We start from the raw sequence: 69,479 nt of genomic DNA, 5'->3' as shown, positions 1-69,479 counted from the left end.
GAATATTTTCAGTTAGCTTTTCTAAAGAAGGCCATACTTAGAGGGAACAGACTGGGAGAGACTTTTGATGGAATAGACCACACAAAATGTTGGTTTTCTTACTTTTGAAATTTCGTCTAATAAATTCAGACAGAGGTGACTGGAAATGAGTCAGATAATCATTTTCCTATGCTGGAGCATATTGCTAAAGGAAACTAATACTGAACTAACTACTGGTTTAGTGTGGTTTTGGTTTGTTTTTAGAGTCTCTGCTAGTGTATGAGCTCCTTGGGATTCCATACCTGATTTTGAAAATCTCCTACTCTTCAATTGTGTCTCATGTCTTTGTTTGCAGCCGCTCTCATTCTCCTGCCATGGGAGTTCATTCTTTCTCAGGCGTGCAGCGGTTCAACTTTTCCAGCAATGCTCAGTCACCAAGGAGGCACAGTATTACCCATTCTCCAAGCAGCACTTGCAGCGAACCCTTCCTTATAACAGAAACGGAACCAATTGTTCCTGAGCTATGTATAGATCATCTGTGGACAGAAACAGTCACAAACATAAGGTTAGGTGCTTGCACTGGAATGTGAGAAGTTTTGGATTTCTGTTGTGGGGTGGATGGAAATAAAGTAAAATAATAGATTATTTTAGTGTGTACTTTCTGCAGGTGATTCTGCCTTAAAATAGATGAGCAGGCCTGCACCTCCTACAACACTTCTGCAACTCCCTTGAAAAAGGAATTGGGCACTAGGAACAACTTTACCTGCTTTGTTATCTATAGCCCTCTGAGCTGAGAAGTGTTTTAATGAGATCTCTATAGCTACCTGGCTTTGGGGATTTTATTGCCTTCTATGGTTAGTACCTGTGTGTTACCATCAAAAGGGCAAAAAAATGGCATAAATATTGAACAGGAGATCAAAGCCAAACAGCATGTGCTGTGGCGCATGTCAAAAAGTGAGGAATGTGGACATTGGAGTGCTAGAAAAATCAGTTTCGAGTAATGACTGAAACTGAGACTGCCAGTCTGACAACTTAATGCACTGCTTATTGAAGTCCACTATGACCCTACAGCTTGTGGACACTGTTTTCCTTCATTAAAATATTTGTAGTAGACCGAACAGTCTGCTGATCAGAATGTGCTGATCATTATGTCTCTCTTTCAGAGAGAAGAATTCGCAAGCATCAAAAGTGTTCATTACTGCTGACCTGTGTGGGCAGAAGTTCTTATGCTTTTTGGTGGAATCCCAGCTCCATCTGCGGTGAGCATCCCTGTCTTGGGGACAGATGAACAAAGGGCAGCGCTCTAGAAATTACCAGCAAGATATGGGTTCTAACAGACTTATTCCTTCAGCTAGTGGAGTCTGTTGTGACAACGTGCTACATCACTGGCTCTCGTATGACCTGTTTGTAACTGTGGTGTTGTAGATGGTTTGGGCTATTTAAATAAAACTGAAGTTGCAAGAGAACATTCTCTGTAATTTTAATTATGTTCTTGTTTGTCCTTACCTCTACCCTTTACAAGTACATTGGGAATTTTTATTAGACTAGTGGAGTGAAAATTAAGTTGACTTGTAGGGCAGAGCAAGCGAAGGAAGGAGGAAGGAACCAGGTATGCCACAATAAAAGTCACTGCACCATCTGTGACAACACATAGGTCAGTACTTTGTTTCCTGTTGTTTTCTCAAATCTCTAGGTGTGTAAAATTTCAAGAGAGCAACGATAAGTCACAGCTGATCTTTGGTTCCGTTACCAACATTCAAGCAAAGGATGCAGCTCCCGTGGAGGTATGTACCCCTATATGGACTGTTAGTTGTGGAGTATCCTGCTCTTTCATGTTGCCCAACTGTTGTCTCTTTACTGAAATACAAGAAGTTGAATATTCTGCTTGGTTCTTGTAGGGTGTTAATACGCTGCTGGTTCTGGAAGGCAGTGGAAATTTAGTGCTTTATTCTGGAGTAGTTCGGGTAAGTAGCCATTTTCTTATCTCAGAATAAATCTCTGGTTACAAACTCAGCTATGCAAGGGATCCTGTGTGCATTGTACCTTACAAGTTATTGTTTTAAGCTACTGTACACTGCTGCTCACTTGGAACTTGGGAAGGTGGCTGTGCTCATGTACCAAGTGTAGTTTTATGTACAGTGCTGGAAATATAGTTTTGAAGAATCAGTGGCACCTTGTGGTTCCATTAAATAATCTCTTGAGCTTGTTTTCAGTGACAGGAAGATTCTGAAGTAATAAAATGCTTCTAAAGAAAGAACTCTTCAGGAATATGGAAAATAAGAATTGTTCCTGAACAAAAACTTCTTGTAGCATGATGGATAGTTTTAGATGTTGAAGGGGTGTTATTTGGATGGACATGATTCATCTAAAATAATTAAATCTTTTTCTTAAATTCTACACAGATACCATATGCTATCTCTGCGCAGACACCTTGGGCACTACAGTTTGTATGTGTGTATGTGCGTGTACGCATCTTTGTGTGCATGTATAAATATACACATATGCATGTATATTAAAAGTATACTCTGAAAGTAGTACTTTCTCAGAGAAGCCCTGCTTAGAACTTTTAGTGGCAGTAGACCTGTGGCAACAATGTACAATGCTGACCACGTATGGTAGATTTTTCAGTCTGTCATCCTCTGAAGCAAGTAATTACGTGAATCTTCTCTACAGAGACTTTAGTTTAAGTACATAGCCACTTTTCTTAACCGTTTTCCTTTAAGATGTTAAAAATCTGATGTCTGTATAGGTAAGCAAGCTTGTGGAAGCACAAGCTTGCGGTATGAAAACTAACTCTTTGTTTTCCTGTATGTTCACAAAAAGGTGGGGAAGGTTTTTATTCCTGGGCTGCCCGCTCCATCCCTGACGATGCCCAACCAAATGCCTCGGCCAAGCACTCCCTTGGATAGCATGAGCAATCCATCCAAGCCTTTGAATAAGTATCCGGGGCCCCTGGAAGAGGTAAGAAGCAGCAAAGTCCTGCTGTGAAAAGTGTTTAGTTGTAGCAACTTCAAATAAATGGTTGATTTTTAACTTTCAAGGTAAGTTTTGGGGCTAAATCTTTTATTTTTCTTATGTAAATCCCTTGATAAAGAATGTTTAAGATCTTTTAATTTATTTATTTATGATTTCTGTAAAACTTCTGAGGCAGAGATTGGAAAGATTTATAATTGCTTTCAAAATACTTATTAGTACATTAAAAATGGCAAATTTAGCTATCCTTTTCTCAGATCCTCAGCATTGCTTAGCTGTTGGTTTTTTACCACTTTTCAGGCTGTGCTTTTGTCACCAGTTCCAGAGCTAAGAGATTCTTCCAAACTCCATGAGTCAACTTATGTTGAAGACTGTACTTTTCAGCAGCTTGGGACTTTCATTCATGCTCTGAGAGATCCTGTCCACAACAGAGTAACTTTAGTAGGTATTATCGCATAATTTGAGTCAAGGCTTTGTTAGCAAAGCATAATGAGGGTAACATTTACTTATTCTGCATAGTGAGACATTGCTAGGAGCTCCTGATCAGCAGCAAAATATCACACCTGTGTTGGTGGCTCCACGTTTTTCTCTCTGTAGAATACAGAATTTAATTGATTCCCTCAAGTGATTCAGCTCAAGATCTGTTTCAAGTGTTTCATGGAGCCAGCGTGTGAGATTGTAAATATTTACTGTAGCAATTAGCTTGGAAGTAGGAATATACTTAACACATAAATGAGTTTTGAGTTGATAGGAAGGGACCCTGGTTTTACTCTATGCATTTCATAATTTGACTTTTACTGTTTCATTTTTCAGGAACTCAGCAATAACACAATGGTTCGGATTACTATTCCTGAAATCGCCACTTCAGAACTAGGTATGATTCGGAATCCATCACATGAAAGATGTTCCATAATTTTTGAGGGTTCGTTTTTGAAGTAGTTTATGCAGAACTTGGGCAGTAGTGATTCAGTGCTGCGTATTCCGGCCTCTGTTAACTTCCTTTCTAGAGCTGCCACCATTTATTTAGGTGTGCTCTGTTGCTTTCAGTGTATTACCTGATGCACGCTTCCTTTGTTCTTTAGTTGGCTTTGCTCTGTACTATTGTGTATATTAATGTGTGAGGAAAGGCTGAGATGCCAGTCCAAACAAAATGAGCAAAAAAGGAACTTGTTTTTTCCTCTTTGTGTGATGAATTTCAGGGGCTTTGCTCAACCTGAACTAAAGTAACAGCTGTTTGATGTTGCATGGTGTGCCTTTTATTGAAAGAGTTTACAGGCAGTTAAAGGTAGGGTCCACTAAGAAAGACCCTGTAAAGATTCATAACACTGGTTGGAGGAAGTAGCAAGAAATATGATGGAAAACATGCCTGTCTTTTTTCTTTTCTTTTTCTCTATTCCAACAGTGAAAAGATGTCTGCAAGGTATCAAAGCTATCCTGCCCAAGGAGATAGCTGTGCAGATGCTTGTCAAGTGGTACAATGCTTATAATGCACCAGGAGGACCAAGCTATAACTCAGAATGGAATTTATTTGTAACATGTCTCATGAATATGATGGGCTACAACACAGAGAGACTGTCCTGGACACGTAATGTAAGCAAGCTCATATGTTTATTTTCCCTAGTTTGCATTGAAGCTGCTGATAATTCTTCAAGGATCAAAATGATTGGAGAGGCACTGAAGTCAGAAATAGATTGTATCTGGTCTTAAATCATCAGGTGTCATTGAATCAATTCTGTATTTCTGTGTTTTAGGAATGCACTTTAATCTCTGTCATCAAATATATTTAGAAGGTATTTCCCACCATCTGTCTTGGTCAAATGAAAACAAATTATGAAGATTTTACTCATGGTCATGACTAACACTGAAGATTTTATTTGTCAAATCCATATTAAGCTTATTCTCGCTAGAAACACAGATTACAATGTTCAAAGTTCTGTTTTTTTCCGGCTGTTTTACTGAATGTATTTGGACTTTTTTTAAGTGGGTTTCCTGCTAGCAAGTGTGTTTGCAGTACTTGCAGAGGAGAAAGAGAGCGGCAAGGATCTGTATACAACTGAAATGAAAGCAGTTACAGTTTATCTACATTACTAGAATTAGCTTATCCACAGTATTTCCTCTGTATTGGTAAACACCAGATATTAGGTAGTCAAACTGAAATTCATGCACCCTCCACTAGAATAACTAGCTGTGTATAGAAAACTCAAGTTGCATTATGTGTTTTATATGAAAGCAAAGTACAGAAGTACCTAAAGCAATGTTATGTCACACTTGGTTTGCATTCAGGTGTTATGGTTGGTGATTCACTTGTGCAGCTTCGGGCATTTTGATACTGAGCTGCTTTTTATCTTTTTCTTTCTTGCAGCTTGATTTTGAAGGATCACTGTCACCAGTTATTGCTCCAAAGAAGGCTAGACCATCAGAAACAGGGTCAGATGAGGTAAGAAATGGTTCTCTTTTATGAATAAGAAGCACAGGGTGGTGGTGTTTGGGTTTGGTTTTTTTTGTACAGGCAAACCGGAGGAGACGCCCTCCAAGTGCTGCATTTCATCTGTGATTACAAGCCATTGGGGGAAGAAAAGTTATTTTGCTTTGTGCAGTGGCTGCATTGTGTGACCTTGCTGGTCAGGATTCCCAGTTCCAGTGAAGTAATTTGGACTCGGGAATGTATTTAATATGTGTCACAAAGCAATCCCAGATAGCCTCCTGACAACGTCAGATTTCTCCGAGATGCTTCATCCCTTTAAAATGAAGTTCTCATTTCCCTGGATACTCAGACCTTTAGCAAGTTTAGAGCATCAAATTACATACTTTACTGAATGTACGGATTCTCAATTAACTTAGTGGAGTGTTTAAGATCCATTCACTGAGTTCCACCTAGACAGGAATAGGAAGCTTTTACATAATGAAACAGCAAAGTGAATGAGGCTTAGTATCATCCCATTTTCAGAGGCTTATGAGCCGTGGTGGGCCAGCTGTTGTATTAGCTATTTGTGGGTTAACACCTGAGTGAGCCCCTGGGGTTACAGACCACAGTCTACAGGATTAGGATCTAATGGCTATCCTGTGGCAGGGCAGGTAGAAGGAAGGCTTAAAGCGCCGAGTGAATTGCATGAGTACTCAATGAGGTCTTATGTGCAGAATATTGGTGCAAGGAAGGTACTCCTGGCTTTTTTTGCTGTCTTCTTTTAAAGATAAGGTTTCGTTCTTTCATGCACGACAGGGAGGGGAAAAAAAAGGATGAAAAGGCAACTGAATCTCTGTTGGTGCAGCACATTTGCCGTGCAACAATCGCATTTGTGTTGGCTTGTGGGGAAAAACCTCTCTTGTAACAGTGCTTTGGAGTTGCCTTGCTGGAAGGTAACTGTGGAACATCTACCTCTCTTTCCTTTGTTTGTTTGATCTAGGACTGGGAATATCTCTTGAGCTGTGATTACCATCGGAATTTTGAGTCTCATCCAATTGCCAAAGCTTTGCGACTGGACCCCCTGGAAGTTTTGTCTCCGAAGGATGACTTTACACAAAGCCTTAGTTTGGATTCCTCAACCCTTCTTTTTACCCACATTCCTGCTATTTTCTTTGTTCTTCATCTTATCTACGAGGAGCTCAAACTGAATTGTCTAATGGGAGAAGGAATTCGTTCACTTGTTGTTCTTCTGGTTCAGCTAGCCAGGTATGCCCATCAACAAATTACAGATATTATATGTTGCGCAGTGTATCTTGATGATGGTGTGATTATTTTTATGGGGAATTTGGGGATGGAGCAGTCTTTTCATCTATTTGAAGAAAATGAATGAATGTTTAAAACCTTACTGTGCTTAGAAGATATTTGCCATAGCAAATCTCTTGTATGGTTCTGGCTGCTTTGCAACATCAGGGGGATTCACAGACTTCAGATGCTCTGTTCTTATTACTGCACTGTCGCAACTCTGCTAATAAGAGCTGTCAAATATTCTTGTTTGTTGTGGCACCCTTGCTGCAGCCAGTGCATCTTCATGTCTTCCACAACCACCTTCAAATTGCATCGCATGCGTGTGGGTAGATAGATACAGATATGTGTTTAAGTAAAAGGCCTGATAACGTCTCCCTCAGTTGTATTTGCTATTCCTACCAATTTTTTTCTATGGCTATAGATTCCTCCTCAGCAGCACCTGCCACGGCTGGCTGGCTAAATGATTCCCATAAGTGGCATCCAGTCTCTAGTCCTGTAAAGGTTGGCCTGTCATATATTCTTATGTCAATGAGAAGCAAGTCTGAAATGAAAGACTGTGTGTCTTTTTGAAGCTGGCAGCTGTCATAGGCATTCATGTCTTGCAGGTAACCTAGCAGGTTATCTAGCTTTAACAGCTGGAATGTGGAGGAAACTGTAGTGACAGTGGATCACCCCTTAGGCGGTGGTGAAGGTGTGGGACAAAACAGAATAAGAGCTGAAGAGAAAAGTGCTGGGGAAAGATTAAACATACAGATTCACTGCTTAGGGAATGGGTGGTGCCTGTGCATGATCTTAGTTAAGGACATGAGAATGTCCCTCCTTGTATCTAGTGCTTACACAAACATTAAAAAAGAATCACAGAAATGCAGAAAGATAGTGTGGTTTTTTAACCCCTCTAGTGTGATTCACCTCTCTCTCATCCTAGGGACTTAAAACTTGAAGCTTATATAGATTATTACTACAGAGACTATCCAGCCCTTGTTAAAACCTCCAGACAGACTTGCGTAATTGATCAAGGTGAGTTTCAGACTTTGTGAAACTGGATATTAAGTGATAATGATAGGCAGGTTATGTGTAATATGGAGCATGTTGTTAACTGTTCCCATTAAGGGTGGTCAGGACTTAATTCCGATATGCAAAACAGTGCTGGTAGTGCTGAGGTTGCCTTGTTCTTGTGTTTTTAAGAGCCTCGTAAGAAGTCTGAAGCGAAATTAGCATACCATAGTCATGAGCTGGTGCCTCCAATCCAGTGCCTCATGGGACACTCCTCAGAAAAAGGACTTAGGAGAGAACCATGGTTTGATTTTGGCAAACTCCCAGCATAGGCTGAGGAGTCTTTGCAGACAACTGTGGAAAAGCCTGGCAGTGAGATGGGCCCCTCTTGTGGAAAGTAGTACTAGACTGCCAGGCTCTCGGTTTAAAGTTCATAAAAATTAAATCAGAGCTAAAGCCACAAAACTTCAAGTTAAAATAAGGTCATATATTGCCTGTGCACCTGTTTAGTGTCCCACCAGCTGAAATTTACTGGTCATGGAAGATAAACTACTGTTTCTCCTGACCAAAAAAATAAAACAAAAAAAATTTTGTATCATTGCTCAGGCTTTGCTGCTCATGTTTATGAACAGGGAAGGCAGAGTTAGGTTGTCCTCTCACTTAGGCAATATAATGTTATTGAATTACAAGTCTGTTCCATTGAGGCTTTTGACAATTGCTCATTATACTTTTTCACTATGGGCTAAGATAATTTTTGTTCTTGAAAGATAGGTAGGTGTCTGAATTTCCATCTCACAAGAGGGGCTTGAGATCTGTAGTGTTTTGGGCAAATACTATATTTTTGTTATTAAAAGAAGTACTGTAGGGTTTGCTTTGGAATAGTGGAGAGTTGTGCATTTGCCCTGAACTCAGTGTCGTTGCTGTTCATGTGATTAAGTCCAAACAGGTTTCATGCATCATCCTCCATTTTTTTCTGCTGAGCCTCCAAGTATCTTTCAGTGGCTGAGTTCCTGTCTGAAGGGAGAAGCAGTGCAGCCTTATCCTTACTTACCAGAAATCTGTGAAAGGAGCAAACTGGTAGTACTGGTAGGTATTTTTGTGAAAGGGATGTGTTTTATTCTGTCAGCATAGCAGCACTGTGGCCAGGGTTTGCCCTAGCTGCTTAATTTCCTGAGAGGGAAGTGTCCCCAATGAGAGGTCAAATAACAGAGGGTTTAATCGCACTGTGTGGATTAATGGGGGAAATTGGAGGGATATTGAGCCTGTGATAAGTAACTGCTGTAACTATACTGTTTGGAGACATAAGCACCTCCAAGTGTCACTACTCTGCACTAAGTAGGCCTCATCTGTCTGCATGAAATCCTCTTGAGTATCCCTGCAATACAGTTAACTGCAGTGTCAGCCTCTCCACAGAGCAAATAATATGTGTTTAGCGGAGGGAAATCCCCATGAGTCCTCTCTGCTCTTATATTGCTTTAATATTACTGAAGGGCATGGATGGATCATGTGGGAGGAGGTATTTGAGGTTGGGAAGGAGGCCTTGTGAGTGTAGAGTGAGTGGCCTGTGCTTCACTGCTTATGTTATTTTTGTGGTTTGCAGTAGTGGCATGTGCAAAGTAAGAATGTAACTCAAAGTTAACTGTACTATGTGAATGAGAATTTCCCGGCTTTCTTCTTGGGCATGTGTCAATATAAATATTTAGTTGTATGAGTAGTTGTAAACACTGATGTTATCTCTTGGTCAGCCTTGCTCATTTATTCACAGTTTGTGGAGAAAACCTGCCAGTACAGGATTTGGAGCAGAGCTGTTGAGCCTAAGGTGAATGAAGAGAAAAACAGGGAGAAGAGGCTCTGCTCTGACCCTAGCATCCAAGATTAATTGCAAGAGTCTCTGATTTGCCCTGCCAGTCCTTCAGAGTGTAGAGGGTTGAAGCAGCAGCTTTCGCTTAAAATTTATCTTTGCATGTGAGCTCTGAAAAACGGTAGACTTTCCATTGGACTCTCACCTATGTCCATCCAGCTCTGTCTTTTCTCCAACTTGTACCTGACTTGCACGTGCGAAGGCAGAACTGGCGTGTCAGCAGTGTATCTTAGTGAAAAATGCAAAAGATTTTTACCTGCGACTTTTCCTTGGTGTGCCAGCTTGCCTGGCAGCATCAAAAAGCAAATAGGGTGACACATCACTTTTACTTAGTTGCCTAGATAGCTGCAGTGGACACTGCATTGAATGGAGAACAACTTTTCAGTTGGAGCCTCTACAATATTACTGATATTCAAAATATGGAGGAAACTGAGTCAAAAATGGTGTCTGCAGTAAACGCATGTCTTTTGCAAGAGAAGTTAAATGAAATGTGAGAAATGGTGGAAATGTGCTAGGGAAAAGTGTTTCTGTTCAGAAGCTTTTTCTCTTTTCACCTTTGAAACCATTATTAGGGGAAATATCAGTTAATTGTTTCAGGATTTATTTTTTCCAAGTTTTGGGATGGAAATCTGAAGCCGAAAAGTTTATTACTTCAGTTGTTTCAGTCTCCTTTTACTAACAATGTTTTCATAATAAGCCAGTCCCACTGCTGAAGTTTTTAAAGTTTTCTTCTGCCTGTTGCAATAGGCAGTTTAGCACAGTAAGTGACTTTCTATATTATGCTGTTCTTTTTTTATGCAGAGTGTGGCTCTGTACGTACTTGGTGATCAGAGTGCTGTATCTAACGAAGCCTCCTGTTATTTGTACAAGATTACATCAGGTAATAATGCTTTGATGCCATCATAGTATCTCCTTCTGTCTTGTGTTTGTTACATGCTGTCCTTTTGCTTCAAGAATGTGGAATTAATATGGCTTTGTCTTTCTTAGGGCAACGGAAACAGCAAATAGAACAGGATGACAATCGGTATGGGGTTTTTTAGTATTATTTTAAACTTTCTGGTTTGACTTTCTGCTGAGTTTTATACTAGCTTTAATTGACTTCTCCTTTATTTGCCTGTTTTTACAGAAGTAGTTTCAGACGCAGCACATCTGTTTCTAGCCTGGCTGAAAAGTTAGTTATTTGGATGACCAATGTGGGTAAGAACAGCTTTTATCTTTGTGCAAAATGGTAACAATTGTAAGTAATAATCTTGTGCTCGCATAATATAAAATAGATTTTACCTAGTTTTGATAAGTTTCTTTGTTTTTTTTCCTTGCTATTTCTAAGGATTCACCCTAAGAGATCTGGAGTCTCTCCCCTTTGGTGTAGCTCTTCCTATCAGAGACGCGATATATTATTGCCGAGAGCAGCCTAACTCAGACTGGCCAGAAGCAGTTTGTCTCTTGATCGGGCGCCAGGATCTGTCCAAACAGGCTTGCGAAGGGAACCTGCAAAAGGGTAAATCTGTAAGTATGGGCATAAATGGATTTCACAGTACTGAGTGTTAGACAGAGAGCTCTGTTTAGAAAATTCTGCACCATCTGCTGATGCTGAGGGCATCAGAAGGTGGAGAATTCAAGATTGTTGAGGGCAACACAGGATTTACACGCATGTAAGGATTTTAGTATAAAACCCAGTACCTGGCACAGGAAGAGTGCATACACAGCTAAGGAAACTGTCAGTATAGAACAGATTTTAAACTTTATTTAAGCCTGCTACTTAGAATTTTCCCTACAGAGCTATTTGATTGCCTCTGTATGTCCTCCTGAAATGGCTGCTCCTTCACAAGGTGATCCGTCCAAAGCCTCTGCCATCAAAACAGAATGACACGGGAGGAGAAGGAAGTGGGTATTTGCCAGTCTGGCTCCTTCTTCGTTTGCCATGGCTGGCATCTCCCTCTCTGGAAAAACTGGATTGCTTTCTGAGATATGCTTTTATATTCTTTTTCCCCCCTCCCTCAGAAAGGGTTTAGTTTCTCTGTATCCTGAAACAAAATGAAAAAAATATATGGTGGTTGTCTTTTAAGCATTTTCTTCTGATCGTGGGCTGCTGCTGATTCCCACTGATTTGTAGCTCACTTAAGTGTCTTTTGTTGAGGACACTCCAGAAGTGAAAAATCTTGAAATCTGGCTAGTAGGTACATAGAACCAGTTAAATAGTAGCAGATTGTAGCCTTTTCAGAAGTCAGGAAGAGGGATTTGTAGTCTCAAGTGCATCTTAGTCAAGATCCTTTTTGCCAACTTAACTTTGGAAGTGATATATTCCATTTATTTATAACAGAGACTTCATGACTACATATCAAAAAAGTTGATTTTTTAAAAATTAATTTAGCAGAAAAGTAAACAAACTTTATGTTCAAGTCCCATGCCTCACCATTCATTAAAAATCTATTTGATTTTCTCCTAGTGAAGTTTTGCCTACCTATAACAGTACTGAATCTTAAAATTACGATAAATTTGATTTTATCACTTACTTTGTAACAATGCCTCGAATATATGTTACCTTAAAAGGATAAAATGATCTTCAAACACCAAATTGTTTGTCATTTCTCAGGAGGTCAGGGTGGAGTTTCCTGTTTCAAAACGGACGCTGGCTACATGGGTGGTGCAGTTATGTATTGAGATTTAGTGTGTATTTATCAGAACAAATTGGTTTTCATTCATCAGCTGTTAATTTACTTGTCCTTCTGGTGTCATGTGTAACCAATGAGCCTTTGGAAGACTCCGTGTTCCACCTACTCTGTATGATTTTGTACCTTTCAGCTTGTTGAAATTCTGAGGTATAGAACAGGAGAAATGACCCGTTTAGAGAGGTGTGTGAGGTTTTTTGTTCATAGATTTAACATATTGTTATTTGTCATCACTTGCCTTGTTATTTTTTTAAATTAATCTCCTGTCTATGAAGGATGGGAAAGAAAGAGGAATATACTGGCCCACCTTAGGGTCAATATCCATATTATTTTGTCAGATCATAAGGAAACAGTGTAATATGCAGGAAAGTTTATTTCTGCAGAACTCTGTAAAAATAAGAACCATGCTTCATGCAGAGTGACAGTCTCGTCTGAAGTGAGTGTCAGACAAGCAGATTGTGGGCATCCTCTGTTGCATCCCAATTTGTTCTATCCTTGCTGTTCTTCTCAGTGGTTCTGTGCATCACTTGTGTGATGTGAATAAACAAGGGAGGACAGAGTCTTAAACGAGGATTCTCTAAACCTTACATAGAAAAAGGGCTCTTCCACAGTGCTTCTAAGCAATTAAATGCTTTGGTATTTTTCTGGTCATGTAGCTCAAATGTCCAGGTTCAAAAAGCCGTCTGGTAATGTGGTGAAACTCGGGTTAGCTGAACCAACAAACATTTTGAATTTATTGCCATGCAGGCTGACTGTTTAATAGGTTGCTTGTTTTTTCCAAGGTTGTTGAGGGAGGGGAACCCAAATTAAAGCTCTTATTAATGAAAACATCAATGATTAGAAGAACAATGCAGGTTTCTGAGAGTATGCAGAACCAGCCCCAGTTGGATTGAGGGTCAGTACGTACTGGCCCTTCTAGAAGCAGGTTGTCACCAGGAGACTGTCTGTGCCTTGTGGAGTTTAACCTTAGTTGTAATATACGTCGAAATGCTTACCTAGGTTTCTGTTTTTCACTGCAGAACTTGAAGAAAAAAAACACGTTTTCATAGCTGTCATAGGTAATTGTGTAGGCAGGGAGGGGAAAGCTCTTCCCTACTACAGCTCTGAAACAAGAAATAGCTTTGAAAGAAAGATAACTATTTCATATGTCACCTCTTCAAGGTCCTGCTTGTCAGTCCTTGCTCAGCAGCCTTTGTTACATCTTTGATATATTTGAGATACCATCTCCTCTCTTGATAGTTATTTATCTCATTTAAGTGTGCAAAAATAGTTGATTACAACATTCAGAACTCCTCACGGTCTTCCAAGAGAATGTAAGGAGTTGTTGAACAGACTCCTGGTTGTACAGATTCATGGTTGCACAAATCTCAGTCCATTCTGTTTACAGGCCCAGTGCAGGTAATTGTTCTGAGTGCATCCGGGTTGTAGTGCTGGTATTTGGTGCCTTTCTGAGAGTTAGCAGTATTCACGTGCACTACTGTAAATTACTTTTCTCCTTTCTCTTTGCCTTGCAGTCTGTGGGCCCAGTTCTGTCTTCTGATATTCCCTCTGGAACTGAATCAGAAGAGGATGAGGATGGCATGAATGACATGAATGAGGAAGTGATGTCGCTAATATGGAGCGAGGATTTGAGAGTGCAGGAAGTACGCAGACTCCTTCAGAGTGCTCGTCCTGTGCGTGTCAATGTAGTGCAGATGCCAGAAGCCAGTGACCATGAATACATAGAAGAGAAAGAAAACCGGTAAAAACTGTTTCCATTTCTAGTAGTATTTTGTTAGCATTTCACTTGAGTGGAAAATTGTTTGACTACTTTTGGTGGCTTAAGCATGTCTAACCAAACAGTGTAATATATTTTAGTCTGAATGGAACGTTTAAGTAGACAGCCCTGATTGAAGGACACATAGAAGGGGGTTGGATTTCATAATGAGTCTTTGAAGCTCAGTGTACATCAAAAATCTGCTGTATTTGAGTTGGAGGGGTCTCCAGATTGGAGTAGTATATGGGAAGGGTTGTTAGTTTGAACCCCAGACAGCACACTCAGATCAGTTAGGGCTTGCAGGCAAATTGTAGCATCCTTTTTTTTTTTTTCTCCACCTCAGTAGTATGAAATATAAAGCAGGATCTACTCTGTAGAGAAAATGCCTCTGCAGAGAACAAAACATCATCCACCCCTTCCCTAAAACCAGAGAGATCTTTGATCAGGGCTGATCTTAGGTCTAACCAAGGCTTGAGTCAGGGGACCTAATTAATCCTAGAGAAAGCAAGTTCGCTCTCCCATTCCTCTGTCTTCTGAAATCTCCTGTTGGAGCCATTATGTGCCTAGTGGCCTCACAATTGTCCCTGTCCTCCTTCTTTATTCATTTATTTTAGGCGTGTTAAAAGTATCCACTTTTAAAAAAACAAAGGAGAAAGCAAACTTCAGAATATCAGTAACGTGCAAAATACTCTTCAGAAGTAGGAAGCCAAAAGAATGCATCTAATTATTGTCTGACCTAACAAGCTGAGTAATCTAACAAGTCTAGAAAGTGTTTCCAGAGTAACTCATAGAGAATTGTGGTCAGCATTCTTGGAAGCACATCATTAATTCTGTACACAGGTTATTACTAGATGTGGTCACTACTCATAGCAAGATCCCATATGACAGTTGGCTTTGTTTGCTTTCTCCTTTCACCTTGTTTCTAACAGGGCTGTTAAATTGTCCATAGCACAGATTTCTTTAAGTAGCACCTCTTTTTAAGGGAAAAATAGAGGCAAGTTTCAACATGTCAGCTGAAGTATATCTTTGAGATTAATCATGTAAGGACTAAATATTTGGTTCAGAAGTTTAGCATACTTTAAAAAAAAAAACCCAAACAAACACGTAACATGCTCTCTTGTAGTCAGGACAAAACAGTCTGTCCTGTGCCTATTGTCTGTAGGTTCATTTTACATCATGTATTTGGAAAAATTTTCAGTATTAAGCAAGTGGCTTGTTTTTTCTGTCGTTTCCCCAACAGACTGTTACAGCTGTGCCAGAGAACCATGGCACTACCTGTTGGACGAGGAATGTTTACGTTGTTCTCCTATCATCCTGTTCCAACAGAGCAGCTGCCCATCCCTAAGCTGAATCTGACTGGTGTGTTGGTCTGAGTATCTTTTGGTCATTACCCCATTTCTTTCTGAACCTCTGGTAATTTTTATACCATCTTATGTGTGTCTCTGCGAAAAGTTCCATAGCTTATATGTGCTTTTTGTGAAGAAGAAAAGTTTTTAGTCTGTTGCCTACTATCTTTTTGTTACTAGGCCAATGTTATTCTCTAACACTGAGCCCTTATTAGGTATGTTCTGAGGAGCACTGAGAGTAGTGAAATAAGTTGCCTAAAGGCACGCAACTGTTCAGTGTTGGTGTCATACAGGACACAGATGCTGTAAAATACGCATTGCTGATTGATACACTATGCTGTGCTTCTGTCTTCTGGCAAACCTGAGGATACGCAAGGTTGTCTTCACATCAGAAGTGTTACCTAGCATGCTGTCAGTTTATGTGCTTGGCACCCTACAAAGTTGAGAGCTGTTTCTGAAGTGGGTTGGATTCACCTAATTGCTTTTAATGATTCTGTTGTGAGCAGGCCGTGCTCCTCCTAGGAATACAACTGTTGATCTGAACAGTGGGAACATCGATGTGCCTCCGAACATGGCTTGCTGGGCCAGCTTTCACAATGGGGTAGCTGCTGGCCTGAAGATAGCACCTGCTTCACAGATAGACTCTGCTTGGATCGTCTATAACAAGCCCAAAATGGCCGAGCTAGCAAATGAATACGCGGGCTTCCTCATGGCTCTGGGTCTCAACGGGCACCTCACAAAACTCGCCACGCTCAATATACACGACTACTTAACAAAGGTGAGGCCTCCTTTCAGGAGCAACAGAGAGAAATATCAATAGGACCCAAATCCTTGAAACAAAACAAGAAAAGAAAGTCAACTGATTCTCTTTGAAACACTGAATTGGTAGTTTCCTGGTGTGGCAGAATACCAGAGTTGATTCATTAATGTTAGCAGTGCAGGACTTTGTTTCTGTTTAAAAGGTTTTTAGCAGTTTTAATCGCTAAATCTTCATATTGTTCACAGCTTATAGAGATAGGAACACTGGGACAAATGGTTTTCTTTTTCTTTACACATCTGCTTTCTTTAGTCACTGATACCTGTTTCCTCTCTCAGGGCCATGAGATGACAAGTATCGGGCTGTTGCTTGGTGTTTCTGCTGCCAAGTTGGGCACAATGGATATGGCCATCACACGGCTCCTGAGCATACACATACCTGCCCTCCTGCCACCAACTTCAACAGAGCTGGATGTCCCCCACAATGTGCAGGTGGCTGCCGTGATAGGAATAGGCCTTGTCTATCAGGGTACTGCTCACAGGCACACAGCTGAGGTTCTGCTGGCTGAAATAGGTAGGTGCTAACCATGAAAAAGTGGGATGAGGATGGGGAGAGTCACAGCGTGCAAGTGATTTGCACAATGCATCAGGGAGCCAAGAATTTTAACATTTCTTTTAACTGTACATCTGTCACTCTAATATTCACCTTTCCTTTCCCAAACTCCCTTTTCTGCCAGCAGTTTTTGTGAACTCTATTTATAGCATAGAAAAATAATTGAATTTAGTAGAACCACCTTAGCAGCAGCAGTGCTGGAAATTTTGTCTGTTGAGAGTTCATCTGGGATTTCTGGGTTTGCCATCTACTTGGTAAAAGGACTGCTGTAACTACACATTCCTCCTGACCCTGATACTCTGTTTGCAGAGATTCTGACCGTCCGCAACATTTGTGCAGATCTGTTGCCTGCTATGTACCTGATGCATTTGATGCTTCCTAGATTTTTGTTTTATCTCATGTCTGTCACGAGGTAGCTCTCACTGTGGAAACCAGAGATAGAGGCAGTGGTGGTGGGGGAAATGCTTTCTTCTTGCAAGGACAGTAATTTTGGCTCACTGGGTTGGTAGAAGTACAGCCATTGTATCCTAAGTTCTGTTCCAGATTTGGTTAAAGCTTTCCAAATAGTCTGAGAGCTGATTCTGAACAGTACATTTCTGATCTGATGTGTGTCCCCTCTCTGTGCATGGTTCTTCAGATTTTATTTGTAACAGTTAAGTTCTTAATCATATTTATATGTAACTTTAGTCAAAAGAGACTATATGGTTTATTACTTAGAAAATGGAATAAATTCTAAGGGTCAAATTGTATCTGTTGTGTTTCTGGTAATGTGATATGTGCAGTCTTTTCTATTGATAGCTTTTGAACTCTGCTGAAAACATTTGAATAGGTTCAGAAGTTTTAAAGTATACGCAATTGTTACATGGCATTTTCACCATCTCTAGACTCCAACCATATAATTTAGCAATGCATACTGCTGCTAGAGGGGTTTGCCATTTGGTGGTGGATGGGTTAAGTGACAATTATTTATAACTTCAATGAGAACTTTCTAGATTTTCTTGAAAAGGGATGATTTCTTTTCTCTCATTTGATTAGAAATGTAGTGCTTAAACAACGTTTATTTAGCTGGAATTTTAAAAGATTTATTTCACTGTTTTGTTTTCTCCAGGACGCCCTCCTGGACCAGAAATGGAGTACTGCACAGACAGAGAGTCCTATTCACTTGCATCTGGGCTAGCTTTAGGCATGGTTTGCTTAGGGGTAAGCGCCTCTCTTCATTTCAGCTGCAATTAGTAGAGGAATCGTTACATATTGGGATGAGGTAATAGGAGCTGTTTCATAGAATCATAGAATAGTTTGGGTTGGAAGGGACCTTAAAGGTCATCTAATTCGAACCCCCTGCCATGGGCAGGGACACCTCCCACTAGACCAGGCTGCCCAAGGCCCTATCCAACCTGGCCTTGAACACCTCCTAAGGATGGGGCAGCCACAACTTCCCTGGGCACCTTGTTCCAGTGCCTCACCACTCTTATAGTGAAGAAATTCTTCCTCATGTCTAGTCTAAATCTGCCCCTCTCTGATTTATTCCCATTGACCTTAGTCCTATCACTACAAGCCTTTGTAAACATCCTTGACTTGCAACTGCCTTTGGCCAAATGCTTCATTTTTCTCATATGGGAAAGGTACTTAAGGTGCTTCTATGTTATCTCTTCTCCTCTTCATTCCTTAGCATGGCAGTAATTTGATAGGCATGTCAGACCTGAATGTTCCTGAGCAGCTTTACCAGTACATGGTTGGGGGTCACAGGCGATTCCAAGCAGGAATGCACCGAGAGAAGCACAAGTCCCCCAGTTATCAGATCAAGGTACTTGTTGGTGCTTTTTGCACATTTAAGTTGAAAACAGCAGTAGTTAAAGTCTGAGAGGCATGTGTCTCAATGCGCCAAGTGACTTTAAAAGCATATGCACATCACTACAGGCTGCTGCCTTCCTAGTCAATGCACGCTTTGAGACCAGTTTAATTTTCACAGGAGGGAGACACCATAAATGTGGATGTGACTTGTCCGGGTGCCACACTTGCACTTGCTATGATCTACCTAAAGACAAATAACAGGTAATAATCTTGGAATTGCTCAGACATTTTGAAATAACTTGTGGTAGAGTTTAAACTGTCATAATATTGGTACTGTTTTGTGTGACTTGCTCAGTTTTGTTTATCTGGAAATCCTGTTCCTTTACTGTGCTCTGCAGATCCATTGCTGATTGGCTTCAAGCGCCAGATACCATGTATTTGCTAGACTTTGTAAAACCGGAGTTCCTTTTATTGAGGGTAAGATTTTCTTTTGTTTCATTTATCAGTCTACTTAACAATACAAAAAAAAGTCTTTCACGCAGAATCCTTTAGATAGTGGGTAATCCTGTTGCTTGCCAGCCAAACTCATGCCTTCAAATGATTTCTGCTTGTCGTAAGGCAGCTTACTTGTTGTGCAGCACTAGACAGAATTTATTGAGAAATATTCAAATGAGGCATTTTATGTGGGATGTTAAGTTAAATGTTTAGGTAAATTTTTATTGCTTTTCCCAAATTAATTTCACAGATAATAAGTTAGGCCTCAGCATCTGTTATAAGTACTTAGCGAATTTTCATCTCAATTTACCAGATGAAGATGAGAACCTTGCAAGGACTTAGTCTGTGGTTCTTTTTTCTGCAAGCAGAATTTGCATCTCTTAAAATAAGTGATTTTTGTCATCTCTGATGTGAAGGTTGAGAAACAGTGAAGAAGCTGTTAGTGGGTACCTGGATTGTCTGCGTTTCTGGATGCATTTGGTACATTAAAAAATAACATTGATGTTTGTGTTGGGTTTCTTTCTTCCTTACGTTTCTACTTTCTCACTTTTTTAGACCTTGGCTCGATGCCTGATTTTGTGGGATGACATCTTGCCCAATTCCAAGTGGGTTGATAGCAATGTGCCTCAAGTAGGTATTTACACTTACTGTGTTTAGTTCCCAATTTTACATCTCGCTGGCTTGTTCTACATGTGAACATTTCCGTAGTCCCATGAGCTGCACAAGAAAATGTACGTTAATTGTGTCAACATGACAGAGATGGTGGTTACATTGGGTTCCTGGACCGTTATGGGAGCACCAGGGTCTACCATCCCATTATGCTGCAGAGAGGAGAGGATTGAGGAGGGATGCAACTGTTCAAGACAAAATGATGCCAGAGAAAAAAATGGGGTTAAGCTTCACATTGCCCGAGCAAGAAGCCAGGTGCAAAATTGCTGCAAGGAGGTTTCAGTTGAGCATTATGAATAACTTGGATAAATATTCGTCAGAAATACAGGATGCTGGTGGACTACATGGCCTTTTGAGGTCTCATCCTGTTCTGTTTTCTCTCGTATTTGAGTACATACAGTAACATTGAGCTTCTGACACAATCTTGCTATTGTTTTAGAAATCTTTAAGATCCAAGTGTCCCTTTTGGATCAGAAGTACAATGGAGCAATAGTATGTGGGGGGAAAAAAACCCAACTTTTATATGCCTGTGAAACAGACCTGTTCTGTATTACTTCAAATTCTCAATGCCCAGAGTTTCAGTTAATATGTTTTCCCTGGATTAATTTTTCTCTTTCTTCTACATTTTCTAGATCATAAGAGAGAACAGTATATCTCTTAATGCAACAGAGCTGCCTTCATCTGAAGACCTGAGTTTAGAAACATTGGCGTAAGTAACATGTAAAATATTTTTCTTCTTCTGAAAAATGTGTCTGAACTCTCTAGAGGTATCAACGTGCAAAAAAGTCACCCTTGATATTTAGGCAATGCTATTCTCCATTTTCTGTAAGGGATAATAATTTTTTTCAATTTTCCTTTCTATTAATTAGAAAGTTGTTTGTGATGTGTATTCAGATGAGGAAAAGACAAACGTTTAGTCATTTCCTGTTTATGTTCCTTATTAGGCAAGCTCATGTCTACATCATTGCTGGAGCATGTTTGTCACTGGGATTTCGATTTGCTGGTTCAGAAAATCTGGCAGCATTTAACTGCTTGGTAAGAGGTTTTTATTTTTCCTCTTCAATTTCCATAGAGCTGTAACTTATCTTTTCTATCTGTACTTAGTATGCATTTCCTTTCTTTCCAGTACAAATATGCAACAGATTTCCTGAAGTGTTTGTCAGCACCAACAGCTTCAATAGTAAGTTCTTTCTAGTTTTCATTCAATGAAAAGGAGACTTTCTTGCGTGATGTACTTCAACTCTCACCAAAACCGTAATGGAAACAAAAACATCCCTTTTACTTTTCTGTGTTACAGACTGTTTCTAGAATGTGGCAGGGCTGTGAATCATTTTTGTTCGGGACTTTGCTGGTTCTCCGCTTTCCCTTTTTCGGAGAAATGTGGCTTTCAAACGCTAGGGTAGAAAGCAGCACATTAGACTGATCAGAAGCATGCGTTTGACCACAGAAGTGTAATAATGCCTTCTCTATTCTACTTAAAGACAGGTCACTATAATCTCGAAACGTGCTTGAGCGTCTTGCTGCTGTCTCTTGCAATGGTGATGGCTGGCTCTGGAAACCTGAAAGTCCTTCAGCTTTGCCGTTTCATGCACAAGAAGACAGGTGGAGAGATGAATTATGGGTTTCACCTGGCTCACCACATGGCTTTGGGTCTTCTGTTTCTGGGAGGAGGAAGGTAACTTACTATACCAAAGAGATTTGTTTTTTCTTGTTTCACCTCACCTGCAAAAGCTGGAGGAGTGTGCAGTTTACTTGATTGTTTGGGTTTTCTTTATAACATATGGTTGCGTAAAGAAGTTGCTATGGCAGATGAAAGTCCTGTTGTCTTCTAGATACTGCATTACTGAAGTGCGATAGGAATATTTCTGGCTTGTGTTTATTTCCTACCACTGGGTCTTTATTTTGACTGCTGTAGGAACACATCTGTAAGTTCCTTGCCTGTATGCACTTTACTGTCTTTCCCTTCCCTGGAACACCAAAGTATTTTGAAAACCTGTGCTAGTTGCCAGTGTTTGTTAGCATGGAAACTAATAGATAATGTTTTTCTACAGGTATTCACTGAGCACTTCAAATTCTTCAATTGCTGCTCTCCTTTGTGCTCTGTATCCACACTTCCCTGTTCACAGCACTGACAATCGGTAAGGATTTGCTAGGGTTCATATTTCCTAAATAATCATCTTACAAAGAGGTTTTCTAGAGGCAAATGATCTAGAATTTTTACCTGGGTACTCTGAAAATAAATATTTGGAGGTTTTTCAAAAGTGGAAAACAGAAGAAATGAGTGGAGATACAACATGGTGGTAATGATATTTGATCGGTAAGAAAACACAAGCAGATTTCCTGAGGCTCTACACTGTGCTCTTGTGACCTGACTGCTCCAGTTTGCTCAGGTGAAAAGATTTTCATGCAAGATCTGTTTGTGACTCTTAATCAGTTTTAGATGTAATTCTTCAAGTCCTGTTCTGTTAGCTAACCCACACATGTAGGAATGTAGTAGGCTTCATATTTTTAACCAATTTTCTCACTAGTAAAATTGAGCTGTGTTTGGTTATTAAGCTGTGTGTAATTTGGTATTTGGAGACCATTCCCTTCCTGTACCACTCTGTGCTGAATTCTTTATTCCCTCCCCGAGGTACCACCTTCAAGCTTTGCGTCATTTGTACGTGCTGGCAGCAGAACCAAGGCTCCTAACACCTGTAGATGTGGATACGAACACTCCTTGTTATGCGCTGATAGAGGTTACGTACAAGGTAATGTGTCTGGGGCGTAGTGAGGAGCAAAGGCCTTCGAGAAAGTGTGGGAGACAACTAAAGGCTCTGATGTACCAAAGACACGCTGCTTTCATTATTGTGGCCAGCAGCCTTTGGTTTGTTTTCAAGTTGTGGTGGAGAGGAGCCAAATTCTATGCGAATAATTAAAGGGCTGTACTCAGCCCACTCACACCTTACTTGTGCTTTGATGTCACCTTGAGAGCAGAATAGAGGACAAGTAAAAGGCACCACGAAGTCTTCAAACAGTCAAGCATGTAACAACTGAGCCCGGGTCATAGCTGCCCTCTTTCTAAAGAGGAGGGACTTCCAAAGGCACACAGATGGTTGGAACGATCTGTGGCTTCAAAAGCCTTCTCCTAATTCTGCTGGAATGGGCAACTTATTGTTTCTCCTGGTGCTTGCATTATGAGTCTTTTGCAGAAGAGTTCTTTCTCCAGAATTTATTTTGTACAGGCTTACATGAGACAGACGAACTGAAAGAACTAAAGAAAGGGTTCTTGAGATTTCAGGGGAGAAGATGTGTGGTGTGGATCCCTTTGATTTTGGCAGAGTTCTTCATGTTTGTAATATACTCTTCTTCTCAAACCCTCACGTTTCAGTTGAAGTGTGCCTGAGTTGCACAATGTTCTGTGTGATCCATCCATGGGAAATACACCTTTAATTTGGGCTTATGTTTTCTGACATCAAAGGCAATGCTAAGTCATGTATTTAGTCAGAACTCAGGAACAGAAACTGGCTGACTTCTGCCAGGGGAGTTGTTATAAAGGAGATGCATCTTTTGTTTTTTTCCACCCATTAAATATGAGCTTTACTAATATGTGAATACTGGTGACATTTTGAAGGGCACACAGTGGTATGCAGAAGCCACCGAGGAACTGATGGCACCCACGCTTCTTCCAGAACTCCACTTACTGAAGCAGGTAAGAAGTTTGCATTTTAATGAGGAATTTAATCACCCAGGTTTGCATCACAAATAGTGCAAGAACAGAGACTTAGTGACTTTTCTTTGATTTCCTGTCCCACCTTAGCCAGACTCTGGACAACTCTGTCCCATAGTAATGGCTCCAAAGACAGTTCTGTTGCTATGGGGCATGTGTTAAATTATGCCACATGCATCCCTTTAGTCTTGACCATAATGCTCTCAGGGTCTGATGTAGCAGGAGGTTCCCTGTGCCAGAAAACTTCACTGTAGAAGAGACAGAGCTAGATGCTCTTTCTTCTGAGTTTTTTGGATGGGTAGCACTATAAAAAGGGCATGTGGTCTTGTAAGGGCCCAGAAAGAACTGCGGGCTTGTGTAGAAAACTCCTGATTTTGTGATTCTGGTTATATATATATATAATAAAAATGCTTACATTGACAGATCAGAGTGAAGGGACCACGGTACTGGGAATTATTAATAGATTTAAGGAAGGGAACGAATCATCTAAAGTAAGTATTCTTTATAATGCTTAACTGAATAATGACCTTATAGTAATATTTTTTTGTTTAAACTTGTACTTTTACACCTATGGTTTGGAAAGAAGTCTGGTTTTGATCAGTTCACTGTTGTGCATTTGACAGCACTTTAGGGTGAAGAAAGAAACTGCGTAGTTGGTTTCACCTATTGATGTGAATAATTCATGCAAAAACAGGTCAGGGGAAAACCTGATAGTAAAAACCGCAGATATTGGCAGCGGGATTGAGCAGAACCAGAAACCATCTTAAGCTCATGGTTTTAGTTTAGTTTTTAGTTGCTATGATGTTGTGTTTCCCAAGCTGTTGATATAGTAGTTAGCTAACTGTTACTACTTTGTGAAATACTATTTTTCTCATGTTATGTGAAGTATACAAAGTACTGCTTGCTGCATTTTAACCTGCTGTCGGGCAACTGTGAAAAACAAATCTTACCGGAATACAGTATCTGTGGGTAAAATCATTCTCATCTTTGTGCTTAGCAGCCTACAGTGTAACTCATTGCTGTGAGGAGTGTAGAAGAAGCCAACTGCCTCTTTCAAATCATTAACATCGTTTTTCTAGTTACTTTAAATGCCACTATTGAGATTGAATTAGACACTACAATGCAGCATCTATCAGTCTGGGCCTTGGGCCTTTAAAGATAACGAACAGGGCTGAGGTGGAGCACGAAGTCCTCCAGTTCAGAAGGCACATGCTGATTCATGTGCTGCAGTGGAACTGGCAGAAGCCAGCTTTGTCCTTCTGGGTTGAGCCTTTACCACACTTAAGCATTTGTTTGTCCAAAAGTGCCTTCCTGTGCTGCAGAAACCAGCGTGGGTGACTGAGGAGCTTGCTGCCTTTGGACCTAGATGTTCTCTGGGTCACCAGATGCTTTTAATCAGTTGTGTCTCATGTCACAACATCTTGTCCCTAGCCCTTTAAAATGGTAGGGACCTGGCTGGCATTGTTCTGGAGATAAATGCACGTGTGAGAAATAATTTTCCCTGTCTTACTACATGTGAATTGCTGCTATATTGTCATGCTAAGCGGTTAGTTTCAATACGGATAATTTGGTTATTTTAAGGATGCCTAGTGCTTACAGTTAATGGTGCAACTGATACTCTAAATCAGGTAAACATGCAGCTGCTTTGCAGTGGTGTAACTTCAAACTGCTGCACGCTTCTGTTTGTAGGCTTAGTCAGAAATGGGGGGGGGTTGGTTTGGGGGTTTATTTTTGGGTTTTGGTGGGTTTTGGTTTTGGTTTGGTTTTTTTTACATGGAGGCAAGATCATCACAGCATGCCTTTAACACTGTGAATACTGACTTGTGTAGTTTTTCTTGGAGCTGGGTGCTCATCCTAGAAGAGTCTAACAAGAACCTGCAGTGGCTTCAGAAAGTTACATTCCTTGTATCAGTAGGGCTCATACCTTTTTCATCACTGTTGCCTGCCATCACATCACCATTAAATAGCAGTATGCCCAGAAAATTCTGTGGATGCACAAATGGGACAGGATTTAAATAATCAGGACAAAGCCTAAACAGGGGTATTGTTGCGTATGAGCTCTTGGAGTTGACATTTCCATTACAGGTCTGCCCCATTGTGCATATGTATCAATTTAAAGTAAGCACCAATGTTGTTATTTCAGATCTATTCTTTCAAAGGGTGGTGTCTTGTACGTGAAGCTGAGAGCTGGGCAGCTCTCCTACAAGGAGGACCCGATGGGCTGGCGCAGTCTCTTAGCACAGACCGTTACTCACCGAAATTCCGAAGCTCGGGCATTCAAGGTATTGCTCCCAAACTGGTTTCCAGCCTCTAGAAAGGCTGAGGGAAGCACAGCAGGTCGTGCTGTGTTATTTATTTCCAGCACCTACCTCTCCCACATGGTTACGAGTACTGAAGTTACTTGCTTTGCTTGAGGGAAAGGAAGTCTGGTGGCTTTCACAGAGGGCATGTGATGAGCTTGAGCTAAGAGCAACTATGTCAATGCACATTTGTCGTGGGCAGACAGAAACGTTGGACGTGTTTTGCCCATGATACGCTTTATGTAGGTTATAGTGTTCTCACTTGTGTGCTGGGGAAGGCAGGGTAGAGTATGAATTGCTATTGCGCTTGTGCAATAAACTAGAAAAGTTTATATTAAGAGTGTGTTTTAATCTGTTTTTTAGCCAGAAGCAATTTCAGCTTTCACTTCTGATCCTGCTCTGTTCTCATTCGCTGATTATTTCTGCAAACCAACTGTGAACATGGGCCAGGTATGATGCCTGGGTGTGCATTAGCGTGGTTTCTTGCTTGCACAAATAAAAGGTGGGAAAAAACTATGATAGACTGAGGAATGGAATTCAGTCCTTTGAGTGGTGGGAACAGGGAATATTCTAAGGGATATTTTGTAATACAAAGATGTAAAACAGCGTTAATCTTGTAGTTTTTGCTGGATTGGGTTGTTTCTTTTTCACTATTGGTTACATCACAGTCGCTGGGAGTTGTGTACACCAGTAGTATTCATTGTGGCATGTGTTTAACAAATATTGAGGGCCCTGTTCAGTGTCCTGCAGCATTTGGGTGAAGCCTCTGCAGAAGGGTTAGGGTGTTTTGCATTGTATGTCTTTGCACAAAATGGCTTGAGGGAGGGAGTAAAATACAGTCACATTATGCCTAGTTCTGTGTAACATTGCTGATTTATGGAATGTCAGTGCATGGGTTAACTTTAATGGAAGGAGATGTGAGCAATGCAAGAACTTGAAATAAATTGTATCTAGTGTATGTGCTTTGTTAAACATGTGTCTTTTATCAGAAACAGGAAATCCTGGATCTTTTCTCCTCAATTCTCTATGAGTGCGTTACCCAGGAAAATCCAGAGATGCTGCCCACGTACATAGCAATAGATCAGGTGGAGTAAATGCTGCTTTCCTCTTTAAAGCTTTGGCATAGGAATATCATGTAGTTTTAGTAGAAGACTGAAAGGAGGAAGGGGAGACATATTAGTGAGCTTATAGGAGATAGCAGAGATTTTCAAGGCAAGTTGGAAAGTAACCTAAGTTAATGAAAACCGAAATTACACCAGAAACATTAGCTGGCGTTTTTTCTCAGCAGGTGCTCAGAAGGGCAGCCCTTGGCAAGGTGGGGTTTAGGATTCATGTTTCTGACAGCAATGTTTCTTTGCTCCTGCAATTCACATTCTCACAATCACTTTGTATTTCCCCTCTTCTAGGCTGTGAGAAGATTAGAAAGAAGAGAAATGTCTGAGACGTTTGAGCTGTGGCAGATAAAGCTGGTGTTAGAGTTTTTCAGTTCCAGAAGTCACCAGGAGAGGATAAGCAGGAATCCAAATCGAGGACTCTTCATGAACTCTGAATTTCTGCCTGTGATGAAGTGCACTATCGATAATACTTTGGATCAGTGGCTTCAAGGTAGAGAGAAGATACCTTTAACCCTACAGCCCTGATTGCAATTCAGTGTTTTTATCTTGCTGATCTGGGTTGACTTTTGCTTCAGAAGTACTGAAAAATGATAACTGAAGGGAAGGCACTTGCATGTTAGCACAAATCAACTTGTTTTCAGTTTAGTGTGTTTGGTGTGAAGCATTCACTGAAGGATTATGTTTGGCTATATTGCTGGGAAGTTTAGTTAATGGGGAAGGGTATGTTTCCCAGAGAAAATACTTCCCTAATATCACACTGGGAGCATTTCCTAGGAGCAAAAGCAAGGGGGTGACCACAGCAGAATGAAGAAGGCTTGAAAGCAAACACCTAGCCTGCTCTGTAGGGAGATGAGGACTCTTTCCAGCAGTGTTTTTCTGTGGAAATACTGTTCTCTTTCCTTTCTGTTTCCTCCCACGACTGCTCCCTAAATTTCATCAGTGTCTTCTGTATTACAGCTGGAGGAGATATCTGTCTGCATTCCTACTTAAGTGGGCAGCCCACGGAGGAATCTCAGCTGAGCATGCTGGCTTGCTTCCTTATTTACCATTCTGTCCTGACACCAGGTCAGCTGGCAGCTGGAGGCTTGGAAGGTAAGACAGGCAGTGTGCAGGACTGCTCTCTGAACTTGCATGGACACGTGTGCTCCTGGGTTTCGCCTTGTATACTAAAAGGAGCACATCCTGTAAATTACTTGTCGGCCTGCATTTCCTCTGAAAGCTGTCCCATGAATTTCTATCCTTGTTAATTGTCTTGAATCAGGACATAAATGGTAGAGAATTTATGCAGGACTAAAGAAGTCAGAATTAGCCTATATAAAAATGGCCATGGCTTTTTCCTGACCTGCAGGCAATGATGTTCTCCCAGGCAGCAGGACCAGATAAGACGGGCTGAAATGGTGAAGATGTTCTTTCTGTTGGGCCCAAATTTCCTTTAAATCTCATTTCCTAGAAGTATCTAATCAAAGTGATCACTTCTAGATTTCCAGCAGTAATCCTGTTGGGGATCCAGGGAAATTCTGGGCCGTTCAACTTTTCTCTTTCCCTCTGTAAGGCCAACCTATGGCTGTACCAGTCCACCTCCACTTGCCTAAGGTTTCTCAGACTGCAAAAGAAATGCAGCTGGACTTTAATTTGGGGAACTCTGTGGCTTGCTTAGGGGTGGAACATGAATGTTATCACCTCTGTGGTGAGAGGAATCTGTTGCTGAAGGTTTCCCAGAAGCCACAGCTTGGCAGTCCTGTGCAGGTGATGACACGTGGACTGTACAGGTTCCTCTCTCTCACCTTGGATGTTTTCCAATCAGGTGCCTGAGTATCTGTTCAGGTCAAAAGCCCCCTATGAAGATGCTGGTGTTGTATGTCGTCTCTACTCATTACAGGCCTCCGTTCTGGGAGTTCCTGCCACGTTAATTGAATTTGGGATTTCTTAACATTGTTGTATGAAAACTTACTTTTTAACCAGTGTTGCAACAAGATGAATAGCAGTGAGCACATCTCCAGAAATAAACCCTGAACGCTGGCTGACTCCTTTCTCTACTGATAGTTCTTTTATTGAGCAAATGTTACTCCAATACATGCTCACTTTCTTTCTTTCTTTCTTTAATCTCTTTAGGAAGCAGCAACTTCTCTGAGCTGCTTTTGAAGTTCAAGCAGTTGAATATGCCGGTTCGGGCATTACTAAGGCTGGCTCCTCTGTTGCTTCGAAATCCACAAGCCATGGTGCTGTAGGTCTGTAGCATTTGTTCTGTCTGCAGTACTGAACAACAGAGCCAGCTGTGGGTTGTTTCATGCTTTTCAAAAACATACAGGTAAAGTGTACTTGGTTTTATAACTTCTCAAACAACACAAACTTTGGACCTGTCTCTGAATGTGGTGACCATGACCAGGAGTTATTTATAAATTGTTACAATGAATAAAAAAAGAAATTGTAAAAGTGAACTAATAATAAATTTACTTTTGTAACTAAGGATTTGTTTATGAATATGTCTTCTTGTGGTGAATTCTGAAAAGACCCTGACTGGGAATGATATAATTCCCTTGTTTATATAACTTATTTACTTGTGATGTATCTTAACTCACTTCCAGGAGGTACTGATTTTAGGAGACAGGCAGCCTGGACATTGACAAATTTGCTTTTCCTCTTGGGTCTGAGGCTGGAAGGGAAAGCAAGCCACCTGCCCTGCCACTTGCATCGCGCCAAGTATTCTTTTCAAGAACTGGCGTGATATTTCAGTCTCATTCATGCAATATTTTTTGGTTTTCGTCTCATAAAAGCTACTGTTTATCTCCTCTGTAAACGTATGTACTCTGTAAGTATAAATTGCTCTGCTCCAACTCATCCGCAACACTGCTGCACTGTTTACATATTTCTTTTTTTTTTTTCTTTTCTAATCTTTGTTCTGCAATTAGTCAGTGGTTGCTGAGAAAACACCTGCCTCTACTACGTTACATTATGTCTGGGCAAGAACCGAAACTACTTAGAGACAATTTAAATAATTGGGCATTCGTTTGTGTTTCCTTCATCTCTGATACGATGCCTTATGTATTTCCCCAGAGCACTGAACTTGAGAGCGTGTCTGCTTCCATATTTGTTCTGGGCAGGCCAGGCACTTAATTTTTCATAAAACAGGTGGAGTTGTTCCAATAAAAGCAGCCAGAGGTTGAATGATTACTACTAGAAAAGCAGCCAGAGCCAAATTGTTGGGCTCTGCTTATTCTGAAGTTTTAAATTGGATCCTGCGCTGTGGGACTCACGCTGATCTTGGTCCCCATTTTTTCCAAACCCTCAAGTAGGGAAGCCAAAGGATTTTTTGGAGGGGACATATGGGTGAAGGAAGACAAAGAGGAGTGTTTATGAAGAAAGGAAAAATAGGAAACTTTTACAAACCTATTAAATGTTAATAAAACATTTGATTATATTAACCAAGTCTTTCAGTGGCTCAAGATGTACTGAAGCAAGGACCTGAGTTGCAAGCACATGGAGGCCATGAAAAATCTTATCCCTCCCCCTTTCTTTTAAGCTTTGATTTCCTTGGGCACCCGCCTAGTAAAGTTAATGTTTAGTTTCAGGAGAGGTTAAGTCTTTAACCAACATGGTAGATAAACAGCTCAAAGGCAGCCACGGCGGAGCTGTAGCCCCGACACCAGATCCCTGAGCTCTCCTGTTTGAGTTCTGTGGATGGAAGTGAGTGCATGGGCTTTCTCTGCAGGTGAGAGCTCCCTCAGGTGAACTGGGGGTGATGGTATCCCATGTCCAGCTGCTGGCTCCTGGTCAGGATAGGGGTTACAATAAGGATGAGCCCAATGCAACACACTCGTGGGTGGAGTAGCGAGGACAAGAGGAAATGGGATATGTCCTGAGGGAAGTTCCTGCGCAGAGCGCACAGATGTCTCAGTCCTGGGGGGCAAGGGTTTGTGTTCAAGATTTTGGAAAGAGAGGGAGGACCTAGCAGTTCCTCTCTTGACAGCTGGAGCAACAAAAAAACTTAAACCCATCTCTGGAGGTTCATTCTTTGTTGTGTGAATTAAATAAACACGTTGGCAATTATGGAAACCCCCACTTCTTTCTCTGGGAGTCGTGAGGTCAGGCTTTGTGGTCCTGCCTGTTCCTTCCCCTGGGAGAGCGGTTCCTGCTGGGCTCGGGGTACGCATGCCTCCTCAGTTGGTGCAGCTTGGGGAAGTAGCTTTCTTCCTTCTGTATTGGAGAAATGTGAGGCTTACTTCCCAAATCAAATGAAACTGTGCCCTCCCCAGCTCTCCATTTCAGATTTTTCTGAGGTTGAATGTTTTTTAGCCTCCTAAAGCCCCTACCACGAACTCGGAACAAATTGTGCAAGTTTCTCTTACTCTTCTGCCCTGTTCGTGCTGTGGGAGTAAAAGCAGAAAATGCAGATGCTGGGTTTTGAGTGAAAAGCTGAGAAACCTGAGCCTAATGCCTCTCCCTCTCCTGCTGAGTAAATGGGGTTTTGTCTCAGAATTCAGAAGAGTTTTGGACAGCAGTCCGGTGCCTGGGCTTCATGTTCCTGCTGGCATGAGCCTGATGCTGCATGGTGGCTTCGCAAGCTGGAAGATGAAGATGCATTTGACAACAAACTGAAAGTAAAGAGGCTTTAGGCAAGCCCTTGCAAGGAGGTGCAAGCTGTGGCTTCCCTGGGGAAGCATCTCCATGTATGTCCAGGGGTATGACACTTGTGGATCCAGCCTGATGCCTGGAGCACAACACGCCCCAGACACAGCTCTACCACCCTGGCAGCACCCTGCCTGCCATTTCTTCAGCCTCTGGGGTGGGAGGGAGAGTGTGTGGGTGTGCATGAGTGTGAGCCTCTCGAGCTGCATGAAGTCAAGAGCCCAGAGGCTTCCTGTTTCCTTTTTAAGGTTTAACAGAATTTGAAAGCAGCCGCCACCGTGACCTGGACCAATGATCGGGGCAGAGCAGCGGGGGAGTTTCATCTTGGGGTGCCTGGCGCCCGTTACAAATGCCAGCTTCGCTCTCCCAGCCCCACGTGGAGCCCCCACACTCCCTCCAGCTCCGGGGGGCTGCCAGGGTAAGGTGATATTCGCTCCCGCGGGCGAGTCATTGCGAGCGGTTTAAAACACCGGTTACTTTAGCTGCTGGCCGTGGATTGCAAAAAATAGATCTATGCAGTAGATTTTGTGATGACTTATGCTCCTTGTGCTGCTGTTTTGCTTGGACCTGACCCTCATAGGGTGAATGTTTTATATTTGGCATGCGAGCACTGGTTTCTGGTTGGGTTTTGGGCTTTGCCTTGTCCCGCTGTGGGTCCCTGAGCAGTCAGGGAGCATGTGCTGCCCCTGGGCAGGGGTGGGCTCAGCTTGGCGAGCCCTGGCATGGTGGGAGGACTTTGAGGGTGCCCTGGGAGGTGCATGGGGGTGAGGCAGGGGTAGTCTCAACACACAGGCATTCTGGCTCTGCCTGGCTAAGAGGAGGGACCCCCTGTGGCATCCCTCTGCAGCATCCCCCCTTTGCCTCTCCTGGTGTGACACCCTGTGCCCGGCATCCCAGCACCTTAAAGTCTCCCTCAGCTCCCTTGCAGGATCTCGCTTGCCCTTGCTGGAGGCAAGGGGACCCATCCACTCCCGTCTCCCCCTGGTGAGGCCCAGCCTGGGACGTCCTCGGGACAGTCCTGGAACCCACTTTGGTCTCTGCCCACAGGTGGGAGCTGGGCTGCTTTGGCCTCTGAGGGGCTTTGCAGAGGGCAGGAGCTCTGCTCCAGCTTGGCGTGGAGACAAGGGAAGGTGGGACAGGGAGGCTCTCTGCCACCTGTCAGCAGCACCCCAGGGGCTCTTCCTCCCACGCTGAGGTCCAATGCCCTGGTAACTGTGGGTGGCAGCTCCTGACAGGAGCCTGGTGCAGCTGGGGACAGAGGCTGGGCTCCTCTGCCGTCATGCCTCGGTACCCGGAGTGCTTAGTCACCTTTCTGGGGTTTTATTTTCATGCTGCACTCAAGGCGGTTTGCATGCTTTCCCTTGGGCTTTGGGGGGAGAAAGGCAGCAGCGAGGTATCCTCCTGCCACTCCCGGGGTCCTGCCACTCACCGTTTGTTTGCTATGTGAAGCAAATACACCCTTTTGATGCATCCCAAACCACGCTTGTTTGCAGTTTGTTCGTGTTTTCCTATGACTGTCCTGGATGCTTGCAGGAGCCTGGGGGCTGCCCCTTCCCTCATTCAGCTTTCATCCACAGACATTCTATGGCAGCGTGTTCCCCCTCCAGCCTTTCCTTGTTGTCATTTGTTTTTTGCTTTTAATCTCAGTTGCTCAGCATCCTCAGCACTCCACGCTGTGGCCGCAGGAGAGACTGTGGCTTCTCCGGCCCTTCCCATGGGCTATGATGCCAGCTCTTCTGTGCCGCGCATCACCCCGGGGCTTTGTCACTAGCACTGGGAATAGAGGGTCCCCAGGGTGGTGGCCGCAGGAGCACAGTGCCTGTTCAAACCCAGGCCTGCTCCACCACTGCCCTCCCCACTGAGTTCCCTTTTTCAGCTAGGGCGCCAAGTTTTTTGGCAACAGTGACCTCTGTCGGCACCGCTGCCAGGGTCCAGTGCCACCAGCTTGGCCCCCGTTGTCACCCAGCTGTACCCCACCCATCCATCACCCCCCAGCATCTGCCGCCTCCATCCCTCTTCCCATCTTTGGCACAAACGGGGAAATTACCTGGTTAGGAGGTCCAACCTGCCGTCCAACCACCATCTCTCGCCCCGGCTGCCGCGTCATCGCACGGCAAAGCCCTTGCAGCTACTGCCAGTGTTTTGCTAAGCACACACGCTGGCAGGCAGCTGCCAGCTCTGCTCAGAACCAGAGAAAAGTTACCGAAAGGTCTTCCGAGGACAGCCCAAAACCCAAAAACCTGGTGGGGATTTAAGAGCCGCATGGCCAACCTCCATGACTCATGTAAATAGAGATGTTACAACTGGTGACTAATTCTGGTAGCACTTTCTGTGAATGTTTCATCTCCATTCACATTTCAAATGAGTATTTTTCACAATTTAAGATAATAATAATAATAAAAATAATACAAGCATTTTACAGGAAAGAGAGGAAGGAAGTGTTTTGGCTGCGAAGCTGTGCAGCAAGCGGGGGCTGCAGGTCATTTTTGGCTTGGTGGAAGATGCTGAACCAGTGTGACTGGTCACTGCTCCTCTGTCCATGAGGCAGCGATCACTGCCCATGGTCCTTCCTAATTGTACAGAGGGGCTTTGCCTCCTGGAAGATGCTGCCAGCACCGTGTGGCAGCCTGGTGCGTGCTGTGCCGTGCCAGAGGGCAGAGGGTGGCTCAGCACCTTGGGGCTGGCTGCAGGTGGCGGTGACTTTTGGAGGGCTGTGGGGCCGTGGCCGCGGAGTGACTCAGAGGCACTTTGGGGCTCTGTGGTTTTGCTTTCATGGTTTTGCTGTGACATCGCAACTTGGGTTTTTTTGCACTGCGGGAAGGCAGGTGCCAGCATGCCCAGAAAATTGGCCGCACCGTGGGATCCCGGCTATCCTGGCTGGCTGATGGGTTGTTTTGGGGTTGTTGCTTTTACCCCTGCTGATTTGTGCAGCTGAACCTCATGGGCAATGCAGGTGGTGGCATCTAGTGGCACCCTTGGGACCCACATCTCCCAGAGGGGAAGCAGCAGCAGGGACTGAGCATTCCCTAGGGCACAAGCAGGCACTCAGTCCCACTGAGAAAAGTCAACTCAGAAGGATTTATCTGCAGAGCTTTGTGCTCCAAAACCACACACCATCAGTGCCCAAAATAAAATATAAACCAAGACTTCTTGCTGCTGCTTCCTCAAAGGTGCCTTCACCCTATGCTTCCCAAGAATTCTGCTCTCTGGCAGTGGGGTTTGGCAGAAAAATGAAGCCAAGGCAGAATTTCCAGGTTAGTTTTCTTTTTTTTTTCTATTCTTTTTCTGCCCTGACCCACAGCACTACAAGGGCTGAAGCTCTGTGAATCCAGTGGTTTCTCTGAGCAGCTGGTACCAGCTGATGCTGTCCCCCTCTCTGCACTGCCCTGAGCCCAGCTGGAACAGTTTTCACCCCTTTGGAGTTTCTTGTTTTCTTTTTAGAAGGAAAATTGGATTTTTGACAATGACAAAAACTTACCAAAAAAAACCCCACAGCTCCCTTTCTGCAGAAAACTTTTTTTTTCCCTAAAGCTTGCAGCTGCATGCTGGAGAGGTCCGGGGGTTTCTGGCAAACTGGATTTTGAAAGTGGGCCAGCAAACCGGCTTTTTCCAAGGAGATGCTAATGACTGCCAGCACATTTTCCGTTTTTGTTGCAATATTGAGGGGGGAAGGAGGTGGGAGGGAAGTGGGATGAGTGTTTTCCAACCCTGTGCGCATGTGCCAGCCCTCCTCCTCTTGCCTGTGGGATGCTCGTGGGGTGATTTCTTCCACCATCCCTCCAGGTAGGAAATTTCCTACCAGCTCATGCTCTGCCAGGGCGAGGTCCAGGGTTGTGCCTAGGGAGCTCTGGATAAAGAGGACCACCCATCCCCTTGCTTTTTGGGGCCATATCTAAGTGTTAGGGGCCACGGCACAGCACGTGGCTGATGCTGCTGCCAGGTAGCTGGCATCAGGCTCTGATGCCTCCAAGACCTCCACAGCTCCTGGGTTCATTTGGGGGCTTGTGATCCCTCAGGTCTCAGCCAAGTTGGCCATAAAGCAACACGCTGCTTCCAGCACCGGGCTCCTGTGGCCACATACTGAAATAATTAGGAAGGAGGGATCATGTGCCGATCCCTTGCCCTGCTTCCCTCTCTGCTTGCACAGTGTCTGCCAGCTGTCCCAGCCCTTCAAGGCAGGGGAAAGCCAAAAGTTCCTGGTGAGAGCAGAAACCAACAGCATCACTGCTTTAGTGTGAACTATAAAGAGTGCAGGACTTGGTAATGGGATGTGAAACAGCCTAGAGGGATGGAGCAGCTCAAAACACCATAGGATGAGGAGTAGAAATAGATGATTAACCCTCAGATTCCCTCTACATATTACAATAAGCATCATCATCGCAGCCAGACTCATTTATGGACTTCTAATATGGGAAATTGGTGAAAGCCACAGATAAGAACGTGAAGGGGGTCGTGTTTTGGTGTTTTTTCTGTGTCCCATGGGTGATTGTGCTCATCCAATAAACCGGAGCATCTTCCAGCGACCATCCCCACTGGCAAACAAGCAGTGGATTCGCCCCAGTGCTGTGGCTGCCACAGGTTGACCGCAGTGAAGCTGAGGTTAGAAGCTGGTGGTGACAGCGATGGAAGGGTTAAAGCCACCATCAAGCGGTGGGAACACTGAGGGATGCCTGGATACACGTGCTGGAGGTGTCAAGGGACTGGTGCTCCCTGGGGTGCTCAGCTGGATCTCTGGAGACGCTGCTGTGCCCGTGGGGCGGCACAGCCACGGGGTGCCTGGCATTGCCAAACCCTGGCAGATCCAAGCTGTTGTCATAAACCTGTTGTTAAAATAGCATGAATTTGCGAAAGGCTGATTAAAGCAGCCTCTGCATTACCCACTCCTGGGGCTGTTTGCCACTGCCTGACTCATCTCTGAACTCTAGCTGAATCAGGGAGGACAAACCTGCCGGTAAGCCATTTTCAGGGCGGTTCATTTTCTTGAAACGCATAAGAATCATACTCCTGGCCATGCCGAAATCATGCAAAACAAAAACTGAGTGTGAAAAAAACAGGTGGTGAGACAAAAGCAAGGTAACAGCCACTGCCCTACAGAAAGAGAGAGGGAGAGCGTTTTCTCTCTGGGGCGGGAAAGGGCTTGGAGCATCTTGGATGGGCGCTTGCTGGAGCTGTGCCCTGGTGAAGGGGGATGGTTTCCATCGCCCACGTGGGAGCTCGCAGCCTTTCCCATGAGGTCTGCAGGGAGGTCACTGCTTTTTTTAGCCCGTCTAATGGTGATGGGGTTAAAAACACAGCGCTTCCCAGCAGAGAGCTGGATGAGCCCAAAAGCTTGGGGATGCATCACCTGGTTAAAAGTCCAGAGGGTCATGGGCTGTTTGGCAGAGCCCTTCGTCACCCACTGCGGTGATGGATTTTAGTGCCTGCATCTCATCCCCTCCCCAGCCCTCTGCTGCTGCGGTCCCCATGGGTTTGGCTGCAAGCCCTGGGAAAGGAGACCTTTCCCAGCAAAGGAGACCTTTCCCAGCAAAGGTCCTTTCCGATGAGAAAAAATCCCAAGCCTTTCCCAAAGGGTGTAGCCGGCTGCTTCAGGGGAAGCAGGATCATTCGTTGGCTGTGGGAAAATATCCCTTTCCTGCATCTTGGCAGGGGGTGACAGGGCTGTATAAACCGTCTGGCACATCCCAGACTGGGAGCAGTGGCGAGGAGAAGCCAGGTAGGATGTTGGATGGATTTGTTCTGGTCCGAGAGGTGCAGGGCATCTGTGTGCAGCATTTGGTGCTGGTGCTGGAAGCTGATGTGCATGGGGTTTGCTGTGGGAGGATACAACTGTGCCTGGGGAGCAGGGGACTCTGCATGGCGCAGGGATGCCAGTGCCCTGACCATCAGGGTAAAGCAGAGACTCTCTTCTTGAAGGGCTATAATTTGCCCTGGTTGATAGAAATTTTATCCGCCCTGAGGACACACGCTGTCCTTTGCGTGGTATGAACTGGTCTTGCAGCCTAGGGAAGGATGCTGAAGTCTGTATTTCATCTGTTTCCCCAAAGTTCCTCCCCCTGTTTTTCCCATTAACCCTTAATATTTAAGCCTAATATTTAATATTTATAATGCTTAATATTTATGCATTAATGGCAATTAATCTTTAATATTTAATGGCATTCAAGCAGAAGCTGTGCAGGTTTGGGCTGTGGGATGTTAAACCCTTCTCATTAAAAGCTTGTAAAAGGGAAAGCATGAGAAGTGAAGGGGTGAACCCCTGGGGCAAAGCCACCATGGCTGAGCATCCTGCCCTAGGCACAAGCCGCCTGCATCCAAGGCAGCTGTGAAGCCCCCGCTGATTTCCAGCCTACAGCACTAAACCGCGCTGGCATAAACCTGGAGGCAAGGGAGCAAAACATCCACACGTGGGGCCCCACTCTAGTGCTGCATCCAGTGTTCCCATCATCATTAACGAAGATCTCATTCCTTCATAGGTGATTCTCTGCCTGAAACACAAGAAGCAGAAGAGGTTTTACAAGCTGGATACATGAAAGGAAGCCTGTTTTTCCCCAGGGCAGCGGACTCTGCTGGGCTGGCCAGTGGCACTGGAGGAGGCAGCAGCAGTGGGTGAGTCAGAAGGAACACAGCTGTCCCACTGGGAGTAGGGACCGAGGCGGGGTTTGGGTTATTTTCCCCTCCTAATTATTTTGGTCATTGCTTAATGATGGGAAATGAGTGACATTTGTGCTCATGCAGCCAGCACTTTTGGGTTTTATTTAACCCGTTCCCATGAAAACATACCCAATTCTGATGTTTTCTCTTCCCATCACAGGCACTGACTGCAGAGGATGCAGGGAAGGAGTCATGGTTTGGGTGAGTGTTTCCATGGGACGAGTGGCAAGGCTCTGGGACAGGTGGCTTGTGGGGCTCAGTGCACGCTTTAAGACACAGAGCCGGTGGGGACCACCCAGACAGGGAACCCACCCATGCAGAAGCTTCTTACCTTCAAAGCCCCAGGTGCTTGGTCCAAGCCCTGATGCTGGGGAGGCAGCTGTGGGAGCCACTGGGAGCCGCAGCCCCAGGGCCCCCTGAGGGCACCAGTGGCTTGGCTGCTGGAAATTTGTGTTTTTTTAAGGTTGTGCAGTTCCAGTAAATGAGAGCAGGGCTGCTGTATCTCAGGCCACGTGATGAGGGTTTTTGGTAACTTGGTGTCTGTTTGACGAAAACGAAGAAAGGAAAAACCCCACAGAGTGGTGGGGTGGCGGGACGTGTTGTGCTTCATGCGGGTTTGTTGGTCAAAAATGAGTCAGCAGCAAGTGTGGCTGCTGCAGGAGATGGGAGAGAAGCACCCTGGGGTGCTCTTCCCTTTTTGCCACTGTTCCTCCTCCTGCTGGTGCTGGCGCTCGTGATGAGGCTGTGTGGAGCTGTGCAAGGATGCATCATCTCACCCAGGCATCAGCATTCCCCTCTGCCCTGCTCTCCTGTGGAGCTGCAGCCCAGTGTCGGTGCTGCCAAGCACAGGGTGGCCACATCAGTGCAAATGAGGGTGCCTACCCCCAGGACCTTTAGGTAGCCCCAGTTCTGTCTTGCTGGAAGCACCTGGGTGTCCCTGTGTGTATGTAGCAGACGAAGAAAAAAAAGATTTTTCAACTGAGGCGTGTGTTAATCACGGCATCCTTAAACCAACCACAAAACCCACTTTTAAGCCTGAGCGCGTGGTTACATTGTGCTGACAAAAGGGGTTAATGGTGTCAGCAGGACTGAAGCTACCTGTCCAGCTTTTGGCTTCCCGTTCCCTCATCTCCCCTGAGGCATGAGGTGGCAATGAGGGTACAGCCCCAGCCAGGGTCTCTATCACCACAGTTGCGCCACAGTGCTGGGGCTGGGCACGGGTTGGTGATACCAGGTATCCAAACCTAACATGTCCTAGGACATTCCGCTTACAGGGAATCAGACAGGAAGGAAAAAAAAAAAAGGCAAAAAAAAAAAAAAAAAGGCAGCTCTGAATTAGAGAAAAGTCGTGCATTTTTTAAATCCTGGAGTTTCCCATGTTGCTGTAGCAGAGGTACCCAGCAGAGCTGTGGGGATGGAGGCAGAAAAAAAGCATGGTCATGGCTGAGGCAGAGAAACAGGAACTGTTCCTTCCTGAGAACTTACAAGGAAATTGGTTTAAAGAACTGAGACAGGGCAAAGGATTAAACCCAGGCAGAGTGTTGAGTTCACATGAAAGCATGGGCAGCCGCTGGCTGTGCCGGCCTCCCTGCATACTCCAAGTAAAGCCAGTGGTTCAGGGGTGTATCCAGCCCCTGTTTGGCTACTTTCAAGGATGTTAAGTTCATATTTTGTATGTCTGGTGTCCATTCCCAGTGTTGGGTGACTGCTTGCCCTGCTCCCCTCTCATCCACTAGTAAAGGCACTGTCATGGCTTTGGCTCCCTGTGCTGTGGACCATCACTGGGACCCACGCAAGGATGCGGGGAGCTGACTCCAGCTGGGAACTGTCTTCCTGCACCGCCGCGCATACCTGACATGTTCTACCATGCATTCCTGGTATGGCAGCTGCTCCCCTCTGCAGGGACTTGGTGCCTGTCCCCTCCCTTACCCACCCTGCGACACAGCGGCAGCGGAGGAAAAAGCTTGTACCACGGCGTTTATCGCCTCGAAACTGAAACTAGTGCTCTCCGTAGGTGGGGATTTCTCTCGGGACGTCAAAGCGGCGCTCCAGCCTGGTCCCCACCAACGCGCTGCCTGCGCCCCTGCCCACAAACCAGCCAGCGGGCAGGAGGCGGCCAGGTGGGAAGGAGGGTGGCTGTGGCCCCATCACCCACTCAGATGCTGTTCTCCTACTGCCAGGCTGGGCTTTGGCTGGAAAAGGGGCATAGCATGTGGCTTTTCAGAAGTTTAGGACTTTCCAGATTTTAGGGATTTATTATTTTTAAAAATTATTGCCCATTTGGGATCAAATCCTGGCATGAATGCCCCCCACCCCTTACTCACTGGGCTCATCAGGTGCACATACAGCATTAACATAGGGTAGAGCTTGATCCTGGCTGTTGCACTGCGATGAGTGATGCCTAAATATAGTTTTTTCTACCCACGCAGAAAATTTTCCATATTTTCAGAGGGCTATGAAGATGACCTGAGAGCTGGAGCTCCTCCCATATGAGGACATGCTGAGGGAGTTGGGGTTGTTCAGCTTGAAGAGAAGGTTCAGCGGTGAAGACTGGCAGTGCTTAAAGGGGGCTACAGGAAAGCTCTTTATCAGAGAGTGCAGGGATAGGTTAAGGGGGAATGGGTTTAAGCTGAAAAAGGGGAGATTTAGATAAGATATTAGAAATAAATGTTTTCCTGTGAGGGTGGTGCGGCACTGGCACAGGTTGCTCAGAGAAGTCGTGGATGTCCCATCCCTGGAGGTATTCAAGGCTGGGCTGGATGGGGCTTCGAGTGACCTGATCCAGTGGGAGGTGTCCCTGCCCATGGCAGGGGGGTTGAAATTGGATGATCTTTAAGGTCCCTTCCAACCCAAACCATTCGAAGATTCTATGATTCAAAACGCTATTTCATACTTTACTTTCAAAACTCACATTTATTGACCATGTATGTGACAGCGTTGATGGTCTGGCATCTAGGAGCTTCAATAATTCCAGTCATGCTCTTACTATTAGGCTTTATATTCACATTTACAGCAATGACAGTCACTGCAGCGGGCAGCGGGCAGCCCACCTCCTCTTGTGTGCATCAGAAATGTGGTCACTAGAGATATCAAGACATCCAAGTCTTATTGGCTTGTTTGGAAAGAGTGTAGGTCTGAGCAAAACTAAACTTCTTAAATACACTTTGGTGATAGGAGAAATTGCTGTTTGTGAGCAGAGCTGGAAGGTTCAGAGATTCCTGGTAAAACAAACCATAAAATATGCTGCTTTTCTTGCACCATGTGCTCCTTCCAGGTTTAGGCAGGGAGAAGCAGGGCACTTTCCCACGCTGGCTGTGCCCCAGCACTCCCCCTTCACTGATCCTGCCTGGAAAGCAATTCCCAAAGCCTCACAAGTCATTCCCAAAGCCTAAAGTCAGTGGCAGAGCTTTGCAAAAGCCCCAAAGCACATTTCTCACTTTCATTATCACTCGTTAAATAAAATCAGGCACATGATGCACATGATTCAGCAAAACCCATCCAGCTCTGGCTTCTTGTCCTCCTGCAAGCCAGAGACGTGTCCTGTGCTCTTTGCACTTGATAATCCTGAACTGGAGAAAGACGGAGGGACTCAGAGCATCAAATCTGGCTATTCCTGCTTGAGATTTATTGCTCTTTTACAAGTTTACACAGGCTGTGAAATCTGTTTGAAATGTTACTCTCTCCTGAGTTATTTTGTGATAGATATTAGCTATTCCCTTCATTTTCAGATAGATATCATATTATTCCCTTTGTTTTCTGATATATATGTGTTTCTTATAGAAGTATTTTCTGATATATACATTTTCAAATCATGTGGGAATGCATTCTCCTGGTTCACCTCACTTGTGCCAGCCTGCCAGATTTTCACTTTCCTTTTCTTACACACTAGTTTCAATAACACACAGCTCTTCTATTTTCTGCTGACAAGAGTCTTGAAATAAGAAGCTTCGGGCAGCATGTTGGGGTGCTTGGGGAAAAAAAGTTCAACTTAGACGTGAGGAAGCTTCACTTCGTCCCAATTAAAGCTGTGCTTAGTTAGTCCCGGCTGATGTTGCAACCTCTGCTTCAAATGCTGTCATTAATTAAAACAATTAGGCGTTTTTCATGCCCAAAGGTAGCAAAGTCTTAGAAGGAGCAGCTGAGGGAACTGGGGTTGTTTAGCCTGGAGAAGAGGAGGCTGCGGGGAGACCTTATCGCTCTCTGCAGCGAGGTTGTAAAGGAGGTCGTGAGTGAGGTGGGTGCTTCTTCTGCCAAGTAACAAGTGATAGGATGATGGGAAGTGGCCTCAAGTTGCACCAGTGGAGGTTTAGATTGGATATTAGGAAAAAAATCTTTACTGAAAGAGTGGTGAAGCACTGCCCAGGGAGGTGGTGGAGTCTCCATCCCTAGAGGAGCTCAAAAAGCCTGGCACCTCAGGACATGGTGCAGCAGGCATGGAGGCGTTGGGCTGATGGTTCCACTTGATCTTAGAGTTCTTTTCCGACCTTTATGTTTCCATGATTGTATGATTATGCGCCTGTGAATAGGATTATAAATTAAGCCAGACAGGAATTGAATTTTAACAAAAGATGGGGGAAAGGATTGTCTTGACAACAGAGAAAAAAGGATTATCTTGACCAGGGAGGAAAAGCCGTTTGGGGTTTATTCGATGGGATTTGAGGTCTGTTTTTTTTCTTAAAAAAACCCCGTTTTCCAGCACTTTCTGCCCGGGGCAGTTCCCAGCGAGGGCTGCAGGGGGGGTTGGTAAGAAGGAAATGGCCCGGCCCGCAGCAGCGTCTGCTGCGGCTCCACCAACGCCTTCCACAGCATCAACGCTTTCACCCTTTAAAACACTGATAAACATCTTAACTTTTCAATATTTTCATCATTTTCAACATTTACAGCTTTTGAAGTATTTCCAGCATTTTCAACATCTTGATATTTTCAACATTTTCATGTTTTTCAACATAAATATCTTTAATATTTTCAATGTTTACAATACTTTCATAATTTTTGACAGAAATATTTTGGTATTTTCAACATTGTCATCATTTTTGACAGAAATACTTTAATATTTTCAATATTTTTGTAAGTTCCAACAGAATTCTTTTAAATATTCTAAATATTTCCATATTTTCCAACAGAAATATTTAGAATATTCTCAATGGTTTCAATATTTTAATTTTGAACAGAAATATTTTAATATTTTCAATATTTTAATAATTTCCAACATACATATTTTCATAATTTTCAACATATTTTAATATTGTCAATATCTTCATAATTTTCAACACAAATATTTTAATATTTTCAATATTTTTGTAATTCCCAACAGAAATATTTTCAGTGTTTTCATGATTTCCAGCAGACATATCTTCACTATTTTCATATTTTCAACGGAAGTATTTTAATATTAACAATATTTTCATCATTTTCAACATTAATATTTTAATATTTCAATGTATTTGTAATTCCCAACAGAAATATTTTTAATACTTTCATAATTTTCAACAGACATATTTTCACTATTTTCATAGTTTTCAACAGAAATATGTTAAGGTTTTCAATATTTTCATAATTTACAACAGAAATCTGTTAATCTTTTCAGTGTTTTCAATATTTTTGTAATTTCCAAAATAAATATTTTTTGTATTTTCAATGTTTTCAACATTTTCAACATAGCCAACATGATTTTTTAAAATAATTTTCAACATTTCAACATTTTTTAAAAAATATTTTCAACATTTTCAGTCTGTGTTTAATATTTTCATTATTTTCTGTATTTTCCCATCACAGCAGTAGGGAGGAACCTGCCGGTCTGCAGCTGGGCTGGAAAGCAGAGAGCCCACCCAAAGCCCCCCCAGAGCTCTCCTGGCCCTGTCCCAGCATCCCGGTTGTGTTGAACCCCAGCTTGACCATCGCGGCTGTTAAATAGGAGTAAAATTGGGAAATGGGAGGGCCAGACGTGATGGGTGAGCAGCCGCGGCGTGTCTCACCGACTCCAACGCAGTCCCATTCAGTGTGCACCGATTTAGCCCTTCTTTCATTAAGAGCTTTTCACTAATTTCACTCTTACTCATTAGCAAAGACGCCGCGCGCCCACGGTACCAAGGCTTTGACAGCGACATTGCTTTAGGGTGCTCTGGTAGCGCAGCAGGGTGAGGTTTGGTGCTCACTGGTGCTGGCGTTCTTGCCAGCGGCGTCCCGCGCATCCCCAGTATTGATATTTCTCAAGCCCTGGCACCTTTTCAAAGCCCTGTGAGAGAGGGAAGGGGATGGGGTTTCACCAGCTTGCTTGGCTCTCTGGTGAGATGAAGTGGAGGCTTTCGAGGTAGTTGCCATCCATCCTTCTGACTACATGTAAATATTTTCTACACTTGAGCTTTTCTGTCAGCAGGGTCAAGATGAAAGAAGAAAGCTGGGGAGGGACTGGTCACAAAGGCTTGTAGTGATAGGACTAGGGGCATTGGGGATAAACTGGAGAGGGGCAGATTTAGGCTAGACATAAGAAAGAATTTCTTCACTATGAGGGTGGTGAGGCCCTGGCACAGGTTGCCCAGGGCAGTTGTGGCTCCCTCGTCCCTGGAGGTGTTCAAGGCCAAGTTGGATGGGGCTTTGGGTAACCTGGTCAGGTAGGACGTGTCCCTGCCCATGGCAGAGGGATTGGAAATGGATGACCTTTAAGGTCCCTTCCAACCCAAACTATTCTATGATTCTGTGATTCTATGATTCTGTGATTCTATGATGGCTCAGGACTCCATGGGTCCAAATTCCTTGTTAGTACCCCAGAATATTTGCCTCTCTCTTGCTTCTACAGCCTTCTGGGTCTGCCCAGGAAGTTGCTCTTTCTCAGTGCCCTTTGTTAAACATGGGTGCCCAGAGGACCACTAGTGCTGCTGGACAGAGGGGAATTGGAAGGGAGGGGAGCTATGGAAATGGAAACATGGGCTCTTTGGTCAGTGCTGTCATTATGCTCAAATGCCAAAGTGATGCTCTGCTGGGAAACATGGTGGCAACCTGGATCATTGGTGAAAACAGGAGGGTGAAGGCTTAACACGTGCTTGAGGTGGAGAGTTTGGGTGGCTTTCTGCAAGGGTTTTCTGCTGGCAGTGATGTGATCCTGCAAAAATAATAAATACCAGAGGGAAGAGTCCAGTGAACCCCATTCCCCAGCTGCCAGAAGTGATTTGTAGCTTCCAGCAGCTGTAATAAGTCGGCACAGCAGAAGTGCTGAATAAGTGCTTTTTTGTTGCAGCTGAAACAAGGGAGGGCTCCTGACCAGAGCTGGCACCAGGGACTTTGGGGAGGGTGACATTTCTGGGCTCCTCACTCTCTCTCTGCTGGTCATTGCCCCACTCCCCCTTTAGCTGCAAGGTGGGGAAGGCACTGGGGTTTGGGGAGTGGGGCCCAGCATGTAGCACACCTCCCAGTGATGTTCTGTGATGTGCTGTGCTTCGACCCCTAAGTGGGAAGGTTTAGCCTGATGCAGCGTTTCTTTGCAGAGCCTTGCCTGAAATGAGTGTTTTCAGGCCAGTTGCTTTGGGCTCAGCATCCCAAACACCCACAAGAGCCGAGTCATCGCCAGGGTGTTTCAGACAGAGCAGCGGGGAAGCGGCTGCCTCTGCCCACGTTATCTGTCACTGTGCACGTCACGGCTGGCACAGCCACCGTGCCCACCAAGGCAGAGGACTCAGCAGGGCTGGCAGCACCAGGGACCCCCCAGAATGCCCCCCAAAAGCCCGAGCGAAGCATCGTTGCCCACTTCCCAGAAGCTCTTGCTGGAGCAGGCTGTGAGCCCTTGCATACAGAGTGCAAGACCCGTGCTGGGAGAGGATACAGGAGAGATGGTGAGGATACAAGAGAGATGCTGGAGGCGCAGGAGGGATGCGTGGGGTGCAAGAGTGATGCTGGGGGTATGGGAGGGATGCTGAGGATGCAGGATGGATGCCACTGAGGACAAAGCTGCAGCTGCACATCTCGAGGGTTTTCGCTCTTCAGGAACTCTGAGGAGCCACTCGACAGGAGGGTTTCAAAGCTAATTTTGTATTTCCTTGAGCTCAGTGCCATTCGCAAGGTCTTGCTAGCGTTGTCACCTTACAGTAGGTGTTTGCTGGGACACGAGGAGACCCGAGTGCCTGCTTGGCAGAGAGCCCGTGCCAGCAGACAGCAAGGCATGCCTGGCATGTGCTGCTACACGGACTGACTCTGACGGTGTTAATTTGTGCTCTAAAAGTGTATTTTCACTGCTTGTGTGCTAGAGCTGTCGAGTGATCTCAGAATGACTCAGAAAAGAGGGAATAGGCTTGCTGAAAGAAGCTACCAGGCTGTACAGCCCGGGCAAGGTGCTCACTGGCAGCTCCCCAAGATTTGAGCGCCGCTCTGGTTGCCTCGTCAGCACTGGCCAACACTTTTGCACCCTCTTTTTTTCTTCTGGAAAGCAAAGAATTCAGTGCTTGCAAACAAATACAAGAGATGCAAATAAATACAGTACTGCAAACAAATGCAAGCCTTGCAAAGAACTACAAGTACGCTTGGATTTGATATGTGCCATCACAGTGCCAAGCAAATGAGCAGCAGAGGAGCTGCCAAAAACACAGATTTGGGTTTTTGTTTTTTGGGTTTTTTTTCCCTTCAGCTGTGCCTCTCTTTTTGGGCTGGAATGTAAAGAAATGGATGCGGCTCACTTATCTTATGCATGCCTGGGAGTTAATTTGTTGCTTGTCCTGATGACCTGTTTGCTGTGTCTGGTGAGAGACGCAGTAGGGAGATAGTAAAAAGCCTTTCTAAATTTAGGCTGGGCCTGAGGAGGAGCTTTGGCCCCATGTGGGGCTTGGCATGGGTAACACGTGAGGCTGCCACTCTCGGCAAGCCTCGCTTAAATGTCAGGGACCTCACAAACACCACGAGCACCTTCTCTCATCATCCCCAAAGGTTTTTTTAAAATATATATTTTTATGTAAATACATTCTTGTCAAACCACAAGCTGTTTCTCAGTTTTGTTTTCAGTGAGCTTTGATGAAAAGATTGGCATCTCCCGGCTCAGGCTGAAGAGAGAGGCTGAGCCGGGCGATGTGCTGGGGATGTCAGCAGCGCCCAGAAGGGATGCAGCCCAAAAGTTAATCAGTGCTCCCGGTCATCCTGCAGGAGCAGGGATGGGATTTCCTATGGGAACCCTCCTTGCTGGGGGAGGGGGCACAGAACTCCCATTTTCTGCTCTCCAGGCTGAGGTTTCACCCAGGACACGGTAGTGATCAGCCCCAAAAATTCTTCCTAGGGCTTGTTTGTTAATATGCTTTTTTTCAGATTAATTCTTAGAGAGGCAAATTGCCAAACCCACCTGAAAGTCCCCATATGATTTTCCAGGTGGGTTTCGTTTTCAAGCCAGCTGTTACCATTTTACCAGCTTTAGGTGAAACCTATCTCTCACCAAGGTAGAAGGTGATATCCCCCATGAACAGACCAACTATCATTTGGAAAATTATGATGGGGTAAAACCAGATCAACCACAAATGCACTTTTCCCCCATCTTCCTTCATCCAGCTGCCCAAGGGATACTCGAATGGCAGCAAAACCGTGTGCATTTGCAGAGGGGGAAGCCTGCAGCCCACAGCTGCCTCGAAGTGCTGTAAATTTGTGCTGAAATTATCCAATATTCTGGTTTCTTCTTGTGTAGTAGAAGCCTGGTGCGTAGCCGCATTTCAGGGCACTCTCTGTGTTTCACTCTTTCCATGTGAGTCAAACTAAAATGAAATTTTGTCTCAATTTTACAAGTGGGGTGAATGCTCCCCTTCACTAAGCGGCAAATATTACTGCGACCGATGGAGTGTTTAATCACACCACAGAGAAATGGATGAGTCAAAATATGAATGTATTGAACCCTACCTATTTTAGCTCCTTTTGACTCCAGTTTTAAAACAATGACGTGGAAGGGAGGGGGGGAAGTGTTTGACTTGAACAGCAGTGGGACAAAAATAGTGAAGTGGAAATTCACCTTCAACTTGCCATCCAGCCCTCCGCGGGCGAGATTTTAAATTAAATAGCTTGATAGGTGATTCTTTGCCTGGATGATGCTATTTCAGCTCAGCATGCCCAGTTCTGTCATCTCCAGGAGCTGAAGGCGTAGGAAGGGATCAGCGGCCACGGAGGATGAGTGGGATGCAGGGCGGTTTTTCAGGGGTGCTTTTGGTCATTATTTCTCGGTGCTAAATAGAGGAAGAATAAGTTTCAAATGAAGCATGTTTTGTTTTGTCACAGGAAGTGGAGAGAGCATTGGGAGATTTTTGTCTTTAAAATATATATATATTCTGGCCAAAAAAATATTGTATATTTGCGTCCAGTGTAAAAAGTGGGTAAATTTGGGTGGAGGGGAGCGGGGTTGGGAGACCCCCTTCCCCAAGCGTGCCGGGGGCAGAGGCTCGGGGCTGTGGTGGTCCAGGGAAGGATGACAGCCCTCCCCATAGGGGCAGCCAGCGGCTGTGCCCCGTGCCAGAGAGGCCGAAATTGTGGCCAACTCCCAGGAAGGAGTGAGCACCCCTTTGGCACCTCCGCTTTGGGAAACCGTTTGAGCTTTTTTTCAGGCAGGGCTTGGGCTCCGGTGCTGACGGCAGCGGCAGCCTCAGGAAAAGGAGCTGGGTTTCACAATGTCTCATTCCTCCCCCAGCCGGGCTGCCCTGCTGGGTGTGCTAATTCTTTGAAAAACCCCAAAATTGGTTATTTAAAAGCCAGGGGTTCGCCGGGGATGAAGCGCATCACTTCCCTCTCCGGCAGCCCAGGAGAGCATCGTGCTGCTCCAGCTATAAACCTTGCCGAGCCAGGGTCGGAGGACGGCTAGAAGCCTTCCCTTTCAGTTTAACCACCCTCCCAAAATACCAAATTTCAGCCCCCCTTGGGTCCATCATGAGGGCTGGCAGTGGCCAAAATCAGCACCCGCCATCGGACTTTGCTCTTCGGCACTTGGATGACTTTCATTTTATTTTTTTAAGAAATACATTCATCTTGCGGTATTAATTTGCTTTTTTGGTTTCGCTATTAATATCGAATAGGTGCTAGATCGGCATCATTTGTTTTCGGTGGTAAATAACAGCTCAACTGATTTAATCCACAGCGCACGTCGAAAAGAAGGGCTCAGTTGGAATAGCTGGGATGGTGTTGTGTCCAGGACTGGGAAAATATGGTGGAAAATACTGTTTGGGGTGGGGAAAAAAATCCAATGGGTTACATCGGGATGATTTTGGCTTCTTCTGGGATGGGGAAATACAAATAATTCAAATTAAATTGAGAATGCTCGGACAGGGCAGAGGCTGGGTGGGAGCTGGCTGAGCGCTACCCATCACTGCCCTGGACCTCATCCCTGCCTTTGGGATAAAAAGTTAGCCAAATGATCGTTTTGGGGTTAAATCTGCCCTTTTTCTCGTTGCGCTGTGGCTTTTCTCTGCCTATATTCAAGGCTGTACCTTTGCTGAAAGGTTGCAAACAGTTTTGGGAACAAGATGTCTGCCTAAAGCATGACAGAATTGGCCACAAATTGCAGATGAGACTGATAACAAAAGCCAACAACATAAAATATGTAGAAAAACAACACGTTAAAGGCTACAAGACCACTGAAGGGCTTTTTTTTCTTTATGTGTGTGTTTTTAACCAGTTCGCTTGCGATGGAAGTGAAAACACCTGAAAAGAGAAATGCCTTTTTTTTTTTCTTCTCTTAAATCAGATGCTCCCTCACCAAACCATGGTTGAACCCAGTGTCTGGGCTGGGCAGCGCTGCTGGCACCTCCCGGCTGCGAGCAGCCCCTGCCCACACCAAACCCAGGCAGCTGCACCATTCTCTCCCAGCCCGGTGACTGACTTGTAACTCTTCATTTCCACAGCCAACAAGGGCAGTTGAATGTTTTTTTGTTGGTTTTTTTTTTAACCTTAAATGCATTTCATATGAAACACACCGGTAACACTTGTGTTTTTTCTCAAAGCAAAGAGGAAAACAGCCTGCAGCTACCTGCTCAGGGGGTGGGAAATTCTTTGTTTGAATAAATCGGGTTTAGCTCAGAAATTAGGATGAGGTTTTTGTTTTTGTTCTACTTACTTAATCTTTGTTTTTATAAATAAATATAAATAACTCAAACTGAAACTCGATGGCTTTGGTGATAATAAAAGAGCAGCCCTGGGGAAATTTTCTTCATTAACATGTTCTTTCACAGCCCACACTCAGGGTTTCGGTAGGAAAACTGCTTAACCTTTTCAGCAGCAGAAGCAAACACTTTTTTGAAGTCCGGGCATGCTAAAAACCCAGGGTTCACATCGCGAAGCTGGTTGCGCATCGCCAGGCTTTGCCTTTATTTTAGGGGCCATGAGTGGAGAAGAAATTATCTCATCCCCTCAGCATCCCCCTGCCCTTTCTCTCCTCAATTCTTATCATGTCAGGAGGGAAAAGGTAAAATAAACCCCAAGAATATATTAAAAAAATAAGACTGCTTCTTTTTGTTGTTGTTGTTTTCTTGGTTTTGCGGGGCAGCTCTGTGCTCTACCAGGTCTCTTACAACATACTAGTTTTTAGTATTTGCAGCTTACTTCCTGTATGAGGTTAGTTTGTTTATCATAAAAACCCTATTTTTAAACCCATTTCTGCCAATAAGTAATTTGAATGTTAATGTCATGCGCTCGTGGCTGTTCCCCCTTCCTCCCTGACTGCTGGGAGGACTCCACCGCTGGTCCTGGAAAGGATGCCTTCTCCTTTGATGCTCAGGGGTTTTATTTGTGTGTTTCAGGGGAAAAAAAAAAAAAAAAAAAAGGATAGGATGGGATATCAGAAAAATCCCTTTTTTTTTTTAACATGAGGCCCTTCGCACCCAACCAATGGCTGCAGCGATGGCAGGGGGACACGCCAGGATGCAGTGAGGCAGGGATGCATCTCTCATTGCCTTTTCTCTTCACTCCTGGTCCTGTTTTCTTTGCATCCTTCCTCCTATGCCATCCTTCAGCCTGAACCCTACAGAAGGGCCAGTTAGAGCCAATTAGTGCTAGAGCCGTATTTCAGTGCAGGCAGCGGAGGGATGCTCAGAGAAGGCGTGTTGTGCTGCCCTGTGTTCCCCTCCCTTAGGGAATAGATATCTCACCTTCTTCCAGCTTTTTCCCCCATAATTAAAAATCCAAGGTAATTATGTCTCTGTCAGAAAGTTTTTTTGCTTGGCACGTGACATCCTTAATCACACTGAGATGAAGCATGTTTTAATTAACAGCCCATGAGGCTGGGAAGCAAGGGCAACCCGCATGCCCTCCAGGGAAAATTAACATATGAGCCCGTCAAAAGGCCGTCAAGGAGAAATTTATCAAATCAGGGAAGAAAATGCCTCGTATCCCCATGAGGGTCCCTGCCCTCTCCCAACACCAGCTCCAGTGAGCCTTGCTGTGCCGAGCAAGCCCTTGCCACGATATCTGAGGTCTTCTTGGCTCCATAGGCCCAGCCCTTGCAGGTACAGTTGTGTCGCCAGTGGGAACAACCCATTAGTCTTGCTTTTATAGGGTAGCTGAAGTATTGCGGGTCTTAGTTTTAGAGCTCATCAGAAAAGACTAGGAATGAATTTGGGATGCTGGGGAGGGCAGCAGAGCTTGAGAAAATGACTTACAGGCACCTTGCAGAGTCCTTGCTTGTGGGCAGTGGGATGGTGCCCTTGGTCCTGCCATCTTTGGGCTTGACTTATATATAAATATTTGTCAAACCCCGTTATAGGGTCTATAACGCCCCCTCATTGTTTCTAGGAACCTTCCTGGCCACATGCTGGGACAGCCTGAGCAACCCTGCCTGTGGCCAGCAATCTTCCATCCCCATCTACGCTGGGTTTGACCAGGGGAGAGATTGACCATCCTAGAACCTGCCAGAAAAACGAGAAAAACCTTCTGGAAACAGTGAGCTTTGTTGCAATATGAAAATCAGATGCAAAGTTTGGTGGGTATTCTTAGCTGTTTAAGGCTGAACAGGTGTTTGAAAGGTCAGACACGAGTCACTGGAAAAAAAACACATGTATGTAGAGAGACCAGGCCTGGCAGTTGGTGTTGTCACTTCTGGGGCACTGGATGGCCATGGTATGGCAGTTGTTGGCCGTGTGGCTCTGCCAAAGTCATGATGCTTAGCCTGTGTCTGATGGGTTCTTTGGCTTCTGTGACCTCCAGGCCTTCCTGCTAAGTGCAACACACCATGTTAGCACCCAGCTGCGAATCTTGTTGGTTTTGGTTGCTCATCATTCCTGAGATAGGCAAGTGTTAAGGGATGTAGGAATGGCCTGGGTTGGTTTGGAGCTGATCAGACCAGGCTGAGGTCTTATGTGCCCTCAATAGTGTGTGCACACCGCACTCGAGTGAAGAGAGTGAGTGTAGAAAGGCTTCCTTCTTATGGCATGGGGTTCTGTGGCAGCGAGGCTTCCAGATGGCTTTTTCCATGAGCAATATTTTTTCCTTTTCAAGGAATAAAGGAAGTTTGTAATCCTTAAAGCAAAATTGCATGTGGTTTTAATTAGTTACTGAAGCATTTAAGAAAGAAAGCACAGAAAGAAAGGGTCTGTCTCTTGGGGGTGTCTCTTTCATGACCTAGGTCGTGACTGCTTTGGACTGGCCATGACCAACCTGGACCATTGCCAGCCTGAACCTGGCCACAACCAAACTGGGTCATGACCACCTTTGATTAGGCTGTGACCAACCTGGGCCACAAACACAGTTGATCTTGGCCATGGCCAACCTCGACCTGGAGGTGACCAAGCTCATGCCCAAAGGTGAGATTCCCACCAGCGCTCTGCACTGCTGCATGTTGCCAGTGGGGCAGCGTTTCTTTTCCATGTTGTCTCACCAAGGTCACCAGGTTCAAGCAGGCAATGAACTCCTTCCAATGTGAGTCACAGCAAAGATAAATAGAGAACATGAGGCATGACAACTTTGCCTGCACAGGCCAGTGGGCTCCCAAATGCTAATGGGACCAAAGAGCCATGGGCAGACGGGGGCTGGCAGCTGCCAAAACCTTGTCTGGGCAATAAAGCCTTTTTTTTAGTTAAAGAAGCCCCCAAAATAGCACCTGAAACCAATAAACTTCCCTTTCAGGAACTTCTGTAATTTGAAACACATACAAGAACAAAAAAAAAAAATCCAGATTTTTTTTTATGTTGTTTGTCAAGTAGGACTTCTTGGCCTTGTTTTTAAACACATTTCAGCTGGTGGGTTTTGAGGTGTGGGAGCGCTCAGCACAGTCACAACGCGCACAGGCGACGGATTCCCAGCAATTTCTCAATCTGCTTTTCCCCTCTAATTTCTTACTGCCTTTCAGCTTTCCAGCTGACGCATGGTCCCACTGCATTGCGTCACGCAACCCAAACCCCAGCCGCCCAGCTGATATCTCAGAAGAAAGCAGCTAAAAATATCCTTCAGCGCCTGGTACACAGGATGGGCCAGCAGCTCATCTCTTTTGAGGAAAAGAGAAAAAAATTGAGGACTGAGCCCGTAATCACACTTACTGTCTTGTTTTGTGCCTTCAGCATTGCCACAGACCTTCAAAATGGGAATTAAGTGGGATGCCAGGGAAGAAAGGAGGAAAAGCAGCATCAGCTCAGGGATGCAGGTGCTCAGGTCTGATCATCTCATAAGACATTGGCTGCATCTGCAGGTCCCATCTTATAGAATCATAGATTGATTTGGGTTGGAAGGAACTCTAAAGATCATCCAGATCCAACTCCCCTGGCGTGAGCAGGGACACCCCACTAGATCCACTAGATCTTCCCCCCCTGCCACACTACTTTTGGCATGTAATGCTCTCTCTCCTCTGTGACAACCGTATTGATCCTCTTGTTTTATCTATTAGCCTTTAAAACAATTAAGTGGAGTCTCCCAAAAGAAGTATGTGTGCCTCTGTCTAAGGGGAGCAACCCAAGCCATCCCTGCACACCTTGGCTGGCCCATCCCTGTCCCACGCTTGTTCCTGCCACCCCCTACTTAATTAGAGACCTCTGCCATCACTTCTTATCTGCTCCTTTTATGCCAAAAGCCCTGTTGGAGTGATCTCACCAGACTATTTTTCCAAACCACAGGTGACGCTATCAGTTACTGCCATCTATTTATCAGCAGGGAAATAAAAGCAAGAAGAGTAAGTGGAGAGATAGGCAGGGCTGGGAGCTCCCTCCTCCCCAGGGCACCAGGACATCAGACACGGTGGGGGGGGGGGTCAGAAATGAGATGGAAGAACAAGGCAAAGGGAAGGTGGCATGGTAATTTTTACAGGCAGATTTTGATTCTGCTTTAAAATAAAATAATCAATAATATAGAATAATAAAGTAAAAGCAATGTAACAAAAAATATAAAAACAACAAATATCAATTTTTTAAAAGTTAAAAATAATAAAATAATACACAAAACATAGAATTAGTGAGGGTGGAAAAGACCTCAAAAATCATCCAGTGCAGCACCACTGTACCTACTAAATAGTGTCACAAAGTGCCATTTTTTTTTAACACCTCCAGGGATACAGACTCCACCACTTCCCTGGGCAGCCTCTTCCAGTGCTTCACCACTCTTTCATTAAAGAATTCTTTCCCAATATCCAGTCTGAACCTCCCCAGCACAACTTGAGGCCATTTCCTCTCATCCTATCATTTGTGACTTGGGACAAGAGACCAGCACCCACCTCACTATTATCTCCTTCCAGGGAGCTGTACAGAGCCATGAGGTCTCTATAGCCTCAGCCTCCTCTTCTCCAGACTAAATAATCCCAGTTCCTCTGCTGCTCTGGGTAACAGTTACTCTCCAGCCCCTCACTGTCCTTCTGGTAGCGAGAGGCCCTAAACATGAACACAGGATGGAAGGTGCAACCTCACCAGTGCAAAGTGCAATAATAAAATAAAGACCTGTGCTTCCCCCAACTTCACCTGTGAAAACCGACTGGGGTCAGGGAGTATCCCAAGGGCAGAAGAAGGTGCTGAGCAGTTGGGTTTGAGTCCACTGATGCAGCCGATAACTGCAGAGACTGATAAATGTGTGGAAAATAAAAAAACACCCACCAAAACACAAAGCACTCCCAGCTGAGGCAGGAGAGATGCTGCTTTTGAGATTTGGGAACACTCAAGGCAACATCTTTGAATCCAGCTTCATTAACAGATGCATTTTAGTTTCCTGGGAACCTCAGAGCAGAGAGAATGGCCAGGTACATGCCCACATCCTGGATCTGGGGGAGAACAGGTGATAAATGGGGAGAAGTGGTGATAAAGCAGCAAATATCCCCTCCACAGCCCTTCCTCAGGTGATCCCCAAGCCCCCCAAAAAAACAGCACTCATGACAAATAGTTGAAAATTTTTATTCATATAAAACTCCTATTAAGAACATAAAAGATTGCATCTTAAAAAAAGGATCTGCAACTATATACAGCAGTATTGCACAAGTAAAGTGGCAATTACCCTGTCCAAAATTCATCAGTGCAAAACACAAGTAAGCCAGGGAAATTGCAGTAAAAACGCTACATATGCTGGGTCCTGTGAAATGAGTTAGTGATTCATCAGCACATCCGCATGCGCTGGGGCTGGAACTGATGTTAAAGCTGCTCCAGGGAAAGTGGCTGAGATGGAGGAAAAACGTGGCTTTAAAAGGGAGGGGGAGGGGAGATCATGGGGATGTAGAAGCCAAATTCCCACTGAATTTCACTAATGCTGAGTCTTTGATGTGCCTAAATCAGTACTGGGAAGTGGGACTTAGGCACTTGGAGAAAAAATAACAATAATCTCATTATCCTAAACCATAATGGCTGCGCTGCCAAGAGAAGACAGGACTTTAGAAGGTAACCTATCACTTATTGCAGGGGCAGGAAGAAGGAGGGAAACAAAACCTTTACAGGAACTTAAATAAGCAGAAAATAAATATACATCATTTCTACAAGTTACAGCATTATGAAACAGTAGAGTGCATTAATTACACAGGGGAAAAAACACAAAGAATCTACAGTATTTACCAAGTTCAACTCTAAAAAAGTTTAGGAAATAGAAGTATATTTTTTTTATTTCTTTTTTTTGTTTGTTTTTACTTATTTATAAGCTGTACAAAACTTACATGAGAGAAAGGAAAGGAAATACATTGCACAAGATATTTGGCTCAGATGATGAAAATAATATGGTGCGCTACTCTAATAAATATTCAGGTATTTACACTTACAGAAAACAGGAGAAGCATTAACGCATCATGTGAGATCGCCCGGGAATAGATCTGGTTTCCCCTCAACCAAGGAAAACTCTTCATCACATCATTTTGGCAGAATAGAGACCACAGATTAGGCTTAAAATGACCCAGAGCACCAGCCAATGCAGCTAAAATGAGCCTAATCACTATTTTAAAACATCATTCTTCTGGTTAGAGGGTTTTTGGGGGGTTTTATTCCTAAACCTCACAACTTTACAGGGGTGAAATATGTTTTTCAAGGGCTTTTTTTTTTCTTTGCCTATGCCTGGCTTTTGGCCAAGAAGGCCTCCCATAGAGAAATCCCAAGTAGACAGTGCCAATACCTTGATTGGTTTTCCCCCACCCCTTAAAATTAATAGATTTTTTGTCTCGATCACTGGCTAGGGAAGCCTGGCAGGGAAGATGAGGTAAAGTGCTCAGTGTTTCTTTGGTGTAAAGGGACACATTCCGGATGGCACGGTGCTGGGATGCTGTAAGGCTGAGAGACCCAAACCCACCACTTCATCCACTGATGACTAATGAAACTCAAATGCAAAAAACCAAGCAAATGCAAACTTGTTTGATTTCCCCCTCTGCTGCCAAATCTTATATTTTTTCTTAAATTTTATCAACAGCCATGCAATTCCACTTAAATTCCCATGGGAAGCCCACAGCAGCAGCCACCTTGCTGGGGTTTTCTATACAAAACCTACAGAAAAAAAAAAAGTGATGGCTCCAGCACAGCTGGGGCTGCAGGCATCAAGCTCAGAGCACAAGGAGCAGGAACCTACACAGGCCACACTCACCAGATTACTAACCGCTTGCTCCTTACCAGTGCAAAGGTTCCCCTCAAACCCTCTCTAAAATACTCTTTCCAAGATAACCCCTGTGCTTCTGCAGCTAAGGCCAACTCCTGCAACCGATACTCATCTTGCAGGTCCAACGAAAGGTAATAAAAACTTAAAATAACAATTAAAATTTGCTCTGTAATCCTGCAGAGGAGTGCAATCAGAGGCACAGAGCCCCGCACCAACACCACAGCTCTGTGCCTACCCAAGAGGCATGCGCAGCCTGTGTGTAGAGGTCAGATTGTACAACTTGTCAATCACTAAAAACACTAATCATACATGGCACTCAACAGCTTCTCCCTGCACACACACTGCAGGAAAAACCGCGATCATAGGCTTGGGTGTGGTTTTTTCCTTCTTTTCTTTTCCTATATTGCTGGTGAAACCAGAAATAAAACCATGGCATTTATGTTTGAGGACCACTTGCACCAGACAGAGGGAAGGGGCAGCTCCGGAGGCAGAAGGAAGTACATTTGTGCATAGATACCAGGGTGAACAGAGCAGCCACCCCACCAAAAGCACTCAGCATGCAGCAGCCCCTGCTCACCCGCAGGATGAACCAGAGACCACGGATGACCCAAGATGACAGACTTCCTCCTTCCAACAAACCCTTGGGGCTCCTCCTGAAAGGCTGAGGAGTCTACAGGTGGAAGGGGAGATGCCCTGGGACAGCATCAAGCACCTGGTCAGATCTTCCCAGGGGAAGGAGGGCAGTTTGGGAGAAGACACAGCAGTCAGTGGGGAACAAACCCCACATGGCAAGTCCCCAGGTGAATCTGTATCAGGTTGGCATCTCTTCCAGCTGCATCTCAGCGCACCAGCATCCAGGGTCTTCACACTGTTGGTCCCATCCCTTTCATCCCCCTGCTCCAGGCTGTCCTGTCCGAATAGAGGATCCCAGGAAAAAAGAATCCAGCGTCTTAAAAACCCTCCTGGGTTCAACAGCAAGGTACAAGCCATGACTGAAAACGGTTCCTGAAGTTACAGAGCAGAAGCTGTCGTCTTCGGGTGCAAAGCTGCAGTGTGCTAGGGAAAACTGTTCTTACCTACCTCCGAGAACATTTTATTGCTGGACTACTCAGTCACCAACATTATATATAATATACAAGCATTTTCACACTTTTTATAGAAAGAATTTGTAAAAAAAGGCAACCTGGTGGATTTTTTTTTTTGTTTGGTTGGTGGGTTGATTGTGATATTTTGGACCCTGGGAGTCTGACAGCTTAGAGTCTTGGAATTCAGCGTGTAAAAAAAATATATAAAAAAAAATCAGTCAGCAGGAAATAGGCTATTTGCATAATGCAAATGAAAGTAGATTTGGAGTAGCATTAGGTATTTACAGGTAAAAGAAGTGCTGATTTAGATCCCTCTGCCCTTCTTCCATCACAGCCATCCTTTTCCATGGGCAAGTGCCCAGGAGTCAAAGTGGGAGGCGAGGGCTCCATGAGTCTCTGCAATAAGGTCTGCAAGGCAAACTAAGGCAGCTCTGCCCATCAGCTGCCTCAGGCTTTCCTTCTCCCTGCTGCAGGGTTTATCCCAGGTGAGTGGACAAGTTTCCAGGAACGATAACAAGAAAATTACTCCATTGCCATTGAATATTTTCCCTTGAGACTCTTTTGGAATAATACAAAATTTAAAAAAAAAAAAAAACAGTTGAGAGAAATGCAGTAAACACCATTCTTGGACAAAACCCTGTATTGGAGAGTCCCAGCAGGTCGGCATAGGATGTCCACCCTCATCCGATGGCCTTTGCCATGCTTCCGAGGGGAGAGGCAGGGTGGGAGCCAGGCGGCACAGGAAGCCCTGCATCTGTCCATCTGTCCGTCCTCTCCAGGCTTTCCCAATGAGGAAGTAAGTCCCAGCACCTCGGGATGCTCTCAGCGTTCACTGCATCCTCCAGATGAGGCGGATGATGTAACGCAAGAGACGCAAAATGACAATCTGGGGGTTTCCCACCTGGTTATCCAAGAAACCCTGAAACAAAAGAGGAGGAAAAAAAAAAAGAAGTAGTGAAGGAAAATCAAGCAAAACTGACTTTAATTTCCAGCACAAAGCCCCTGTGCTCTGAACAACTCGTGCATTGCCACACAGATATTTCAGAGATGAGAAACTAAGCATTTTGCAAAGAATGAAAGTGAACCCCATGACCTTTCATGTTTTCCTTCAATAAAAAGCTTTATAGTACTCAAAGGGTCAAAGCTGCCAGCTCCCAGCCACATCTGCCTGGAAGGTGGATGCCAGGAACCCCTCGATGGGGATGTCTGTCCCTGCACACGGGCACAGGAGGCACATGATGCTGCAAGGAGGTTTGAAACATGGCAAAGGAGCAGTAAGCTCTGCTAGCATAGTCAGGGGGGTTTAAAATCCACGGTGTGGGATGGCTGAGAGGAAACAGAATAAAAATTATATGAAAAAATACGGGAAACAAAGAAGAAAAAATATCCCCTAGCAGGGGCAGCATCATCAGTTTCTGCACATCTAGGTCCCTGCCTGTGGCAACTACACACAGATTTTAGTTCAGACTGCTCCAGGCGTAACCATCACCTCATTCACAAATCAGACATGGCAGCAAAACACCCTTCCCTGCAGCAAGGGATCTTTGTATCACAACAGCGTACAATGAAAAGAAAAAAGAGGAAACACTAAACAAATATTCATTTTTAAGCCATCGTTTCTGGGCAAAAGACCAGCCCGAACATCACCTCTTTCCCTCTCCATACCGTCTCAAAGCAATCCCATTCAGACTAGATTCAGTGCAGAAAGATCATGCCTGTGCATGCCCCAGAGAGAGAAATTACACTGTCTACACCAATATGCAAACTGCCCTCCCTGCTACGGGGGCGTAACATAGGCAGTCCCGCAAGTGGGGTGACAGCTCTGTCACCGTGAAGAGACAACGCTTGAGCATCCCCCAGCCAGGTACCTGGACTGAGCACAGCTCCAGGTCCTTGCACAAGTGGGACTTGCCCACCTGCCTACCAGCACAATGCAAAGCTCACTGCGCTGCCCGACTGCCAATGTGGCGGAGAGCAAGGAGAAAAACAAATAAAAAACCCCAATTGGCTTCAAGGACACAAGAGAAATAACAGAATTGGGTTTTTTTTAAATAAAGAGGTATATATATATAAAAAAAAAAAAGAGTTGAAAGTTCAGTTGAGTTCAAAGACTTTCTACCTCCACATGCAGCTTGGGTGTGGGCAGCAAAGCTTGAGCCACACAGTGGTGGGCAAGCAATGCACCCTCTGCTGGCAAAAGCCTCAGCACAGAGCTGGTCTCCATGGCCTGAGGGTCCTATGGCCATCTCCACTTACTGGACCCACAGCTTCACTGGGACAAAGAGGGGCCCATGGAGTTTCTGACTCTCTTACCTTGCCCAAGAGATGGCCCCCAGGGGTGACACACCAGGGCATTGATGAGGAACGGTGGCCCCGACCTGTCCGACAGCTCCGACCTGCCCAGCAAGTGCCGTCTTGGCAGGGCTCTTAGTTCCCCATTTGTAACCTCATGCTTAAAGGGCAAACCCCAGCGAGCCACAGAGCCAGGAGTGCTGGTAGGCGTCCTACCGACCCCTTCTGCCGAGGGGCTCCAGCCCTGCAGAGACCACTTTTTCTCCAGAACCACCAGCCCACTGGCAGAAAGAAAAGACACCTTTCCATACAACAACCACCAAGCACATCGGGGACAAGAATTCTGCAATTGTTTCATGCTCTGAAACCTCTTCGTTTCTAGGCTCAAGCAGTAAGAATTAATCAGATGCTAATTAAGACAGGTACAGAGTGTTTTTAGGGTTATGCATGACAGCCTCTGCTCGTGTCATCTAGCAACCAGGACATGGTGCTCTGTGTTTCAGTTCTCTCCCCAGGGCAGCAGGTTGGAAGCTCAGCAACGGTGCCGAGAACCACCTTGTGCAAACCTGCACGATGCTCTGCGACTGTGCACTTGCACACCATCCTGCTGCCAGTTTCACACCCATCCTCATAGACCGGTAGGGAAAACCCTTCTGCAGGCCATCTCAGTTCTCCCATTAAATTCACACCCTCTTATATACTCCAGGCAGCATGGATCACCATCTTCACTGGGCGATGTGATGCACCTGGTGCAGATTTCCAATGTACAAGTTTCCACATGAGGCAGCACTGAGGGAGCTGGTCCTCACAGGATAGCGTCGGAGGACATTCCTGCTCATCACAAACCTCTTCCCAGAAGGCACTCAAACGGCTTGTCTGCACTCCAGATTTAAGGCACTGCTCCAGGAGTAAGCAAGGAGTAGGTACTCCGCCTCTCTGTCAGCCTTTCTGGGTCAGCTTGCCCCAACAGGGCACCTTCAGGTTTCTGAATGTTGGTATGATTGGCTCAATGCCTACCTTGCATTGAAAATATGTCCTTTAAAGAAAAAGAAGTGGGTATTTCACATCACAAGGGATCAGTATGGACGGGCGAGGCCTGAAGATGCACATTCCAGATTCAGGATAAAACAAAGCTTATCTTCCGTTTTTTGCAGGTCAGGAAAGCCAGAGCACTCAGAAAGAAAAATGGAGCTGATGGAGAAGTCTCCAGCAAGGCAACGCAGAGAGACTGTGCAGAAGGAGATGGACCACAACAGCCTGGCATCCATTTTGGGAGTAAGTCCATGCCTACAGGCATCTGCTGTACAGACCCTGGGAGCGGCAAGGAAACACGCTGCGGGAGTGACTCACAAGCCAGGCAGGACGGATAAAGATCCGGGCAGTCAGCATTTCGTCACCTACTCTGCTACCCTAATGTGCTTCTGCCTCCTCTTCCCACAGAGGAGCGCTAGGGCAAGCTGATAGATAGGGAACCACATGCACAGACATGCAGCCGTCAATAACGTTCAGCAGGCAAGTTACTGGCTAACAACTCTCTTCTGAAAACTTACTGTTACTTCATCTGTCTGGGTTGGTTTGTTTTGAGGTTGTTTTTTTTTTGTTTTGCATTACTGCCACCTATTTTTGTTGCAACACTTAAAGGTGAGAGAGTTTACAGTGTTATAAACGCACATTTCAAAACAGCTCTGGCAGATTCTTTGTAAGAAAGGTAAGTTATCAGACCAATTCTATCCCTGTTCTTATTTGCAACTGCGCTTCCATGCACACAATACTCAGCAGCAGGAGTGTGGGAGCTGGGCACACAAACCTGCTACATTGGCTACCTACCCGTCATCCTAAAAGCGCTGCAGTGGGCACCCAACTGCTCCCCAACTCAGTCAGGCATTACTACTAGAGAGGCTCCTCCCAATGCCATCCCAAAAATATCCCCACACACCCTAACTTCCTCTGCCTCCTCACTTCTGTAAGTTTCTTCTTCATTATTGCCAAGTCCATTCCCAAACCAGCAATACACTTTACAAGGCCCTGGGTGCTACGAAAGATACTGCAAACTTTGTACCCAAAACCCTCAAGTCTCAGTTTAAAGGTTATTTTTGATTGATTTAGTGACGCTGCAGCAGCAGACGATGACTTCCCAGCCCAGACAGCACACCCCGGAGTCCAGGCAAACAAAACCACCCGCGCATCCTTTTCTACATTTGACTGAACGAAACATTCACCGCAGAACTAGTTTCCAGAGATGATTAAGCTTTTCCCTTTTAGAGACCATGTGTAAAGAAATGGAAAGTAAAAAGATGAAAGTTACCCTTCTTGGACAATAGGAGGCATTGAACTCGTCTCCGATGCGCCGCAGCTCCTGTGCAATCCAGATTTCCGGCTGTATGTCTTCTGCTAGCAAGTGAGACTGCCACCGGGAAGCTGCATGGAACAAAACCAGGGCATTTGAAAGAGACAAACAACAAAAAAAAAGGAATATTCTGTTAAATTCAGCAAGAGCTGATGGGCTGCTACTATTTTTTTATTATTATTATTCCTATTTTTAATTTTTTTTTAAATGCAGTTCTTAGGAGTTGTGCAGATGCCAGACTGCCAGGGCCAGGACATGGAATGCAAAGCAAATGGGTCTTGCTGCATAATACGTGCAGCATAGCAGTGGCTTTTATCCCTTATTAGTTTTTTATTATTAGGCTTTTATTCATTCATTTTTTAATTATAGGCTTCCCTTAGGAGCATCTCCACTGGCACATCCAAGCATTGGTCCCCTCTTAAATAAGGAGGAATGTTGAAATCATAGAATCCTAGAATGATTTGGGTTGGAAGGAACCGTAAAGATCACCCACTTCCAACCTCCCTGCCATGGGGAGGGACACCAGTCTCTAATTGCTTTCCTTAGCAACACCTTCTCTTCCGACCCTTTCTAAAAAGTTTTCTCTTCTTGTAGGCATAGCAGTGACTTCTGCTCTAACCTTAAAAAAACCATGGTCTGGATAGTTTAATTGAATTCTCACATTTCTTCCCTAAACAGTTCTGAAGAGCTCAACGAGAAAAGGAAAACGATTGGTTTTGTCGTACTGAGAAAAAAGCCACAATTTGATTTGTACGCCGAGAAACCACACTTCCAGCAGACTGATGGACTTTCCATCTGCAGGAGGGAATTGGGATGCTTGCCTCTCAAACAGCATCTTCCTATGCTTTCGCAGAAAATAAACCTGACACAAGAGAATGGTGTGGGCTTATAAAAGAAAGTAAAAGAGCTAATGCATCAATTATGTTATGCTACATACAGCTATTTTAAGTCTCCATTTTAAGAAGTTATTAGACATGTGATAAAGCTGGTGGACAAACCCCAAATAGCCAGTGGAGAAAGGAGCAGCCTGTGACCGAGGCAGGTCCCAATACGGTACCTGCACTGCCCCTCTCACAAACACAAGGTTCAGGATCCAAGTGAAAAATCATAGCCTTAAGGGAAAAAAAAAAAAAAAAACCACAAACAAAAAAAAAATCCAGCCTCACACAACCCAGAAAAAAAAACCACCACACAAAACAAAACAGAGCATTTTGGGTTTTGGCACAACAGCTTAGAAGGAATCACAAGGGAACTGAAATAGCTTCCAATCTCAAAATATTCAAAGGATTAGTGGGGCAGTAAAAAAAAAAAATAAAAAAAATTTAAATAAAAGCCTGGCTCCAACCTGACTGGAAAAAATATCTCTGCGCCAAACTAGCACTGCTTGGCTCAGAGATCTGTTTTGTTTTCACACTGGAGTAGCACAGGAGTAGTACCCGCCGCCTACCCGGGGACAGCCCCGGCATATTTATTTTCCTCACTGGTGAATGAAACACGGCTCAGCCCTCGCGATACTCCACCCTGACACTCCGGGAACGCAAACAGGATTTCTGCTGGGGCGGGGCAACCATCAGAAATCCCACCACTGGCCCAGGCTGCTTTTCCTGGCAAGAACTAAGCTAGGAAAAAAAAAAATAGAAGACAGGACAAAAAGTTGCAGAGAAACCCTGGGATACAGAGAACAGTACAAGGGGAAGAGGTACTGCCCCTTCTCCATCCTTCCCCCACCCCAAACTCCATCCTTTCCCTCCCACATTGGTATTGCACTCAAGAGCTCATCCGCTCAAGAGATGAAGGCTGGGGTTGGTGGCTGAGAGTGAAATCGGGCTGAGGTTTTCAGAAAGGACTTTCTGTGGCGCTGCCGAACAGAGGTGTCAAAAAGGGTCCAGTCATAACTGGTCCCAAAACCCATCAGAGGCACTTTCGGGGGGGGCCAGTCATACAGCAAGCCAGCACCTCACAATGACAGCGAGATGGCTGACACAGGCACAGGGACAAACCGAAAGGCCACTAACTTCTCCAGGATACCTGTACCTCGCTGTAGACCCCAAGACGCTCCTGCCAGGGACCACACAGCAATGCTGCGGATCCTGCTTAAAAACAAAATACAAAACCCAACCCCAAGTTGCACCTCTGCCTCCAAGGCTTGGTCATCCAAACAACCCCTGCCCCAGCCCAGAAAAAACCTCTTCTGAGAACAGCTTCAGATGAACTATGCACAAAGCTCAGAGAAAATAATAGCAGCTCTGAAACCAGTGCGACAGGAATGACACCAGCAGCTTCTCAGCTGAAGGCTTCCCCTTAAATTCACCTATTACACCTGCAGCATCTCCTTCACAGGCAAGGAGAAGTTCACACTGCTGCTCTCTCTTCTTCTGTAGGGTGGGAAGACACACTGGGATCAAAACAGCACTGGGAAAACCTATTTACAGAGCACATGCATGCGCCTGCTCCAAATACATCTCAAAAACCTGCATGTAAACCCAGAACTCCATGTGCCTTTGGACAGTTGTTCTTTGAACAAAACAAAAAAAAAATTGGGTGCCTGTTCAGAGCCAAGGACTGGAAATATTGGTGTAAGACTCACACAACCCCCCTAAAGAAAGGGTGGGTTTCTTGCCTCAGGTGACTTCATGGCAAGCGCTCCCACACCATGCCATCCCCAGATGTCATGAACTCATCCCTGTTTCTCTCTTACTCATCCCCAAAAGCATCTTCCCAGATACACCAAGCCAGCACTGCAGCACCACTTCCCATCCAAGAACATCCCATCACTACTTTCATCTCATTTTTCCCAAAAAAATCGGCTTTGGAGGCAGCCGGCTGTATCACCTCACACTATCAGAGCAGCGAGACAGCCTGAAGCATCGCTGCCTGCCACCTCCCATGCCAGGAACATTTCTTGCTCCAGCAATTAGCTCACACATGAACATGCAACCGAAGGCATCCCGTAATAACCCAGGGCTGCCTCCACCTTTTTCATCTGGCAGAAGCCCTTTCAGTGCTTCATTATTATTATTTGGGCCGTCACCACTGAAAACCTTGGGGAACATTTTATGGGATTTCGAAGAGGCAGCTTCAGGGCAGGGCATGAGCTCACTTTGCTTGTCCAGCCTTGGAAACAGTCCACTACTGCCCACGGGAGAGGCTGAGAGCACCTATCGCACACAAACTGCTCCTGCTTACAGGAAACGTCTGTTTATTATTATTATTATTATTATTAAAGGCCACTTGCTTATGCTTCCTAGAGAAGCTCCCCATCTCTCAGCCTGCAGTCTGCATCTTAGAACAGATAAAAATCAGCACATCAAAACACAACAAAAAAATTATACCCCTTGCTTCCTTGCAGAGGGACTGACCCGTTTCCGCACAGAAAACTTAATGGCACGCATCCGGCAGGACACCGCCAAGGCAAGGGAACCGAGAAAGAGGTACGAAGAGCAGACCCAGAGCCCTTTCTCGAGGCCAACCACGTGCAAAGTCACAGCCTGGGAGCCGCAGTCTCTGACAAGGGATAAAACAGTTCCACAGCTCCGCACTCCCAGATTAATCACATTTGAGATTAGCCAAGGGTCCCATTTAAATAGCTTGAGTATTTTCCATTTGCTTATAGCTGTTTAGGATGATGCCCCTAGCAACAGTAACAGAAAAAAAAAGGCTCCAGTAAAACCAGAATTTCAGCAGCTTTCCTACAGCCATGAAAAAAGCAGGAGCACAGAAAAATCAGGGAAAAACTAAGTTTCTTCTCAGAGCACCACAAAAGAAGTCGCTCACTGCTAAAACGCTGGCTGCAGCTCTCCCTGCCGAGGAACTCCAGCATCCTTGCCTGCTCGTGCCACGTGTGTTTGCGCTACAGGAGGTTGTGAAACTTGCATTAAGCTGTAATTACTGCAATAATGTCAGAAAATCTTTCCTAAGGGCATATTACAGTATGCTCTCTGCAGCTGTAACCACAGCCATTAACCAGGGAGGGAGAAAAAAACTCGACAAAACAACAAAAAAGATGTTTTGATCCTGTGAAGCTTGGAGTGGCCTTTGTTATCCCCTAGTAGGGCTACCAACGCAGTACCTGCCTTGCTTCCACCTTCCCTCAGTTTTGCCTGGTGGAAGTTAACTAGAGAGGAAGCCTTTTTGAAAGAAATTAATCACAAGAGGGGAAAGGCATTGCTGGATGGCTCGAGCAGCTCCAGCAGGCGTGTTTTCCCTGCCACTAGAGGTTTCAACCCTGCCTTACCTGGTAAGCCACATGTAAACACACACCCGCCCGCCACCGCGCTGCTTTCAAGCGCCAATTGTGGGGTTTGCCAAAGCAAGCGGGAGTTTTGTGACCCTAGCGCCTATGACACTGCGCAGTTTGTCGAGAAAGAAACAGGAGGAAAAAAAAAGGGGCATGAAGATGCTCACCTCACAGCAGAGTAAAGCAAAAAGCAGCGCGTAAAGCCTTGCGAGAAGCAAGCCCTGAACTAGGAAGCTGGATTAAACAACTTTGTCCCCTCCTCCCCAGGCAGGGACTGACCTGTCCCAGAAGAGAATAACGATAATAATAATTAAAAAAAAAAAAGCACTAGATGAGTGGGTGCTCAGCAGCAGCACATTTGCTCAGCGAGCCCAGCCAGCTTGCACAAATCCCACACTCCTGGCTACCCGGGTGAGCGTCCAACCTGCCACCAGCCCCAGATCATCCAGATCACCCACCGCCAGCCCTGATGGGCTCCTGCCAGCCCCTTGACTTGTGCTGGCAGGAGTTCAAGGTCCTAGCAGGGCCCTTTCGCAACCGTCCCACAGGTGCGGCGGGTGCTGGGACTGAGCTGCTCCAGGGAAGGAAAGGTGCAGGGGGGACCAGGATAGGGCTGCTCCAGGGAAGGAAAGGTGCAGGGGGCACCAGGATAGGGCTGCTCCAGGGAAGACAGGGTGTAGGGGGCACCAGGATAGGGCTGCTCCAGGGAAGGAAAGCTGCAGGGGGCACCAGGAGAGGGCTGCTCCAGGGAAGGCAGGGTGCAGCGGGCACTGGGACAGGGAGGGAAGGGCGCAGCCCGGGTGCCAGGACGCTCCAGCACAGCCAGCGACCCGGCGCCGCCGCAGGAGCCTCGCATCACCGCACGAAGCCGCGTTCCGCGCTTTTAAAGGGGAAACCCGAGCCCGGCGAGGAGCGGGAGGCGGCGGGGAGGCGGAGGAGCCCCTTACCCATGGCGCTGAGGCAGTGGCTGAGCGCCTGGCAGGGCGGGCTGGGGGTCTGCGTGGCTTTGTCGCAGCTGAGCGGCGCGGGGCTGCGCTCGGCGTCGAAGGAGAAGTACCCGCTGGAGGAGCGCGACATCAGCGGCGACCTCCGCACGAAGATGAAGAGCGGCGAGCGGGTGGCGAAGGGCCCGGGGGAGCCGGGGGAGCCGGGCAGGGCGGCGGGGGCGCCGGGGCGCAGCGGCCCCTCGGCCGGCAGCGGCGCCTTCGCCTCGGGGGGCCGCTCGGCCATCGGGGCTGCCTGCGGGGCGAGCGGCGCGGCGTGAGCGGCGCGGAGACCGCCCCCCCCTTCCCCTCCCGCCCCCGCCCGGCCCCATTGTTCTGCCGAAAGTGCTGAGCCGGCAGCTCCGCGCCGCGCCGCCCCCCGCCGCCGCCATCCCGGCCCGCCCGCACGCCGCCCCGCTCCCTCGTCGGGAGCCCCGTCCCCGCTCCCTCCCGCTCCTCTTCCTCCTCCCCGCGCCCCCGGCCCCCGCTCACGGTGCTCCCCGCCGGCCGCCGGCGGCTCTGTGCGCGGCTGCCCCTGCGCTGCCCCGCGACCGCGCCGCCCCGGGCCGTGTTTACAGCGCGGCCGCCCCGCCCCGCCGCCCGCCCCGGGACGCGCGGCCCCGCCCCGCCCGCGCGCGACACCCGCCGGCCCCTCCCGCACCGCCCGGGGACGCGCGGCACCCGCGGGCCCCGGGGACTCGCGGCGGCGCCGCCCCGCGCCTCGGTGACGAGGCGCCCGCCGGCCCCCGCTGGCCCAGCACCGAGGGCACCAGCCGCGCGTTCCCCGCACGGCCCCGCACGGCCCGGCCCCCGCCAGCCCCTCCCGCCCCGGCCCCGCGCCGGCCGGTCCCGCGGGGCGCGCGCACCCAGCGGCCTCGCACCTGCACGCGCCTCGCTGCGCGGGCGCGGGCGCGCTCCTCCCCTGCGGGAACCCGCTCTGCGCGCGCGCGTGTTGCGCGGGCCGGGGCAGAAGCCCTTCGCGCGCGCGGGCCTCGCGCACGGGCACGCGTGAAGCTTCCCTGGAAACAGCCCCGTGCCCGCACGCTGCCCCGTGCGCGCGCACACGGTACCCGCACACGGTACCCGCACACCCTCCTGTACGCGCCCGCCCGCACCCGCGCTGCAGCCCCTCCCACCTCGTGCGATCGCGCGCGGCGTGCGCCGTGCGTGAACCCCTGCGCGCTCACTCTGTGCACGCACACCTCACGCGCCGCTGCGGGACCCTTGCTGCACACCTGCTGCGCGGGCGCGCGCAGCTTGCAGGCGCTGTGCGCTGCGGGCACGCGCCGCACTCCCGCGGGCTCGCTCTGCGCACGAACGCGTTGCACACTCCTGTGTGCGGGGCCTCGCACACGCGCGGCCTCTCGCACGGACACGCAGAACCCGCCCCTGTGCACAGCCCTGTGCACACACATGGTGCACACGCACCTTGCACTCGCACTGAAAATCCTGCTGCAGCATGCAGTCACGCACAGTGTGTACCCCTACACACACAGGCTGCGCACACACACCTTACACACCCCTGTGCACACCTGGCTGCACACCCACTGGGCACACA

The 69,479-nt window shown here is 45.7% G+C and overlaps 2 protein-coding genes and 1 long non-coding RNA gene across 7 annotated transcripts in view; 2 read left to right on the top strand and 1 right to left on the bottom strand.

The window, feature by feature from the left end:
* ANAPC1 (anaphase promoting complex subunit 1) overlaps positions 1–29,200 on the top strand; it is a 33,969-nt gene extending 4,769 nt beyond the window's left edge. For both annotated transcript variants that reach the window (XM_069850278.1, XM_069850277.1), the window contains exons 9-47: positions 335–544; positions 1,143–1,238; positions 1,673–1,763; positions 1,878–1,943; positions 2,803–2,940; positions 3,253–3,393; positions 3,766–3,826; positions 4,355–4,542; positions 5,315–5,389; positions 6,357–6,622; positions 7,587–7,678; positions 8,592–8,740; positions 10,317–10,395; positions 10,503–10,539; positions 10,642–10,712; positions 10,843–11,021; positions 13,699–13,925; positions 15,181–15,299; positions 15,793–16,064; positions 16,382–16,616; positions 17,764–17,855; positions 18,325–18,459; positions 18,625–18,707; positions 18,845–18,923; positions 19,497–19,571; positions 20,243–20,319; positions 20,555–20,645; positions 20,737–20,790; positions 21,092–21,285; positions 21,662–21,748; positions 22,243–22,360; positions 23,224–23,301; positions 23,743–23,810; positions 25,463–25,601; positions 25,983–26,069; positions 26,609–26,704; positions 27,026–27,224; positions 27,692–27,826; positions 28,847–29,200. In XM_069850278.1, the coding sequence (XP_069706379.1) occupies positions 335–544; positions 1,143–1,238; positions 1,673–1,763; positions 1,878–1,943; positions 2,803–2,940; positions 3,253–3,393; positions 3,766–3,826; positions 4,355–4,542; positions 5,315–5,389; positions 6,357–6,622; positions 7,587–7,678; positions 8,592–8,740; positions 10,317–10,395; positions 10,503–10,539; positions 10,642–10,712; positions 10,843–11,021; positions 13,699–13,925; positions 15,181–15,299; positions 15,793–16,064; positions 16,382–16,616; positions 17,764–17,855; positions 18,325–18,459; positions 18,625–18,707; positions 18,845–18,923; positions 19,497–19,571; positions 20,243–20,319; positions 20,555–20,645; positions 20,737–20,790; positions 21,092–21,285; positions 21,662–21,748; positions 22,243–22,360; positions 23,224–23,301; positions 23,743–23,810; positions 25,463–25,601; positions 25,983–26,069; positions 26,609–26,704; positions 27,026–27,224; positions 27,692–27,826; positions 28,847–28,962 (4,795 nt within the window). In that variant the 3' untranslated portion in view covers positions 28,963–29,200. The remainder of the gene's footprint in view (positions 1–334; positions 545–1,142; positions 1,239–1,672; positions 1,764–1,877; positions 1,944–2,802; positions 2,941–3,252; positions 3,394–3,765; positions 3,827–4,354; positions 4,543–5,314; positions 5,390–6,356; positions 6,623–7,586; positions 7,679–8,591; positions 8,741–10,316; positions 10,396–10,502; positions 10,540–10,641; positions 10,713–10,842; positions 11,022–13,698; positions 13,926–15,180; positions 15,300–15,792; positions 16,065–16,381; positions 16,617–17,763; positions 17,856–18,324; positions 18,460–18,624; positions 18,708–18,844; positions 18,924–19,496; positions 19,572–20,242; positions 20,320–20,554; positions 20,646–20,736; positions 20,791–21,091; positions 21,286–21,661; positions 21,749–22,242; positions 22,361–23,223; positions 23,302–23,742; positions 23,811–25,462; positions 25,602–25,982; positions 26,070–26,608; positions 26,705–27,025; positions 27,225–27,691; positions 27,827–28,846) is intronic.
* Positions 29,201–36,930: 7,730 nt separating this feature from the next.
* LOC138717056 (uncharacterized) lies at positions 36,931–63,605 on the top strand. Of its 4 annotated transcripts, none has more exons than XR_011336817.1 (6): positions 36,931–37,073; positions 37,831–37,963; positions 38,169–38,209; positions 51,740–51,926; positions 61,509–61,629; positions 63,380–63,605. It is a non-coding gene; the product is annotated as an uncharacterized lncRNA (long non-coding RNA). The 4 variants fall into 4 exon arrangements; XR_011336816.1 differs by having other exon boundaries at positions 61,509–61,866; XR_011336818.1 differs by lacking the exon at positions 51,740–51,926 and having other exon boundaries at positions 61,509–61,866.
* BCL2L11 (BCL2 like 11) lies at positions 56,513–68,207 on the bottom strand. Its single transcript, XM_069850276.1, has 3 exons — positions 67,886–68,207; positions 62,660–62,772; positions 56,513–58,981 (listed from the first exon to the last, which is right to left on the bottom strand). The coding sequence occupies exons 1-3, from the start codon at positions 68,166–68,168 to the stop codon at positions 58,892–58,894; spliced, it is 486 nt and encodes a 161-aa protein (XP_069706377.1). The 5' UTR covers positions 68,169–68,207; the 3' UTR covers positions 56,513–58,891.
* Between the last annotated feature and the right edge of the window lie 1,272 nt (positions 68,208–69,479).

This window comes from Phaenicophaeus curvirostris, chromosome 2 (assembly GCF_032191515.1).
Source record: "Phaenicophaeus curvirostris isolate KB17595 chromosome 2, BPBGC_Pcur_1.0, whole genome shotgun sequence".
Classification (NCBI taxonomy): Eukaryota; Metazoa; Chordata; class Aves; order Cuculiformes; family Cuculidae; genus Phaenicophaeus; species Phaenicophaeus curvirostris.
Note: the sequence above shows the minus strand (reverse complement) of the source record. Positions and strands in the feature narration are given on the sequence as shown.

Excerpts from the sequence above, each read along its gene's own strand:
- BCL2L11 (XM_069850276.1), bottom strand. The coding sequence starts at position 68,168 with ATGGCCGAGCGGCCCCCCGAGGCGAAGGCGCCGCTGCCGGCCGAGGGG. Across the intron at positions 62,773-67,885 it reads CCACTGCCTCAGCGCCATGG|CTTCCCGGTGGCAGTCTCAC; the intron begins GTAAGGGGCTCC and ends TGTTCCATGCAG. Across the intron at positions 58,982-62,659 it reads CCTCCTATTGTCCAAGAAGG|GGTTTCTTGGATAACCAGGT; the intron begins GTAACTTTCATC and ends CTTTTGTTTCAG.